Here is a 72089-nt window from a genome sequence, read left to right as displayed (position 1 = left end):
ATGAAGTAGGGGGTCCCCGAGGATAAAACCAATGCGGTTCAGCTCAGGAGACCCCCTGCTCATGTACACTAGTATCAAAATACCAATAACAATAAAAAAAATCATTACCGTAGCGGCTAGCTTACATAATAAATAATTGGAGTTGGTCTCCTGAGATGTACCGCAGTGATTGCAGGAAAAAAATGTTTTGGCAAGGAGCCAAGGATAGCGTTGCACCACGAGCAGGAACAGATGAAGAGGGTGTAGTAAAAAAAATATTTATTAGCAACCAGAGAAACACACTAACATGTTTTGCTCCCACAAGCTTTCTCAAAGTGTGATTGGTGGTTCAAAACACTTGATTTTTGTATACTTCATGAACCCGGAAGTAACTCCCGTTTTCGCGCTACATATTGATCTGTGATGACATCACCAATGTCAACACACACTAAAAACAACAATAGCCTTATTTAAACAGACAAAACCAAATAGCATAATAAAAAACTGTGAATGCACAATTTGCTAACAGCCAGTTCCAAGAATATTGAAATAAAAAAAAATCTAAAAACAGACATTTAACCCATTACAGTGTCTAAGAAACCCAAAATCTTTAACCAATAATCCTGAACAAAAAGACTCATTCATTAATATTAATGTAACAGACATTACAGCCATTGTGCAATAGTTTGCAGTTGCTATGATTAATCCTAAAATAATATACATAGGAAGATGCATGTTTGAATACCTGCAAGATACAATAATATTGTTATTATAATAGACAACTAAGCTCTAATTCATAAAAAAATATATTATGTATTAATACCTCCTATGGGCAATATCCAAATTTAGGACTGTGATATCATAGTCAAATTGATGCATACATGTCTGTACCAAATAATATAAGAAAACCTTATTTATTATTTTACTGAAAGTGACTTAGTATATTCATATGCAACATCACATGGCACAAATTTACACATTAAGGAGAGAATTCCATTGATTGAGATAACCATAATTTAAACACAGTCAATAACATAACAGACTGTGATATGATCAAATTTAAATCTTGAACACGAATTGTATGTTTTAAGGTTAAATCAATCAATTTGATTAGGTTGGATTTCAAGGATGTGTTACAAGAAAAAAAAGGGGGAAAAAAAGAGAAAGCAGAGAGGGGAGTGGGTAGGGTGACGGGTGGGGAGGGGAAAGGAGAGGGAGAGAGAAGGGGAAGAGGGGAAAAATGGGAAAGTAAAAAAAAAAAGGGAAGAGAGATGACTAAATGAAAAAGCATAGGAAATTCCTAAGATCCCAGTCTGTGTTTAACCCTAATTGGACCCTTGTGCACAGAATGAAAATCCAGTGAATTTCTCTTCTGTCCAATTTATTAACTCTGTCTCCTCCTCTGATAAGAGGGGGGGGGCATGCTCAATGCCTTTAAAGGTAAACAGACTGGAATGCCCTTTAGGACACGTTGTGGCGTGTTTAGAAATGGGTGATTAAGGTCCCCCTTTTTTATGAGTCTGAGATGCTCCTGTATCCTTTGTTTAAGGAGACGTATAGTACGTCCCACGTATTGCTTCCCACAGCAACAGATAAGGAGGTATATAACAAATCGAGTGTCACAATTAATAAAAGAACTGATACCATAACTCTTTCCTGTGACTGTGGAAGCAAATCTAGTAGATGGTTGCATAGTGGGACAGGTAACACAATGACTACATCGAAAACTGCCTTTGGGTCTATTGACCAGATTGTTTTTTTCTTGGTCAAACATACTTGATGATAAGTAATTAGCTAAAGTGTTAGGCTTACTAAAAACAAATCTAGGTCCCTCTGCAACTAGTGGGCCAATCACGGGGTCAAGCTGTAAGATCTTCCAATGATTTTTAACTATGGTTTTTATTTGCTCAGCCTGAGAACTACAGTATGTTATAAATAGAGGAACACCCATCTCATTTTTAGCTTTCTTTTTCCTTTTCAATAGACTTTCTCTATAAGGCTTTTTCCCATAAGGCTTTTTCAAGATCATCCGCTTTGTAGATCATCCGCTTTGTACCCTCTAAGAATAAATCTCTTTAAAAGATCACGAGATTGCTCCAGAAAGGTCAATGATTTCAGCCTTGAGGACCCCCTGCTTCCCGAGTTACAGACCCAGATATTGGGTGGAGGTATCTCCTTCATTATTTAAATTCCCGGTCACGTGATGCGGACGATTACAAAATGGCGGCGTACTGGCACCCAATGCCCTATACCGGGGCCTGTAACTAGGGAAGCAGGGGGTCCCTGAAGCAGAAATCAAAGCGGTTCAGCTCAAGAGACCCCCTTCTCCCGCACACTATTAATAAAAATTACATTAAAGCAGCTTCATTACCTTAGCGGCTAGCAGCCAAGGCAATGAAGTGGTTAATGCACAATAGCATTTGCCCCCAATAAACATTAAAATATGTACTACCCACCAATACACAACCCACCCCCTGTGCTCCCAGCATCCCCTATACCCCCCTAACACACATAAAAGCAATTTTTTCTTTTAATGCACAGGAATGATACTAGAGGCTGGCGGGTTCCCTCGTATGGACCCTGCAGGTGTCCGGGGCCCTCGGGTGACTCTATGGGTGTCATGGGGTCTTTGGGTGGTCCCCACGGGTGTCCGTAGGCCTCCAGGTGGTCCCCATGGGTGTCCCCAGGTGGTCCTTGCGGGTGTCTGGAGGTCCTCGGGTGGTCCCTGCGGGTATCCGTGGGCCTCCAAATAATCCCCCCAGTTGTCCGGGGGCCCCACAGGGGTCCCCAGGTGGTTCCCGCAGGAATCCGGGGGTCCCCGCTGGCCTGCAGTACCAATCCTGTGCCCAAAAAACAAGTTTTCCAATACTTTCAAATTAATACACCCCCTTCCCTCCCCCTGCCCTTTAACACATACAGTACTGTAACGGGCAAAATTACTATTATCCAGATATGGATAATAGTGCATTTGCACATTTAAAATAATACATTAACCAGCAGAAATAAAGTAAATAAAATGTGCAATCACCCATGCCAGCCTGCCACATTGAAGGCGTCCTCCTTCTCATCACCGTCCATGTAATCCATTGCCAGAAACAATACAATAATAAATACAATCTAATGACCCCTAACCCCTTAATCAATTATTAAGGGGTTAACCAACCCTCCCCCCTTACCTACCCAGGAGGCCTAATCACCCTCCCCAGGCAACTACCCCCACCCTCCACCAATTCATTGTACAGTGGGTACATGATGCTCATATAATATGGGCATGATTTACCACTATACAAATAAATGGTGAAGCTAACAAAAACTGGACCAAAATAAAACATATTACTGTAGTGCCGACAAGTATTCTAAAACAAATCTAGGGCAATCGCCAACAAGACCCAGGTACATGCAGGGTACATGCTGGGTACATGCTTGGTACATGCTGCAACATTTCAGTGACATTTCTGCAGACAGACTAAAGGCCCATCGGATTAACAGCGGGGTCCCTGGCAGTCCTATTCAAACTGAATTGGACTGCCAGGGACCCCTGCTGTGTTAATCCGATGGGCCATTAGTCTCTGCAGAAATGTCACTGAAATGTTTGCAGCATGTACCCAGCATGTACCTGGATCTTGTTGGTGATAGCCCCAGATTTTCCAAGGCATGTTTTAGAATAATTTCCGGCGCACCTGTACATAGAAAAATAAACACATTACAAATGCCATTAAACCAATTGATTGGCACAGTGGGTACATCATGCCTATATAATATGGACATGATTTAACACTATGGCAGTCAATGGTCAACCTAAAAAATAAACAACTACCAACAATATCCAATGCAATCAAAAGAATCACCAAATAAACAACAGCTAACAGGTAAACACAACAAAATTACCAGCAATCAATTAAGCAAATACTAAATAAACACCAGAATTAACAATTAAAACACCAAAGCAAAACCATCAATACATAAAAGAAATCTCCAAATAAACACCATCTTTCAAAATAAAAAAAACAAAAATAAACCACTACCCACTACCAATCATGTGCCAACCCCCCCAAAAAATTCCAATACTTTCAAATAAATACACCCCCCTCTACCCACTCCCACTTAACACAAACAGTACAGTGATGGGCAAAATTTGGCATTTGCCAATTTAAAATAAAACATTAACCATCAGAAATAAAGTTAATAAAACTTCTGTGTGTAGCACTTCAAAAACTCCCACGAGCAACTCCCAATGGAATTGGGAGGAGAAATAATTAATTACTGTAGCAGGATTGGTACGCAGGCAGCAGGGATCCCCGGACACCCACGACCACCACCCGAGTTCCCCCGGACACCCGTGGGAACTACCCGAGGACCCCCAGACACCCGCAGGGACCACCAGGAGGTCCACGGACACCTGTGGGGACCACCTGAGGGCCCCCGGACACATGCAGGAATCACCCAAGCACCCCAGGACACCCACAGGAACCACCCGATGACCCCCGGACACCCAAAGGGACCACTCGGGGACCCCTGTGGGGACTACCTGGAGGCCCACGGAAACCCACTGGGAGCACCCAAGGGCCCCTGGACACCTGTGGGGACAACCTGATGACCCCTGGACACCAGCAGGGACCACCCAGGGACCCCAGGGATTCTCCTGGACACCCACGGGGACCACCCAGAGCCCCCCCGCCGGCCTCTTGTATTAATACTGTGCAAAAGAAAAAGATGCTTTTATGCATGTTTCCATTTCTTTTGCCCCAGCCTTTAGCTGGTGAAAAGAAATGGTGAGGTTTTATAGTACTAATAAGTTACTGCTTTGTGAATAGCTCATACTGGCAAAAAATAGCATGTTTGCCATTTTTTGGCCTACAGTATTGTGCGCCTTTCTTTGTACTGACAGTTTTTTAGTGATAAAAAGCCATTATAGCGCGATACTGCACTGTTATTACTGCTTTGTGAATCGCACAGCAGCCAGTATCACGCTATAAAGGCATTTATCGCACTTAAAATGACATATCACTGCTTTGTTAATTGGCCCCTGTGTATCTTTTCCTTTCTTGAAGATTTCCATTGGGAGTTGTTTGCATGAGTTTTTGGAGTGCTGCAACATAGAAGCTACAGAGGGAGTAGGTCACAACACGTTGTTTTTGAGAAGCACGAGCGCAGATGCTATTTGCCACACATGGACGGCATTCTTATATTTAACTAAAGAACTCACTTGCACCTTCTTTGTTGAAGATAACCACATTCTTTTTATTTCTACAAGTTACAACTTGCACATACTGTTATCATCTGTGCCTTACAATTTGGCAGCCTGTTGCTTTGTGCCATACTGTATTGCTATAAACTAGAATTATTTATTTGTGTACTGCTGGCATTCTGTGTCCCCAGAATAATTACAGTACACTTGAGGGATTACACTAGTGTACTTCACTAATCACAATCAAGTAAATCTTCTGCTGAGAGTTAAGTACTGTACATAAGCAAAATGCTAAAATGATACAAATTAAGTAATTTACCCCCCCCATGAGTAGAGGAGGAGATAGGACCAAATGTTTCTGCAGCAAGAATTCTTTTGGATTTATGAATCAACTACAAGGGAAAGGGTTTTTCCTAAATACATTGATTTTATTTCATTTAATTAAACATAGTCACTATAATTGTGCTATTCTTTGATAAACAAGTATATGTAACATTTTTTATTGTTAATTATTGAATAGATGGGTAATGTTTTTTACTTACTGTATGTATAATATATCACAGATTTATTTGAAGGGAGATCGATGGACTACATTTTGGCAGTTAGAGGTTGGTGAAATATACATTTTAATAATTTATTCATTGTATTTAAGTCAGAATTTTTCAGGATAAACATTTGTAATGATAATAATGTAGCCCTTTTTGTGAATCCTAGATCGAAGGGAACTACTGGTGTACTGTATATACCTGTGGTTTCAGGAGCTCTGAGCCTCCGCCATGGGAGAGCCTGGGGTCATACCCTTAACTATCATGGTGCAGCGCCTCCACTTACCCAGGATCCCCATATTAGAGAATCTGCCCTGAGTAAGAAACATACAACGGTTTGTGCAACAGGCAACCTTTTACTATTTCAATATGTAACGCAAGCTTAGAGAATATACATGACACGTCTTAACCCTTATACTCTATATATCACATCATGTAAAACACACACAGTGGCTCAGCCACACCTTGTTAGGTATAATGTCCTGTACACAGGTGGCTCTGCCACTCTCCCTAGGAGTATGTCCTGTAACTAGTGTTTGTACAGCATAGTACGCTGGCACACTGGTGCCCCCAATTAGTTAGTGGGAGGCGGGATCAGCGCCTGATGACCGGTGTAGGTGCACTTGCTGATTAAGGATACCTTCCGGTCACTACGGTGACCACACCACTTCACACAGGTACCCCAGTGTTGCTCCAGCCTTTCGCCGATACTCCGTTATGCTGTGCGGTCTGTCCTCCAGACCAAGATGGCGTCCGCAACTCCGCAGCTGAACCGCACTAAAGGGTGGATCCCTAACTACTACGGCCGTCCCTACAAAAGCGGCACCCTACGATGACAGGGGTAATGCTCCTGGGGTCTGGGGAATGTCTCTCACCTAAGCGGAAGGGTCACTGACCCTCCGCTCGCGCACACGAGGTTCCGCCACCTTTCTCCTTCACCTCTCACTCGTGTCTCCCACCGCCCACATGCATCCTGTCTCCTCTATCCAGAGTCTCGCACCCTATTGGTCCCCAGCCTCAGCTGACTCTCCCACAGTTCAGAGTTCAGAGTGCAACCCCCAAAGTCTCTCCAGATTGGTTGCCGTTCGCGCGCTTTCCTCGCGCATGCGCAGCCTGACTCTTACTCAGTGACCTTACTGGCAAAAGAACAGTATGGCGCTTCCTACACTGCCGACACAGTTTATCCGAGTGCGGCTCATTCCGCAAGCCGGGAAATGTCCCGGCTTGCGAGCCGCACTCCCTCAGCGTGCCGCGCATCACCGATGCGCGGTTACGCATCATCGGGTGCCAGCGCCCCCTGCACGCGCGTCCACGGCTCCCCGACAGCGGCAGGGGGTTCCGGGGGACCCGGCGGACGCGGCAGCGGTAGGGAGAGCGCCCCGATCGGAGGGCGCTCTTCCGCTGCTTCGGCGCGCGCCCGTCACCCTCCGGCGCGCGCCAGGATACTGCTGCGGCCAAGAACGGGCAAATGCTCGAATAAACTTGGCCGCAGCAGTATGTCAGTGACAGCACGGAACCATACATATATATGTATACACATCCTTACATTCTCCCCTCTCCAGATTCCAACGTCCCCGCTGGACTACCTAACCAACATATATGTGAACTTATTTAGACCGCCCTCTCTTTCCTAGATCAGGTTACACATTTCGTTGAACAGTACCACCATAGCTTGCATTCTATGCCGAGCCCACTGCTGAGCCTCATAATGGGGTGCTCCAAATTGATCGTATGCCATTCGCATGGGAGGCTGACTGGTTCTTTGACTTCGCCGAGGTTGATTCTCCTCTGCTTCCTCTGCAGAGTATCCAGTTTCATCTGGTATTTCCATCTCCACCCTTGAGGGGTTTTCAACATTATTAAAGTCTCTTTGGGGTGTGAAACATGGGCTTTGTGGATCTAGGGACTGACTCACTGGAGTCAGATTATCAATGTTCGGGCCAAGAGGCTCTTTACCCGTAGCTCCTTCGGGAGATGCCCCCGCGGCCGGAAGGCCCCTTTGAGAGGTTCCTTCCATCGGATCTTCAGAGGTGGCAATTTTTACAGTCTCTAGGCCATCCTCTGGAGTTTCAGCTTCTCCATCTATTGGCGTAGCAGAAAATTCTAACTCATTGTTCCCTACTTGAGGTATGGGAAGTAGATGATTCCTATGCCACACTTTTACGTGGCCTTCGGAGTCCTTGATCCGATACACAGGAAGGCCAGGCATTTGTGACTCCACCTCGTACACACCTTCTCGCCACCGGTCCGCCAATTTATGTTTCCCAGGAACACCTAAGTTGCGTAAGAGGACCGCATCCCCGGGGTGAATTTCCTTGTGACGTACTTTGTGATCGTAGCGTCTTTTATTTCCCGCATTCAATTGTGCTGCCGTTCGTTCAGCCAATTTATAAGCCAGCTGCAAACTGTCCCTCAGTCGCTGTACATATCGAAAATGCGTCCTATTGGATACCCCATCGGTAGATATCCGTAGTCGCACATCCACCGGTAACCGGGCTTCCCTTCCGAACATCAAAAAGTACGGGGTGTACCCAGTGGACTCATGCCGGGTACAATTATACGCATGCACCAACGCTTCGACGTGCTTACTCCACTCCGTCTTTTGTGGGCTTGTCAGTGTCCCCAACATGTCTAACAAGGTGCGATTGAACCGTTCGGGCAACGCATCCCCTTCGGGGTGGTACGGGGTAGTCCGTGACTTGGCAATGTTTAGTAATGTGAGCAGTTCCTTTATCAGTGTACTCTCAAAGTCCCTGCCCTGATCAGAGTGAAGACGATTTGGTAATCCATAATGAATGAAATACTTCTCCCACAGGACTCGGGCCACCGTTACGGCCTTCTGATCTTTCGTAGGGAACGCTTGGGCGTACCTGGTGTAGTGGTCAGTGATCACGAGAACATTACTAACGCCCCGACTGTCGGGCTCAATACAGAGAAAGTCCATACACACCAGATCCATGGGGCCCGAACTTTTCAAGTGTGCCATGGGAGCCGCCCTGGTGGGCAGTGTCTTTCTTTGTAGGCAGCGGGTACACCTTCGACAATGCTGCTCCACGGACTCCCTCATCCTAGGCCAGTAGAACCTATCCTGTAGCAGCCCATATGTCTTATCGATGCCCAAATGGCCATGGTCATCGTGAAGGGCCCGAAGGACTAGGGTCCTCAAGCGTTCCGGTAGAAACAGCTGACGCCGATCGGGATGGTTATGATATGGTATCACCCGATATAACAAACAATTGTCCATTTCGAACTTCCCAAACTCGTTCAACAGGAGTTTCACCAAGTTCTTGGGGGCTTGCTTCAGTATAGAAGGATCATCTCGTTGTACCGCTTGACGAGCCATCTCCACTATGGGGTCTTGAGTTTGGTAATGCACTAGATCCCTCCATGATATGATATTGTCTTCCGTGATATTCATCCCTTCTCGACCTTGGTAGGCCCGAGGAATGGCTCGTGACTGGCATCCCAAAGAGTCAGCAACCCGTAATTCCGAGAATGCAACCTGATTGTCGACTATCGCAGCCACGGAACAGAGAGCACGAATCCCGGGGCCCGGAATTTCTTCCCACACTTCTTCATCAGGGGTAGATTGAAGGCCAGGTCGACGAGATAGAGCGTCGGCACCTATGTTGGTGGGTCCGGGTTTGTATTTGAGGTTGAACCTATAGTTGGCCAGGGCAGCTAACCAACGGTGTCCAGTGGCATCCAATTTGGCTGATGTATTTATACAGGTCATGGGGTTGTTGTCCGTGCATACTTCGAACTGTACCCCATACAGGTAGTCATGCAGCTTGTCCACCACGGCCCATTTTAGGGCCAAGAATTCCAGTTTGTGGACCGGATAGTTCTGCTCACTAAGGGTCAAGCTTCGGCTCGCATAGGCCACCGGACGTAGCCCTGTATCATACTTCTGATGCAATACCGCTCCCAGCCCGCTAAGGCTAGCATCGACATGTAGGACATATTCCCGTTCTGGATCCGCATAGGCCAAGACCGGAGCCTGAGTGAGGCTAGTCTTTAAGTTCAGGAAGGCCTGTTCACATTCTGGGGTCCATTTCTCCCCAAAGGGCGTCTGCGCCGTGACCCCCTTCCTCTCGGTTTCCCCTGGGTACACTCTTAGAAGATCGTTCAGCCGCTTTGCTTTGCTAGAGTAGCCTTCCACGAACCGCCGATAATAGCCACAAAATCCCAAAAACGACCGCAGCTCCTGAATATTTTGAGGCCTAGGCCAGTTCACCACCGCTTCTATCTTCCCAGGATCGGTGGACACCCCTTCAGCCGATACGATGTGGCCCACATACGTCACAGAGGACCGACAGAATTTACATTTGTCCAGAGATAGTTTGAGGCCTTCCCCCTGAAGCCTATCCAATACCTTCATTAGTCTCTCTGAGTGTTCTTCTAGAGTCCGCCCAAACACTATAATGTCGTCCAGGTACACCAGGCATTCTTGCGGGTTCAGGTCTCCGAGAGTTTTTTCCATTAATCGCTGGAACGTGGCGGGTGCCCCGCAGATCCCTTGCGGCATGCGGGTGAACTGATAAAACCCCACGGGGCAGATGAAGGCCGTCTTTTCTTGGTCCTCCTGCCCCATGGGTACCTGGTAATACCCCGACCGGAGGTCGAGTACACTGAACCAAGTACTTCCCGTCAGAGCGTTCAATAAATCTTCGATTCGGGGCAGCGTGTATTGATCGGGAATGGTGCGGGTATTTAGGGTTCGGTAGTCCACGCATAAGCGTACGGTCCCGTTCTTCTTGCGGACTACCACAATGGGCGAGGCGTAAGGACTCCGGGACCCTTGCACGATCCCAGCCCTCTCCATTTCGGCGATTAACCTTCTCACTTCGTCTACGTCCCGTGGGGCGAGTCGTCGAGAACGTTCCCGGAAGGGAGTAGCATCACTCATTCTGATGGTGTGGCGGGCACTGCGGCTGCATCCCACATCCATGTCACTGGTGGAGAACACCTGTTGGCGCTTTTGTAACTCGATCCGCAGCCTTTCCCTCCACTCCTCGGGGAGCGGAGAATCCCCAAAGTTGAATTCTAGCCGGGATCCGGAGGTATGACCATAGTTATGGGGTCGCCCCGTTACGCTCTTTTCTTCGGGAGTCACGGGGTATATTCTGCCTAGTGGCTGGCGTCGATCAATGCTCATGGGATATGGGGAGATATTTTGCACGTATACCCAGGTGCGCTCAGGGATTTTCCCAGGCCACTTCTTGACGGAGGCCAACACTTCGTAGCCCAGCCGGTGCTCATCCTGGGCCACACTTTCTAAGGAGAAGAGCTGATCCTCCGGGCGTCGACCCGGGTAGTGGCATGCGGCGACCATCATTCTTCCTTCCCCTGGGGGAATTTGAGTCAGTCCCCACTCTTGACTATAGAGCATCCCATGCTCTTCTTCTGTCGCGATTTTCCCGCAGACCTCTTGGAGAGCAGGGCAGTCGGCCAGGGCCAGCAACGGGGCTTCTCCCGCCTCTTGCAAATACATGCGGAACACCGCGCGCACAATGTCAGCGTTAGTGCCCAAGATGATCGGTGCACTGGGGTGATCCTGCGGTTCAGGGCACACTAGGGCCTCCACTTCCATGGGATGATGTTTACCAGTGTTCAGCTGTGGAATGTCTAACTGCACCTTTACTACGCCGTCTATGGGGTAATCCTCATGACTCAATCCCCTCAGTCGCAAAGCATCCGCAGAGAGTAACGGTAATCGATGGAGGTGTTGATCGTAGAAGGGCCGGTATACGATGGTCACCTGAGATCCCGTGTCCAGTAATGCGGCGGCGTAGATGCCTTCGATAACTACCCGAATGATGGCGGCGGGGCCGATTCGGCTGCTTGGGGATGGCGGTGACGTCCCTCCATCCTCCAGAGTCTTGCACGGCATTGACTGCGCGGGCCGGGATGCCGTTTTCCGTAAGGTGGGGCAACGGGCACGCAGATGTCCCATCTTCCCGCATGCGTAGCACTGAATCTGGCTGAGGTAATTCTTGCTTTTCCCGGTTGGTGAGCTTCGCCCAGTCGAGAGACGAGGGCGGGGCGCCACTGGCGTGCTGGCGTCCTCGTGGTCGGGATCGAGGTCCCCAGGTTCAGGTCCGTCGGTCTTGGGTTCCACTTTCTTGACTTCCTTACTGCCGGGCGGGGGCTTTTTCCCCGGAGCCAGGTCACGTCCTAACAACACCGTCTCGTGCGCTTGGACCCGATCCATTAGGTCGTGAAACGATAAAGCTTGCCCGGGAGTTAGACAGCTACTAACCCGTACCGACACGGGGTGTAGGGGCAGGAGCCCCCTCAACAGCTGAGTGGTGCGCAGTCCATTGGCTTCTATCCTTGGCACCACGCCCTTCCTCACCAGTTCCATAAGTCCAGGTGTAGCCGCCTGAGGAAGTCGGATACCATTTCCCCTTCCTTCTGGGCTAACGCGTGAAATTTGGCCATCAACGCATAAGTATCCACCGGAGCCCCATACGCCTTTGTCAGACAGTAGATGAGATCTGCTGCATCAGCTTCCGGATTGTCATCTCGGTATTAGTGCACCATGTGGGACGCGGGGGGCCGCAAGCACTCAACGATGCGTTGTCTCCGGACCGCGTCCGTGTAGGTCCATTCAGGCAGCACTTGTTCTGTGTGATCCAACCAGTCCTCTATCCCTACTTCCCCTTGGGGCGTGGGTTTCTCGCCGGAGAAGGCCTTTAACTTCCTATACTGGAGCGACTGGGTTGTGTTGTGGAGAGCGGCTGCATTCGCGGGAATAGAGGTGTCTCCCGGTAGGCTATCCCCGACTGCGGGGTAAGTGTCCAGTCTGGATAAGTTAAGTCGGTTGAGGCCGGACCGCAGGCCTGGCGGGGTGGCCGAGGAGCCTAGATTCAGGGCTGCTGGCCAGCGCGGTTGCAGGCCACGGTCAGGGGAATGGTCTGTGACCCCAGTCGCGGCACCTACTGCGACTGTATACTCTCTCTGTGGGGTGGAAGTGGCCAGGGGCGCAGGGGCGTCCGCCTGGACTATGGGGCAGCGCACCCCCGGGGCCTCGGGCAGCAGCAGTATACGGGGCAAGGCCTCTGGGCATATATCTTGTTCAGTGGCATACAAGACCCGGCGCCAGGCCTGGTCGCGGTCATAGAAATGATCTTGTACTTGGGCATTGTCCAGGAGCGGGAGTTTGCGGACTTGCTCGGTCACTGTACCTAACGAGATTGTGGCGGGAACATGGCCCAGCGCGAAAGCACAATTTAGGGGAATCCCGCGCCGCTGGGCCCACTTGCGCACCTCGAGCGCCGAGGGCACCGACATGATGTGTTTTGGTTGCACAATATGAACAAAAAAATGAGGGGGCACCCCAGGTCTAAGTATCTCAGCAGCGCCTCCAAATGTAGCCCTTTTTGTGAATCCTAGATCGAAGGGAACTACTGGTGTACTGTATATACCTGTGGTTTCAGGAGCTCTGAGCCTCCGCCATGGGAGAGCCTGGGGTCATACCCTTAACTATCATGGTGCAGCGCCTCCACTTACCCAGGATCCCCATATTAGAGAATCTGCCCTGAGTAAGAAACATACAACGGTTTGTGCAACAGGCAACCTTTTACTATTTCAATATGTAATGCAAGCTTAGAGAATATACATGACACGTCTTAACCCTTATACTCTATATATCACATCATGTAAAACACACACAGTGGCTCAGCCACACCTTGTTAGGTATAATGTCCTGTACACAGGTGGCTCTGGCACTCTCCCTAGGAGTATGTCCTGTAACTAGTGTTTGTACAGCATAGTACGCTGGCACACTGGTGCCCCCAATTAGTTAGTGGGAGGCGGGATCAGCGCCTGATGACCGGTGTAGGTGCACTTGCTGATTAAGGATACCTTCCGGTCACTACGGTGACCACACCACTTCACACAGGTACCCCAGTGTTGCTCCAGCCTTTCGCCGATACTCCGTTATGCTGTGCGGTCTGTCCTCCAGACCAAGATGGCGTCCGCAACTCCGCAGCTGAACCGCACTAAAGGGTGGATCCCTAACTACTACGACCGTCCCTACAAAAGCGGCACCCTACGATGACAGGGGTAATGCTCCTGGGGTCTGGGGAATGTCTCTCACCTAAGCGGAAGGGTCACTGACCCTCCGCTCGCGCACACGAGGTTCCGCCACCTTTCTCCTTCACCTCTCACTTGTGTCTCCCACCGCCCACACGCATCCTGTCTCCTCTATCCAGAGTCTCGCACCCTATTGGTCCCCAGCCTCAGCTGACTCTCCCACAGTTCAGAGTTCAGAGTGCAACCCCCAAAGTCTCTCCAGATTGGTTGCCGTTCGCGCGCTTTCCTCGCGCATGCGCAGCCTGACTCTTACTCAGTGACCTTACTGGCAAAAGAACAGTATGGCGCTTCCTATGTCAGTGACAGCACGGAACCATACATATATATGTATACACATCCTTACAATAATAAAGTGGAACTATTTAGGATAATACATCAATATTATTTTCAATTTGTGTATTTGTGGAGTATGTTTATTAATTAACTGTTGCTGTACTTAGATAAGTAAGTTACGGTATTTAGAAGAAAATCACATATTTTCCTGATCTAAGAGGTGCTCAAAGTTGTGTAGAGAACTATGGATGCATGACCTAAGGCACATCACGTTTACAGTTACTGTACAGTATGTAAAAATAAATCACTGATTTTTTGAGAAACACCACAGAGTGCCTTCCATTTATGAGGCTTGGTCCCCTCTTTTTGTGATTTTTTTCTGCTAAGATACAGATGTAGCAAACCTTCTTGCCTCTTATGCTGTTACCACCTGCAGTCACGCAAATGCGGTGGCCGTGGCACCGGAGGTTCAACGCTGAGGGGGTTCCATTTGGAAGCATGTACTCCCCAGAGTGTGATCTCAGCAGACCCAGGGCTCTATGCAGTAAGCGCCGAAAAAGTCCTCTCGCCAAGTGTTCCTTATCGGCATGATTCTGCCGATTTTCCCTCGCCGTATGCAATAAGTGTCGAATCCCTTCCGAATCAAGCCGAAAACATTTGGTCCCACTCTGCCGATGATTTGCCGATCACACACAGGTGAATCGGCGTGCATGGCGGGGTAGTGTTAGGTTCGCCAATGAAACTTCTTGCTGAATCTGCCGAAGCAAGCATGTTTTTGATTGAGCGGCCCATTTAAAGGCAGCGTGTATTTTTATTCATTCTCTGTGTTGTTGGGAGAGAGAGAGATAGAGAGAGAGACACACAGAGCTGGCCGATTTACATATTTCATATTGACTGAGAGAGTAGTTGTGTATTGTGAGAGGTTTGTCCTGTGTTGTTTTGTTAACATCTTTGTCTTGTTTTGCCTTTTAAGTGTTCAGTGCGATTGTCTTTAAATTTCTTTTCTGTTCTTTGTAAGTGCTATAGGTATGGCCGAAAGGCGTGGGAAGAGTGATGCTGGTGTGAGTGGTACTGGTAGTCGTGTGAGTACGCGTCTGAGTGAATGTAGGATTCAGGGGAGTGCTGTGGCTGCGAGTGGTGTTGCTGTGAGTGTGAGTCCAGCTGGTGGCTCTGTTGCTGGTACTGCTGGTGTGTCTGGTGGTGGGGTGGTTGGTGGTGGCCCGCTTTTGGAGACTCTTCCATTGGAAGAAGGAGAGTCCAGTCAGCAGCAGCCAAGCTCTGGGGCTGCACGTATTCGGAGGAAACGTGTGGAGCGGCCACGTAATCCTCGTTTCAATGAAGAGAAAAACAGAGTTCTTGTCACAGGGATTCTGGAGCACTATGACTGTCTGTATGGGCATTTACAAGGTAAGTCTATCTTTGCATTGATTGTTCAAAGACATGTTATCCTAGGACATGTGAGATGTCTTAATATCAAACTATTATTCTCTAATATCTATTAATTAAAGTTAATTGTTACACACATATTCCTTCATGCTTTATAAGGACCATAACAATCAGTCTAAAAAGTTTGCCAAAGTTCATACAATATTCATGCAAGCTTCCTTAGATTTGTATGTTTCCACGTAAAAGCTCATCTGGTACACATATTCAACCATAAACCAGCATGTTTGGTATCTCTTGGAACAGGCAGCAGTTTAGGAAACTGCTCGTTTTTCTAATAATAATTAATGTCATATATTTTGTATGTATTTCAAGGGCGGACAAGTTCAGCATCCAAAAAAGAAATGTGGGAGCAAATAACATTGGCTGTGTCTGCGTGTGGGAATCATGTCAGGGGCCGGGCGAATTGTCGGAAGTGATTCAATGATATCAGGGCAAACTTAAAGAAAAAAATACAAGCACAACGGATGCATGCTTCTGCCACTGGAGGTGGGCCGCCAGCACAAGCTCTAATGTTAACTCCATTGGAGGAGCAGATGCGGGAAAAATTTCTTCCTGTCGTCGTGGAGGGTTTGGAAGGGGACAGAGATATCGGAATTTCTTCGGCTCAATTTCCAGCAGGTGACAAATGTTACTGTATTACGCGTGTCGTATGTTACAGTTCTTATCTATATTTCTGCAGAAACTTATAGTTTTTCACAATATAAGCATACCTACATATATATCTGTATATATGTCTGTCTCTGTCTCTGTCTCTCTCTCTATATATATATATTTATATATAGTTGTCCGAAAAAAAAACAAAAAAATTATATGTATATATATATGTTTCCAAACACACACATATATATATATATATAAATATATATATATATATGTGTGTGTTTGGAAACATGTATTGGCTCAGCTATCGTGGATGACATCATTATGAGTAAACATACACAACTTGACCTGCATGAAGGGATTATGTGTAATGATCTTCCAAATAACACACACTGCAACCTTCTACCTTACAAAGCATTCAACATCTTTACCCTATAGTTCAAAGCTGAATGTATGTGTGAATCTTTGTACAAACAATGAGTTAACATGCATAATCACAAAGCACACCCGCACTCATTCTGTCACAGTAATGTATAACTTCGTTATACTGTGTCTGTGCACACAAATGCATAATTCAGTTTTTCATGTATGTGTCGATACATATATACATATATACATATAATATATATTGGAGATCAGCCCCTGACGAAGCCGAAAGGAGAAACGCGTAGGGCGTGATTTTTGGAGCATTGTGAGTGAACACAGGACATTGGGGACACTAGCCAGCAATATCCAGCTGTCTGGCAGTGATTTGTATCGTTGTGCCTGCTCGGTACATATTTTCGCATCAGTTGGTGAGGGACGAAGACTAACACAGTGACCGGGAGATTTGGAGACGTAACCTCGCGAGGAGACGTGACGTCACCACGCCGCCGCGTGCATGCGAACAGCCACGGAGGACGGGAGCAGTGAGTGAAGCGGGGTGGTCCGCAGACCAACAAAACGGACAACAACGAAGGGGGAAAAACGCCACACCATACCCCTGAAGTAGCGTGAGTACTACTAGCACATTAGGTGCAGTCACAGAGACACACGGCCCTTAACTACGGGTTTGCAACATTTATAAGAGTACCCCGCCCTCAGAGGCTCTGGACATTACAGAGAGTGCATAAATAAATGACTCCATACCCTTGGAAGTTTGGCAATAACATCGCATGTGGTTATAAGGACATTGTGCAAGGAGTTAACTGGAACTGTGTATAAGTCCACGGATACCTACCCTTGATGAGTGTGAGAAGCTCTAAATTCTCAAACGCTTTTACCCAAACTCACAAAGTGTGAGTATTTTACTTTATTGTCTTTTTATTAATTTTACAATAAACTGTGTTACACTATGTATGTGTCCCACTTCTCTTCTTATATGTGACACTGCACACGAGGATACGGTTCCTGTAGATGACTTGTTGCTGGCTGTCCTGGATCATCATTCATCGTTCCTGATCCCAGAGTGGATACAAGGCCTGATTTTATTCTACCTGTTGTAAGTGCATATCTTACCATCCAATAGACCAATTGTTTGAACGTATTACCCTATGTTTGTCTCTTTCTTGTTTTTACTTGCGCCTAGGTCATTCTTGTTTGGATTTTCCTTTTTACCAGCCCGTGGAGCGGTAGACCTTTTGGCTGCAGACTTAATCAGGGAAAGCTAGATTGTGAGGTAGTATACCCTCCTATATATGTGGTTTAATATCATTATTTGTCTAATTGTGATTGCGCTTATTGTAGTTTTCCATTTTTATATATATATATATATATTAGTGATTATCTATGTTACACCTATAAACAGGCCATTACTGCCTAATCAAGTCTTGCATGGAATATTGTGCATTCAAAGGCGAACATAAATAATTTGCACGAACACATTTCGTTATGTTTTATTAAAGCTCTTTTTTCGCTTCATGTAGTTTAATGTGAGCATAAATAGGAACATGTACCATATGGTATTTAATTGTGTTCATATGTAGCTCACTTCATATTTTTTTTTTGCTCATGTACCGGTGTGTGAAACCAGCTGCAATTAATATGTAATCACAGCATAGAGGTGAACAGAGGGGGTGGGGTCGGGCACAGAGCCAGGTCACAGGGTCATGGTAGGATCAAGTCTTGTGAGACGGCTTACAGGTGGTAGAACCAAATAAAAGGTCAGGGTGGTGTCATATCTTGGGGGAGGGACTACAGTTGTTACAAGCTGACAAGGTGAACAGAAGTTCATCACATTCATTTGAAATGGTAATTATCTGAATACTTTCACCCACCAGGCCACTATATATGAAAACGTATGTTAGTCATTCGTTCACTCATATCTTCTTTTTACCTTATAGATATGCCACTTTATCACACCAGTACCATCTGTGAGCGACACACTGCATGTGTTGCTGAGTGTCAGCCACATTGAGCGCTACACCTGCTTCTCTTAAATGTTCAGACAGATCACTAAAAACATTCATTCACATTTCCACAATTAGGTACTGAATTATAAGCAGAGTCAACTTTGCTGTCATGGTAGTGATGTACATTATTATTGTTAGATTACTACACAACATATGCAGTGTATGTACAACAGAACACTTAATGTTACAACGCATTCCTGCATGAACATTGTATGTTGTATGGTGTCTAAAATAAATGTGCCAATTAGGTTCACATGTACATTTATGTTAAGATGGATAATATACAGATTGCCCGAACCATATCATTGTCATTTCGTTATGTGATGCTGATATTTAGCCATAACTACTCCCACTACAGATACTTCATGTTAATTATGTACACATGACAATTAAATTCTGATGTTATTCTTCTATATAGTTGCTCCTGCAGCTCCTGTGTCACCTGACACTGAACATGTCTCATCACCTGTCTCATCAAGGTCATCATCAAGAATGGAAGGTCAGTGTATGAAGTGCAGCACATATAATGTGTACGTTTGAAGAATTTCATTTGCCATGCAAAATAAATGCCTTTCACATGTAATGAACTTCACATCAGTTATTGTCACAGAAGATGTAGTGTTTCCTGACAACATGTATTGTGTGTGTTTTAAACTATCAGCTAGGAGTTGTGAGGTTACAACAACCTTTAATTCATTCTTCTTTCACACTGAGTCGAAACATCATTGTTACTTCAAGCATCATCTTTTAATTGGACACAAATTAAAAATTATGGAAACATGTTATGTGTTACACTATGAGAATAACTATCATTATATTGAAAACAAAGTGAAAGTTCCATGGCAGTTCATAATGTCTTTCTTTATTTGTAGAACCAGATGTTGCCGCTCAAGGACAAATTCTCTCAAGTGACCATGAAGATGTTGACACTCCTGGATTAACACAGCATTCAAGTCCTCCTGCTCGTGACACGTACTCAGCTATTGCAGCTTCTGAAGAACGAATCTTGGGTGAAGAAAATCGTCGCCATTCAGAAATTATGTCAGTGCTTGAAAGGATGCTGTCACTGCATGAAAGGATGCATGAAAGGTCAATATCAGAAATGTCACAAATTCAAAAAGTCATCATCCAAGTTCCTAAAGACATCCAAAATGTAAACAGGACATTACAAGCACTAGTTCTCAATGTAAGCCATGCAAATCAGCTTCGGAGTACAGCAAGAGAACAACAATTCCACTTTACCCCATCAGAGGATGGATCTTTACATGCTGCTACTTTTTCTCCTGAGCCATCAGTTCTTCATTCCCTGTTCTGGATGATACCGGTACAGTAGATGCAAGTTCTGTGCAAGTCCCTGTCAACATCCAACCGCTTACATCTGTTCAAAATATGGAACCGACACCTACAAATGAGACACGCAAAAGAAAGTTAGGGCAACAATTACTAATAACCAGCTTTTGGAAAAAGATTAAAACACCAAAACAAGAAACTGCCCCACCATCAGTCTTGCAATGTTTATCAACTGTTTCATAACTGCCACAGCCCACACCCAGTGCCACTGAAGTGCCACAGCCCACACCCAGTGCCACTGAACTGCCACTGCCCACACCCAGTGCCCCTGAAGTGCAACAGCCCACACCCAGTGCCCCATAAGTGCAACAGCCCACACATAGTGCCACTAAAGTGCCACAGGCCAGTACAAGTCGTACAGTTAAGGCCAGAGTAATTTGCAGAGGGAAAAGGCAAACACAACAGCCAACAAGCAGGCCTGTGACTCGCTCTCAAAAGGATAAACAAAAATAAATAATCACATTCACTAAATGTGTTGGTGTCCTGGTGGTGTTTACTGCAGAATATTTGATGCATAGTGTATGTATGATCATGTTCAGATGCTTGCTAACATTCAAGTATGTCCTTGTACACATGAATGTTTAGAAATGCTCACTGACTGAATTAAGGCATATTTAATAACATATGAATATGTATTAATCATCAGTTGATTAATGGTAAAACATTACACACTTGCCATGTTTATAGAAGCTGACATTCACATAGCTTTTGTTCAAGATTAGATGTATGTGGGTTTGTTTGGTAATGTAGATAGTCATTTCATGCTAATATTATTGACATACAACTTTAAGTAACTACCCATATAACAGCATACATTTTGATGTTGTGTTTTCTGGTGTCTTATCTCTGTAACACATTACTTACCTTAATCTTCTTTCATAGTTCATAATGTTGGCATGTGATCATGTATGATTTTTGGTTACAATAACAGATCTGTTAGTTTGTATGAATATATCTGTAGTCTCTCTGTATCTCTATCTATATACGTATACACACACACACACTGTGTGTGTGTGTGTGTGTGTGTGTGTGTGTGTGTGTGTGTGTGTGTGTGTGTGTGTATGTATATATATATATATATTAACTGATACATACATACATATATATATACACATATATATATATATATATATATATATATATATATATATATATATATATATATATATATATATATCTGCCACTGTTGTCAGCAAACAGGCCTTGTGTTAATGAGCTATAAATGTTAGGACACTTGCTAAAATTATGGTATCAGTATGATTGAGCCCCTAATTCACTCAGCTGTATTTAACTTTGAATATGATTACAACAAGGCCTACTTACACATATCAATGCCTTTAGTTTAGCACTCTATATATAATATATATATATATATATATATATATATATATATATATATTATATATATATATATATAATATATATATATATATATATATATATATATATATAATCAGAATAAACAGTACAGGCCTTCATGGCTGCAAAGAGGCCTTGTTTGCTGTTAAATACAACTTCTACACAGCTGACTCAATTAGGCCCTCAAACATACTCACCCAGTAAGGTTACAAACTGTAATGAACTGTTAAGATAATTACAACAATGCCTGTTTGCACACAAGGCCTTCAATGTAGCAAAATATATATATATATATATATATATAGTGTTCGACAAACCTATACATTTGCACGCCCCGGGCGAGTGGATTTAACATCGTGGCGAGCTCCTATTTGCCCAGGCATCACACGTTTGGTACTAGGTGGCGAGTAGATTTTTTTGTTGGGCGAGTAGATTTTTTTGGTGATTTGTCGACCACTATATATATATATATATATATATATATATATATATATATATATATATATATATATATATATATATATATATACAGTATATATATACACACACACATACACACAGTGGTTGACAAATCACCAAAAAATCTACTCGCCACAAAAAAATCTACTCGCCACCTAGTACCAAACGTGTGCTGCTTGGGCCAATATTTAGTCGCCCGGGGGTTAAATCCACTCGCCCGGGGCGAGCAAATGTATAGGTTTGTCGAACACTGTATATATATATATATATATATATATATATATATATATATATATATATATATATATTTATATTTATATATATATATATATATATATATATATATATATATATATATATATATATATATATATATATATACTGTATATATATATATATATAGCAACGGTAAATATTACTGTATGTTCATTTGCATGTCATATATACACACACACACACACACACACACACACACACACACACACACAGACATATATATATATATATATATATATATATATATATATATATATATATATATATATACTATATATATATATATAATATATTATATATATATATATATATATATATATATATATATACATACTATATATATATATATATATTATATATTATATATATATATATATATATATATATATATATATATATATATATATATATATATATATATATATATATATATAGACAATACGATACCGGTTGCAACACGACATCACAAAAGACAGTATATAAATGCTGATTACAGGAAACAGCTTAATCTGAAGTCCTCCACGGGGTCTAAATGAGGACTTCAGATTAAGCTGTTTCCTGTATTCTCCGCACCTGACCCATTGAGCTGCCTGCTGATATTAGGATTCATCTTTAACAGCAAAACCAGCGCATACTGCCTTGTGGTGTCAGCCAGTTAGCCGCATTTCCTCCATCATGTCAGGCACCTTAGGTCCCTTGCAGTCAAGATCCACCTGTGGCAATGTTTGCTGAGAGCGAGACACACAGCATTTATTCTGCCTTCAATTTATCACTAGTTTCTCCATGTGACAGTGTCTGCATTATGTGTTTATGTTAGTATTTAAGGTGTCGCTTCCTGAAAGGATACATAGTCTCATCAATGCATTATCATTTCTTACACTACGCATTATGCGTTCTATGGCTGAGTGCTTTCAGCATTTATATACTGTCTTTTTTGTTTGTGCAGATTATTATGCTTTGATGCACTGTTTCACTTTCTATGTATGCTGGTGCATTACAGTGTGTCAGATACCTCAGGTCCCTTTTAGTCAAGAGCCACCTGTAGCAATGTTTGCTGAGAGTGTGACACAGCATTTATTACCAGTTTCTTTATTTGACATTGTCGGCATAATGTATTTTTGTTGGTTTTTAAGGTGCCGCTTCTTGACAGGATGCATAGAGTCATCGTTGCATTATCATTTCTTACACTATGCATTAGGCGTTATATGGCTGAGTGCTTTCAGCATTTATATATTGACCTAGATTCCAGTCAGCCACGTCATCCACACGTGTGTATATATGTTTTATTCCCTCACATTTTTTTGCACATTTACGGTGAGCACATCAGGTGTTTCACATGTATCGCTTAACTTGCAGTTACAATGTGTATTTTGCACGTCCCTGAAATAGTTAATCCATCCAGGTATCAGCTCCAGATCAGTTTAGCCCATGCGCACTCTCTCCAGTTATCCAAGATATCGCTGGGTCTGGCAGACTTATGTAGTCTCTCAGCAGTAACATTATGCAATTCCTGAGCCTTTTGCGCATGCCTAAACACATATCAGGTAAACAAATATAGAGTTAATATATTCAAAATGGACGCTCTTTACCTGCTGATACTGTGAATGCATGTCACATAGGCAGGTGAGGCTTATTAACTGTGATTGGTTTTGTGGAATTGCACTGGGGTTTGGGGTATATATATATGTATTGTGCACTGCATTCAATTGCACCACCTTGAGAAAGGTCCCACTGGGGGACCGAAACATCAGTTTTTGTGTCTTCTATCAAATATAGAACATTTTTTATTTACTTACCTGCGTGCTGTCCCTTGATGTTGTGTTGCAACCGGTATTGTATGGTCTGTTATTGTTTTATGGGATAAGCACCAAAACTTATTTACTTGCATATGGTGTGCCGGCTGTGCATTGGATTATATATATATATATATATATATATATATATATATATATATATATATATATATATATATATATATATATATATATATATATATATATACACACACAATATATAGTTAATTATATATAGATATATATAAATATACATCAACATATATATTTATCTAATTATATATATATATTTATTTATATATATATATCTATATCTATGTATATATCAAGAGAGACAAACAGAGAGAGTCAAAGAGAGATAGAGAAACAGAGAGAGAGAAAAACAGAAAAAGAGACAAAGAGAGAGATGTGTGTGTATGGTTAAATCTAGCTAAGTGTAAGCAGAAATCTGTTCATCATAGCACTGTAGATGATTTCACACAGATTGTTATTGTAATTAAAAGAGTCAAGTTGTTTTGCACATGTTGATTGCCTAAGCCGAAAGTAAAGTTTCGATTCCTCTGAAAAGAGTGTATCTTAGACAAAGAATTTCAGCCAATTATTGTAACAAATTTCTGGTGGGAGAAAACCTAGGCGTATAACTATTAGGTTGTATTATAACCTTGGAACAAACCGCGAATGTAACTATTCACACATTCAGCAGACATCCGTACTGAATGTATGCGTTCAACTTAGACACTGTACACTTGAAGAGAGAAGAAATGGCAGAAGCTTCCACATTGCACAGCCATCCACGTAAATCATACAAATTTATGATTTATGAAGCAATCGAATCAACGCCAGAGAAAAGCGCAACCGTGGGGCAAATCTAGGACTTGATCCAAAAGAAATATCCATACTACCAAGAACCTGACATACAACGAAATTTTAAAACTTCTGTACGATTCACTTTATCCACAAATGAATGTTTTGAGTGTGTCCATGATCGGCTAGATCAACGATATTGATGCTGGCATGTTGCGTCATCATTTAAACTTACCATGGAACATGGAACATATCTTCTGTTAAATAGCATATTTTTGCCTAATACCAGTTACACTGAAGCCGCACCGACTGTCGCGTCTGCTGATATACCTGCATCCTCCATTCATCAAGACCAGATGCAATATGGACATAACTACTATGATATGTATCAAAACTTATATGGGCAATACCAATGTGGATGTGAAAACAACCAACAACTGTACGTACCTCCGGACATCTTGTTTGAAGAAGCCACTGCAGATCCATATGACGGCCTCATGGAGATGTGTGTGATTCAGGAATCAACGGTTGCCTCAACCATGGATGATACTGTTGTGCCTTCCTGGAGCGAATTGTTGCAGCCAAATCAGTTTTGACTTCTACAAGAATGGTAAATACAAATTTCGTTATGCCTTTACTCAAATTATATATGTGTACATTAATAATATACACCATTTGTTAGCCAAATGAGTGGATATAGCTTAGCATTGCAGACAGCCTTACATGTAGCGTGCACAAAGACATTATTTCCTATAACAATATACTACATGACGAACCATTAGTACACATTGGTGACGGAGTCCTAAATCATAGATTTGTATCGCTTTTAAAGTATCATTTCAACATGTTACACTAACTGTAACACACACACACACACATCATTGTTTAGCATTCAACATATAAAAACAAAGTGTCGCCCACATATGACGTGGGAACGTGGTCATGTCCCAAGGCGTCCTTAAAAAAGGTTACCGATGCAAGCCCCACCCCCAACCAACGTGCGCGCGTGAAACAGTATTGGCTGTGCCCGTAGCTTATTGTTACGGTCAGTGCAGTGTGTCATGTGCGTGCGTCGGTGGGGCGATGCGTGCACAGCGCTGGAGGCCAATGTTCATTTAGTGGGAGGGGTGTTTGCGTGCATTTCACGGTACCTTAACATGACGTCACACATATTTTGTTCGCTCATTGGCTGATCGTCCGTTTTTGCTGTGGGCACACGTCCGTTTACAAAGTTTAGATATGTACGTGTGTAGAAGCAATTTTGTTTCGCTTTCATATCATAACTTTCAGCCATTATATGCGTAATGCTAGCAGCACCATGGAGGGACATGTATTGAACGCACAGCGTACACATCGTTTTGCGCATGCGCTAAGACTTAGTCCACACATTCGTGACGTGTGCGCGCAACAGACGTTGTGCGTGCACATTATTATGTATGCAGGCACCGGAACAAACATATCAGTAGTAATGCCAGCAATGCCATTTGAAAAATGAGACAGTTCACTATCTGTAGTTTTATCCTTGCAGTTTAAACATATACGTAATTTATGCGTGAATATCCACAATCATATAGAGATGTGTTAAGCGTTGTCATGCTGAGACATAGATAAATGTGCCATCTTTGAACATCATGTGTTTGCTGTATTTCACAGATGTCGAGGATGAACACATGGGACCAATGTATGATTTCAGATGGGCCAATCGTTATATTAGATTATTGTGATGACTAGCGAACAACTATTATAATAAATATGTAACAATGCTTTCAATGATTGCTGCATGGATTAACAATCACTACATAATGTTATCCTATTGTGCAAATATTTACTATGCACTTAATTATCATAATGATGTTGCTAAGCACTGAAGTTAGAACTTATATTGATATTTTTTTATTTTCTACTAACATTATATGTATTGCCATGTGATATATGCAACCAACATTATCACTCAGCAAACACATTAATCTACTATATATTATAATCTAACGTGTGACTTGTCAAAGAATGTAAATGCTACATACCAACTCGTAGACATTGTATCTGAACGTACACAATAACAATAGGGAGGTGATAGAAACTGTTTAGTCGTGTGAATGTTATATTATCACCTAAGTTGTAGTGGTAACCTAACATGCCTGAGCTAATGAATGTTAGGTACAGATCATTAAACCATGAACATTTGTGTGTACATTTAATTCACACGAGTAATTATAGTTTAGTGTTATTAGTAAACGTTCAACACATACATAGCTAAGTGAGGCAGATGATAAAAGCAACATTATTATGTTGGTTTATATTATTTCTGGTCGAAATACATGCATCACACAAAAACTACAACACACACACACACACTATGTTGCTGAAATGTGTGCGTATGCAAATGTCCACTTCATTTATGTTCATATGTTGACAGTAGTTATAAAGGATCATGATCATTATGAATAACTAACGTGAATGAAATAATTTTTTTATTAACTATATTGTCATTGTGTTTAATGATTTAGGAAAAGTTGAGAATCCAAAGAACTATACTTTGCAATGGTGTTAACATTTTGACAAATGTTAGATGAACGTCAAATGAACACACATCTTTCACTTATACATACACATGTGACAATGTAGTAATCGACATGAAGATGAAGTGAGACAAGAACTAATCACATACATTGCAATGTTAATGATGTTTAACACATTTGGGTCTTTTCATACAAACATGCATTGAGTGTTAACATCGCTCATGTGCATGAATGGATGTTGTTACGTTGCCAAAATTACATGTTATGTAATGTACGTAATGATTTGAAAACACATTGCACAATAACCACCAAGTATAGATAAACGCACAGACACAATACAGAAATGACATGTTTCAATTGTCACATCTTTTTCATTACGTTCTCTTTATACATCCTGTAACTATAACTGTATCGAGGTTTGCACATCTTATGACAGATGTGAATTCAAATACATTCCATGAGCAGTCCTTGGAGTGATATACCTTGAAAAAGAAAACATGAATGAATATAAATCATTGTCAGGACATGTTCATTAAGGTAAGCAACACACAGAAGTGACAATTTTGTATGTGATATGAAACAAAATCTAGAATACGTCAAATATGATATTAAATACACAATAGTCTATACATCATTGTGACACACATGTCACACTCCAGAAAAATTGTATGTAACCATACTGCACTAGCTATTGGCTATCGACATAGTAGGTTTATTGTGTATGCATAACCAAAAAGAGCATGTACAGAAAAAATAGATTTACTACACATTATTTCCTCACGTACACACAACACCTTTTAGTGGTAAGAAGTATAATACAACCTGTTGATGAATGACATACCGGTGCCACATGCAATTGTCCACACAGCAGAGAAGAGAAAGGTGTGAGAACCATATTCATCTGTTTCCTAAGTGAATGGTATTTGGACACATGTATTTATCATTACAATGAATTAATACATCTATGTAGTATTATGAACATATATTATTTATTTATTTATAAAATATTTTACCAGGAAGTAATACATTGAGAGTTACCTCTCGTTTTCAAGTATGCCCTGGGCACAGAGTAAAACAAATAATACTTGGTTACAAATACAGTTACATAAATGAACAGGGTATACATTATATACAAGACATTGCGTGCACAGTTAAAGATATTATATATTATGGGCGTATGAAACAGTTACAGACCAGATTTGAAAGAACTTAAACTGGTGCTGGATGTGAGAGTCTCTGGTAGGTTGTTCCAGTTTTGGGGTGCACGGTAGGAGAAGGAGGAACGTCCGGATACTTTGTTGAGCCTTGGGACCGTGAACAGTCTTTTGGAGTCTGATCTCAGGTGATAAGTGCTGCATGTGGTAGGGGTGAGGAGCTTGTTCAGATAGCTGGGTAGCTTGCCCATGAAGAATTTAAAGGCAACACAGGAAAGGTGAACTTTGCGCCTAGACTCTAGTGATGACCAATCTAGTTCTTTGAGCATATCGCAGTGATGTGTGTTGTAGTTGCATTGGAGAACAAAACGACAAATTGAATTGTAGAGGGTGTCAAGTTTGCTAAGGTGGGTTTGAGGTGCCGAGCCATATACTATGTCTCCATAGTCAATAATTGGCATTAGCATCTGCTGTGCGATACGCTTTCTGACCAGGAGACTTAGGGAGGATTTGTTCCTGTAAAGTACCCCTAGTTTGGCATAGGTCTTGGTTGTCAGGGTATCAATGTGCATCCCTAATGTTAAGCGGGAGTCAAACCATAAGCCCAGGTATTTAAAACTAGTGACAGGTGTTAGGGTGGTGTTAGCGTTGGTTCTAATCAGGAGCTCAGTCACTGGAAGCTTTAAAAATTTAGTCTTGGTCCCAAACACCATTGTTACAGTCTTGTCAGTGTTTAAAAACAGTTTGTTTTGGGAAATCCAGTTTTCGAGTCTCAAAAAGTCAGGCTGATGTATGTGTTGAAGGTCAGAGAGGCTATGGCTGTGTGCATATAGGATTGTGTCATCTGCATACATGTGTATTGAGGCTTCCTTACAAGCTGTGGGAAGATCATTAATGAACATTGAGAAGAGTAGGGGCCCCAGAACAGAGCCTTGCGGGACACCACAGGTGATATCCAGGGGGTTGGAGTTAGATCTTTGGTAGGTTGGTAATTTGAGCGGAGCGCTGTGTGTCTCGTGAACATGAAAGAAAAAATATATATAATAGTGCAGATGGTATAAACAAATGAAGTCTCAAGATAACTCTGCAATGGTGGTACTCACAATTGACAATGTCAATATAAAGCGTATCAGAGACACTTCTCTCTCTGATAGGAGCCCTTTAATGGATTCCCCCTCAGAGTGGTGTCTTGATAACGTATCAGGAAGCTTGTTTGTGGTCAGGGTTTAACTCCCAAGGTTTATGTAGAAGGAAAGAGAGAACGCACAATGGTACAGTATGGTCTAAATAATGTATTAGCAGCAATGAACAAACATATGCATGATGCACTCACATTTCCAATATGCTTTACGTTCGAGGGAGAGGACAGCTGGTTGTAGAGAGTGCCGGTGTCTCCAGGAGCGGCGGAGCGCTTCCGTGTGCGTCACGTGTATCCGCGTCACGTCCTGTGACGTCTCGGGTTGGGGCGGAAGAAGCTGCCCTGTGTGTCCGTCTCCGTGCCAGCACCTAGCTCCAATGTTCTCCCCAGCTCAGTCACCTCCCACAGCAGATCGATTCTACGCGTTTCGCTGTGGCTTCTTCAGGAATCGGATTAATGAACCCCATGTGTTCCTCCTTATATATACAGTCCATGATCAAATACAGATGGCCAATCAGGGGGTACAATACAATAATTGCCAATCAGTATGTGTTTTGTGGCATTAGCTAAGGAGGTGTGTTACAATATCACAATACAATAATAAATATAGACAGGCTTTCATTGCTAATACAATCAAAAATCATTATAATATGTACACTCAAATAGCTTAATATACTTTAATATGTTATAATCAAATATAGAATAATAAGAATAATAAAAGATATATATATAATAAAATATATATAATATAAACGGCGCAGGAGGAGGTGGAGGTCTAAATAGGATGAGGAAGATAAACAAAATTAGATACACATATATTACAATAAAATTAACAGTCCATTGTTAAAATTGCTACACTAAAATATTCAGAGCACTAAAAGCAACTGAGATGTATTAAGAATGAAACTTATTAAGAAGGTTATATCAAGAAGGCGCCAATGTCTATATCAACATTAAGACCCTTTGGATTGAGGGTCTGCATTTTATGAATCCAAAAGGTTTCCCTTTTTGCTAATGTATTTAATCTATTGCCCCCTCTCCAATGTATCGGGACATGTTCTATACCTTTAAAAGTTAAAAATTTGGGATTGGATTGGTGATGTAAACTAAAATGCTTAGAGACATTGTGTGTTAATATACCCTTCTTGATATTTAAAAGATCTTCTAAAATCCGTACTTTAAGAGGCCTTGAGGTACGTCCTATATATTGGAGACCGCAAGGACACTCTAAAATGTAAATAACGAAATCTGTTTTACAATTTATATACCCCTCAATTTTAAAAATTTCACCAGTGATATTTGATTTAAAACTGATTTTGTCTTTATCTTTATGGATACATGCTTTGCATGTATAACAGCCGTAGAAGCCTTTGGGTTTATCTAGCCATGAGTGTGTCTCTTCAGATTTCTTTCTAAAAACGGTGGTTGGTGCTAGCCTACTCTTAAGATTGGGTGCTTTTTTAAAAATGACAACAGGTTTATCTGGTATATGGTTTTTTAAAACTATGTCATTTTTTAAAATATGCCAGTGTCTTCCTATAATCTGCTTAATTTGTGATGCTTCTCTATTGTATTGTGTAAGGAAAGCCACATTAAAATTTTTGTTTTGTGTTATATTTTTTTCCTTTGTACTTAATATTTCTTTACGGTCTATATCGTCCGCTCTAATGACAGCTTTATTTATAGTATTCTGATTGTATTTTCTTTCTTTGAATTTATTTAAAAGGATCTCTGATTGTTCGTGATACATTTTGTCTTCTGTGCAATTCCTTTTGATTCGTCTTAACTGTCCATATGGGATATTACGGATCCATTCTGGATTGTGGCAGCTGCTCTCTAGTATGAAGTTATTACTATCTACCTTTTTGAAAAAGGTTTTGGTTTTTATTGTATCATTTTCCACATAAATTGATAGATCTAGAAATTCTAACTCTTCCTTACTCCAATTAGTGGTAAATTTGACATTTCTTGTATTTTCTCCCATATGTGTGAAAAAAACTTCAAGTTCCTCTATGCTGCCTCTCCATATGAACAGGATATCGTCTATAAAACTATTCCATGAGACCAAGTTTGCACCAAATTTCTGGTTGGACCAGATGTAATCGTCCTCCCAGACTCCCATAAAGAGGTTCGCATAACTTGGTGCAAACTTGGTCCCCATTGCAGTTCCTTGTTGTTGCAAATAGTATCTATTATTAAACCAGAAATAGTTTTTCTCCAAGATGAAGGATATAGATTCAAGCAAAAAGTTGATCTGTTCATCCTTCATCTCAATATCCTTTCTTAATATACTGTCAATAGCTTTTAACCCATCTGAGTGTACAATGGAAGTATAAAGGGATGTGACATCCGCTGTTACCAAAATGTATTCCTCACTCCATTTGATATTATCTAAAATATTTATCACATCTGTTGTATCTTTTATATAGGATTTAAGAGAACTGACATATTTTTGTAGATGACAGTCAATATAGTGTGATAAATTACTTGTTAAAGACTCTATACCTGATATAATAGGTCGGCCTGGTGGGTTTATTGGATCCTTATGTATCTTAGGGAGAAGGTAAAATAGCGGGAGTTTTGCATTTTCATTCCAGAGATATTTATATTCTCCTTCATTTAGAATTCCCTGTTCTTTTCCTTTAATTAATAATGCTTTCAGATCGTTGGAGAAACGCTTTGTTGGATTATCCTTTAATACTAAATATGTGCTTGTATCTCCTAAAATTCTATTAGCTTCTCCCTCATAATAAATACGATCCATAATAACAACTCCCCCACCTTTATCTGCCTGTTTGATAACAATATTTTCATTCACAGTTAAGTCTTCTAATGCTTCCCTTTCTTTTCTTGTTAAGTTATGTTTAAATTTTGTAGGCTGTTGTGTCAAAAGATTAAAATCATTAAGTACCATTTGATAAAATACTTCTAAAAAATGACCTTTTTCATGACTAGGATAAAAAGTAGATTTTGGTTTCAGTGCAGTATGTTTAAAATTGTCATTGGTTCTATTTAGGGGTAATTGTCCGTTCGTATTGCTAATTTCTCTCTTTATTGATGTTTGATTTAAAAAATGTCTTTGTACGGTGAGTTTCCTTAAAAATAAATTGGCATCAATAAAAAGTTTAAAATTATTTGGACCAACAGTGGGTGCAAACGTGAGACCCTTTGAAATAACATTCTGTTGAAATTCAGTTAAAATTAGTTTACTCAAGTTAAAAATGTTCTTTGTGTTTTTATTGTCAATTTTATTTAATATGTTTCGTCGTCTTCCTCTTCCTCCTCCTCTTGAATCCATTAAAGGGCTCCTATCAGAGAGAGAAGTGTCTCTGATACGCTTTATATTGACATTGTCAATTGTGAGTACCACCATTGCAGAGTTATCTTGAGACTTCATTTGTTTATACCATCTGCACTATTATATATATTTTTTCTTTCATGTTCACGAGACACACAGCGCTCTGCTCAAATTACCAACCTACCAAAGATCTACCTGGACCTGGACAGTCTGTTTAAAGGGTGTAGAGCTGCTTTTCATTTGTTGTATTTCACATCACCATTGTATTCACTTTTATTGGTGGAGGTCATTTATCATATTATATGATATATATTTATAATTTACATATCACTGTCACTTGCACTGTATAGACCATATATTGTTTCATTTTAGTTTTTTTCTTGGTTGGAGTTAGAGCCTGAGATGGACACATGTTGGGATCTTTCTGATAGGTAGGACTGAAACCAGTTTAAAGCATGCTTCCCTATTCCAGAGCTCTGGAGTTTGTTAAGCAGGATAGCATGATCAACTGTGTCAAAAGCCTTTGCAAAATCTAGGAATACTGCACCAGTGAGTTGTCCCCGTTCCATTCCACACTGGATTTCATTGCAAACTTTTAGCAGGGTAGTTACGGTGGAGTGTTTGGGACGAAACCCAGATTGGAATGGGCTAGGGAAATTTGTCTTGGTATAGAAATCGCTTAATTGGGAGTGGACACATTTTTCCATGACTTTGGATAGAATTGGGAGAAGTGAGATTGGCCTGTAGTTTGAGACAGTGTTTTTGTCCCCACTTTTGAAGATTGGGACAACTCTGGCAGTTTTCCAGGTCTTGGGGATATGGCCTGCAGACAGGATAGAGTGGACTATGGACGCAATTGGTTTGGCAATAGCTGGGGCACCAAGTCGTAGGAACCTAGATTGTAATAAGTCAGGTCCACATTGGCTGCTTAGTTTTAGTTTGAGGAGCGCTTGTATAATCTCCTCTTCAGATACTGGGTCCAAATTGAAAATTGTGGGCAGTGTTGGGAGGGGGTGGGACTATAGGGGTACTCCCAGGATGAGATTCAGGTTTGTGGTTTGGGCTGCGTTTTGCTAATAAGTTAGTGGCGCACTTTGAATGCATTTGCAATGTCAGTGGGGTTTGTCAGAGTAATATCCCCCTTAGTGATATTACTTGGTTGTTGATGGTTAGGAGGCTGGAATATATTGTTGATAACCTTCCAGAAGTTAGCTGGGTTTGTTGTATTTTGGTGGAGATTGTCAGAGTAATATTGTGCTTTTGCATGCCTTGTTTGCCTTGTGCACATGTTCTGCATGCATCTGTAGTGATTGAGATCCTTGGTAGTGCCAGTTACTTTGTAGCTTTTCCACAAGGTATCCCTGAGCTGGTAGAGTGCAATAAGGTCAGTTGTAACCCATGGAAGGTGGGCCCCCCGTACCCTTATTTTGCGTAGTGGAGCATGGGTATCGCAGAGTTTTAAGAACTCGGATTGGAAATAGTCGAGTGCAGAATCGGGGTCGGGAATTAAATCGATTCTGTGCCATGGGCAGTTGGTAAGGTCATCCAGAAACTGTTGTGGGTTAAAGTTTTTAAATGTTCTAGTGAGGAGAACTTTAGGGCTTGATTGGGGCGTTTTAATTTTTCTTACACAGTACACTATTGCATGGTCACTGAAAATGTCAGGAAGGATGCCAGAGGATTGGATTCTGCTAGGGTTTGAGGAGAGAATCCAGTCTAGCAAGGAATGGTTATGCGATTTCAGGTTTATCCGTGTGGGTTGGGAAATGAGTTGTGATAGGTTAAGTGACTTGAGTTGTATCTGGATTTTGTGGTTTTTAGGGTCAAGCCAATTGAAGTTGAAATCTCCAAGAACTAGCAGCTCACTCTTCTCATTCAGAGAGGAAATGGAGCCAAGAAATTGGGTGATATCAGTCAAGGATTGTAGAGGGGCTTTAGGGGGCCGGTAGATGCCAGCAAGCAAGATGGGCTTAAAAAAGGGGAGGCAGATTTTGCCAACTAGAATTTCAAAAGAGGATTGGCTTGGTGAGCAATTTAACAGTGTAAATTGTAAGGTGTCTGCAATATAAAATAACACCCTTCCTCCTCTCTTTGACCTATGTCTCCTAAAAATGGAGTATCCCTGAATGGCGATATTTGCATCAGGGGTTTTAGGGGATAGCCATGTTTCTGTAAGAATGATGGCTTTGGGTCCATGCCCTTAGTTCGTCCAGTTTGGGCAGCAGGCTCCGGATATTTATATGCGCGACAGATAGCCCTTTTTGGAATTTAAAGGTGGAATTCTCAGGGGCATGGGACAGAGCTGAAATGGGAGGACCTGGGTTAGGTTCAATATCACCTGCTAAAGAGAGTAACAGTACAAGTAGGAATTTGGGTAGTTGTTTGCAGGTTGTAAATTTGTGGTGTTTGCTATTAGAGTGAGCAGTGGTTGGTGTGCTGCTTTTTAGAGTTCTCCACCAACATTCAGTAGATAGTGCAAGGCTTTTGAGTAGTCCATGGTGTATGGTGATGTTGGGTGTGGGCCAGGAGGGAGGAGTTTGTAGTGGATAGAGGGAGTAACACCTCCATGAGGCAAGTAGAAAGAAAAAAGTTACGATACATAGCAGGTTCATTATGCCAGAGGTAGGCAGTGGTGCAAGGAGCTGTTGTGAACAAAGTGAGTGTGTGCAGACTAAACAGCAGGGGTGTACCTGTTCCTTGTCAAATGTTTTGGTGCATAGCAATGCTAGAGTCAGTTCAGGGTTTCAGTGTATTGTGCAGTCAGTTTTGGGAGAGGCTGTAGTGAAATAAGTTGTAAAGGGGTGGGGGGTTAAAATATGCAGATTAGCAAGAATGGGGTCTTAGTGTGATCTCAATAGCTTACCATCTGTTGTCGCGAGTAAAAGAGTTTGCAGAAAGATGCAGTCCCCAGTCACCTCTAGTCAAACTATAGTCTAACTATAACTTCTCACTTAAAAGCACACTTTAAATGGCTCACTATATCATGGAAATGCAGTTCCTGCAAATGCAGGAATAGTATTACATTTATACAGCTAAAGCAGTCACATGACCCTCCCCCTCCCCAATAAATCAGCTTGTTCCAGTTGGTCAATTAACAGCACAGTGTTAAGAAAAACAAAACAAAAAAAAACACTTTTTGATATTCAAACATACTAACTTATATCAGTGCTAGAGGCCAGAGTCAGTCTTTTACACAGGTCTTGCACATCAGGAACATACTTATATCAATGCTAGAGGCCAGAGTCAGTCTTTTACACAGGTCTTGCACATCAGGAACATACTTATATCAATGCTAGAGGCCAGAGTCTGTCTTTTACACAGGTCTTGCAAACCAGGAACATACTTATATCAATGCTAGAGGCCAGAGTCAGTCTTTTACACAGGTCTTGCACATCAGGAACATACTTATATCAATGCTAGAGGCCAGAGTCAGTCTTTTACACAGGTCTTGCACATCAGGAACATACTTATATCAATGCTAGAAGCCAGAGTCAGTCTTTTACACAGGTCTTGCACATCAGGAACATACCTGTGAAGAGAATGCAATTAGATCCATGTCATATCAGCTGAGGTTATTGGTCTTGCATGAAGAAAGTAAGCATATTTACTATAGTCTAACTATAACTTCTCACTTAAAAGCTCACTTTAAATTGCTCACTATATCATGGCAATGCAGTTCCTGCAAATACAGGAATAGTATTACATTTATACAGCTAAAGCAGTCACATATGTATTTGCTTACATGAAAAATATGTATTTATGACATTCCGACGTGTCTCCACACCACTGGCTGTTTGCTCAGTGTCAGCTGGTAAATGTACGGGATGCTCCTCCTCCAAGCCCTGACGTATGTCGGTTTCTAAATTATTGCGGAGTGCCAGATTGTGCAAAATGCAACATGCAATTATAATATCTGACACTTTAGCAGGCTTATATTGAAGTGCCCCACCAGTTCTATCTAAACACCTGAATCGTGTCTTCAGAAGCCCAAATGTCCTCTCTATGACGGATCGTGTAGATATATGGGCAACGTTGTACCTCTCCTCTGCTTCACATTGAGGGTTTGCCACAGGGGTCAACAGCCACGGCCTAATTCCGTATCCTGAGTCACCTATAATCCATCGTGCACAAATATGATACAATTTGTGTTAACATTATTACATTCAACAGTTCATAGAAAAACTAGAGTTGTTTGTTAATACATCATAATATGTACTCACCCACCAGCCAACCAGGTCCAAAATAGCCTTCTTCAAAAGCATGGAAGATTGATGAGTTTCTCAGGATAGAGGAATCGTGACTGGAACGAGGGAATTTGGCTACCACATGCATAATCTTCATCGTGGCATTGCATACCACCTATACATTCAGGGAATGGTAGTGCTTACGGTTGCGGTAAGCATGCTCACTCTGACTAGGCGGGATCAAAGCAACATGGGTGCAATCTATTGCACCCATCACACATGGTATCCCGGCTATGGTATAAAAGCCATTCCTCACTTCCAGCCACTCTGTGTGCTCTGTAGGAAAATGAATATAATTCCTAGCGCGTCTATTCAGTGGACATAGAAACTGGGTAAAGGCCCGCGAGAATGTATTGCGAGACCCTGCCCACTATGCCCACTGTTGTCTGGAATGACGCGGAAGTAAGATAATGTAATGAGCACAGCATTTTAACAAGCCCAGGGACTGCACGACCTCTGGCTGTCACAAAATCTAAATCTCCCCGTATCTCTTCATAAAGAGCTAAGATTGCTGCTGAACTCAAACGATAGCGATTTATAATCTCCTCCTCACTCATCCCATCTAACATGGTTCTCTCCCTGTACAAACGAGGACGAGGCACAACTTCTCTCCTCTCTCTTCTCCTCTCATCTCCTTGCCATCTCCCTCTCCTCTCCGCGTCCCTGTCTCTGTCCCTTCCTTGGCCTGTGACATCCTGACCCTCAGCTAGCCTCTCCTCCAATAGAATCTTCCTGCGTCTCATAAACATTTGCATCATTTTCAGGTCTGTAGCTGTCAATGCGCAGGTAATTAGCCTCCATTAAATACCTATGTGATGATGTCATGTGACTTGATGAAGTGCAAGGTGTTACATTAACATATCCAAGTAGTTAACTCCAAACGGGTATCCAGTATGAATTAAACGGATTATTTATGTGTGTTCACCAGGCAATCATGATATTTGACAATGATGTAACGTTAAGCTTTGTACAACCATTTATTCGCAAGTATTTATGGAATGTGTAATGCATGTACCACTTCTGAACGCAACACTCAGTCATCTCATTAGGATACAACCATGACATTGACGTTGAAAAAGTACGTTGCAACATGTCTAATTTGGCATGTTATTGTCACATGTTCACATGAACTAATTGTTAAGTGCATATGCATAATTTAATGCCATCAGGATACTTGCTATTGATTATGTTTCAATCGTGTAAAAATGAGTAACTATTATGGATGTGTGTATAACTTAGCATGAAGTGATTCTAATGCATCGTGTATGTTACGCCGATACTCGCCACAAACCCGGACCGGACCGCGGGGCTGAGGTGGGGTTATATAATCACCGACCTTTGTCCGCGCAGACTGATCCGGAGTGCGCAGTTCGTAGTCGTACATCGCAGGGTCAGGCTTGGAGAAGGCAGCATCGTCGTTATTGAAGCCAAAGTCGGGGTAGGAGAAGACAGGACAATCAATGGCCGAAGCAGGGTCAGGATAGAAGACATCCGGGTGGTCGTAGTCGTAGCAAGGAATCGGCAACAGGCAGACAGGAGTTCCCTGCTTCAGCTTAGGAGCGTGAGCGCGGGAGTGGCCTCTGCGCGAGGAGCGGCCTCGGCCCATGACGCCTGTCTCAGCAGGGGGAGACAGCAGGCTGACTGAAGTACACCGCAGGGCAGCGTTGGGGAAACCAACGCTTCAGCGCAGAAGTCCAAGGCAGGCCACTGCATAGAGATAGCAGCAGGCCGCAGGAAACTAGGGGTAGCCACTGCTAGGAGTGAATGCAGCAGGTACCAGGAAATAGGGGTAACCACTGCTAGGAGTGAATGCAGCAGGTACCAGTGCTGGCAACAACTCTTCAGCACAGGAGACAGGAACAGGCCTCTGGATACTCAGGAACTTGGAAGGTAAGAAGGCTAGGAGAGAGGCCTGGGGCGGTTTGTGGCAGAGACAGTAACGTCCCAGGTAGGAGTTATGCTCGGCACTGGTTCAGTGCCAACGCCCAGGATATAAAGGGCGGAGATCCAATCACAGGAGGAGGGTGTGTGAGTATTCCTCCAATGCTGAAGCACAGGGCAGAAGCTGCAATGAGAGGCAGCACATGTGCCATAGATTGCCAGAGGAAGCTTGCAACTGCATAGGTCTGCAAGGCTATAGTCAAAGCCAGTAGTGGATTCCTTACAGTACCCCTCCCCTTCAGGTGAGACCTCCGGACGAACAGGAACCATCACAGATTTGGGGGACATGGAATTGTTCCTAAACCTCCTTAGGCGAGAGGTGGCGTTGAAAGCCCATAGTTTGTTGGGATTCCTTACAGTACCCCCACCACTGGGTGAGAAGCCTGGGTGGACAGGACCATTCATAGGTCTGGGAGACATTGAGTTGTTCCTGAAGGGTCTCCGGCGAGAATTAGGTCCACAATCCAGGTGTACATTGGCGAGTGCCATAAAAGACAGCGGTGGCACTGCAGTTCTTGGTACATGGACAATGGGACCTGAGGGCTCCGGAATGGGAACATCAGAAGGGCAGTAGCCAGGTGTCCGGTGCATAGTAATAGTCCAAGAGTACGGGACACAGGACACAGATTGTTGGACAAAAATGGCAGAGGGACCTTCAGAGAAGGCAATGTCTTTGGTGAAATCAGCACGGAGGAAGTTGCGAGAGGCTTTAGCTTCCAAGGAATTCCGGGTGATGGTTAGCGAGGGAATGGGGCGGGAGGGTTCACTACACACTTTTGCAGCGGTACTTTTGATACAAAGCAGGGTTGCTATCCCAAGCAATTTGCGAGAGTCTGTAGCAGTGTGTATGCAACTCATGGTACTGGCAGTTGAAGGATCCGCTTCCTTTGGTTTGTGATCTTTAGAGAGAATCAACTCCGAAATTGTGGCCTTGGCGAAGGACATAATAAGCATGTCTATACCCATAGTGGAACCATAGAGAACAGGGACGGACGCTTCAGGTAAAGCGACGAGGTCCAGTAAGGGTGTCTTCGTCTTAGAGAAAGGCCAAATGCCATCCAGAAAGGGCACTTTAGGCACCGCACAGAGACCTGCGAGTAAGGAGTCTGTTTGAAAGGTGAGAAAACAGATTTTATCCAAAAAAACAGGCAGGCGGTTAAGCGGTGCATCAGCCTTAGGAATAATAGTCTTGAGGTTAACGCTGGGTACCTCCAACACAGAGAAAGAAAACAGAGAACTAGAGCTTGGCTTAGGAGTGGAGGTCCCAGGTACCCAGGTCTCGCATGATACTGTGGGAGAAGCAATGCTAAATATTACTGTTTTAAACATAGTGTTCTTAACATCGGTAGCTCCAGGCACCTTCTTGAGAGGTAACCCTAGTTTTGGGACAAGACAGTCAATAGCAAGTACCCCAAGTATTGTGGAAGACACAGGGAGATATAAGTCCATCTTCAAGATGGGGTCTTTTGAAAAAAGGGACACAGCGGGTATTACTGAAAGTTCCAAATGCGATACCCCTGAGTTCGTGGTAGTAGACATAAAGCCAGTAGTGGATACCCTGAATACTGTGGGCGAATCAGCGTGAAACAGTAATATTAAAGGAGTGGGCATCCCAGACTTAAAGTCATTTTTAATTATCCCGAAGGCTGTGGCATGATTCGCGAAAGAAACTGGGGTAGACTCTCCAATAGAAACAAGGGACATCTTGCTAGTCACTGAAGTGGGTGATTGAGAACCAGCAGGAACTGAACTAGCTACTGTAATGAAATCAGATAGCATTGCGCTTGTTTCAGAATTGAATCCCTGAGAATCCCTAGTGAGGGCATCAGACTCCATGGGAAACTCAGTGACAGGGGTCTTGGAACCAATTAAAGGAATTGCAGGTATCACAGACTTAATAGGAGAAATACATTGCAAAACAGAAATTTTAGTAAAGGTGATAGGCATAACAAATAGGAAAAACAGAAGTAAGCTAGAGAAGGTTGCTTCTACAACAGAAGATTTGGCAGCGGCAGAGCTTAACTCAGCGGCTGCTGGAGAACTTTTAGCTACAGTGAGAAGGGACTGTAGGTTTACAAAATCAGGGATAAGGGAAGTTTCAAACTTGAAAAGCTGATCCTCCAAATAGGAGGGCCTGAGTATAATTGTACTAGTGGAGCAACAGCAGATACACTGATCTCAGAAGGGGTCACTTGGAAAGGGACATAATATGTACTGTTCGCTTTAAACCCTAGGATTTGAGAAGAGGAAAACACAGACAGTGCAAATGGGGCAACCACGACTGTGCTGGTCTCTGAAGTGGGTATTTGGGAAAGAGTGTCTGGGACATCAGAAACGACAACAGATTCCACGAAAAGGGGTCTATACTCAGAAGCAGGGGTCTCAGCTCTCTGAGTGACAGACGGGGTCAGCGAAATACCTAGGAGTAGGGATTCTACGAACAGGTTTAGAGAAACAAACGGCTCCAGAATACTTTTAACTGGAGCCAGTATTATTGCCGAATGTTCAGGGGGCATAGCCCCGAGAATTTTAGCCGAGTCAGGGGATATAAGGGGTTCATCCTCTGAGGCTAAGGAGGTGTCCTTGCCTGACGGACTACAGGGATTTACCAAGGGAGGTTCATAGGGCTGACCTGTAGGGGTTAACATAGGAAAAACCTCAAGGGTTAAATTACTCTGTACCTGAGAAACAGAGAAATAGAAGCTAGTCTCCGAGAGTGGGGTCATAGGGGGTTCTGCCTCTTGCCCTAGGGACCCAACATTAGACTGCGGAATACTAGGGTTAGCAGTAGGGACCTCACAGAGCAGACATGCAGGGGTTAAAACAGAAAAAACCTCGGGAACAGAGCTTAGAATTTTTGGGTTAGAAAAAGAGGGCAAACAGGATTCATTCTCTGGTGCTAGGGAAGACACACTGACCTGGGGAATGCAGGGATTTACAGTGGGGGACTCATAGGCCTGACTAGCAGGGGTTAAGACCGGAATAACCTCTGGGACAGAACCCAGGGAGGTTAACTCAGGATTAGGGAGCGTGGCAGCTTCTTCCTTAGCGGGCAGCGACAGAGAGATGGTTTGGCCATTCTTAAGAGAGGGAGGTACCCCCACAGGTTTAGCAACAGGACTGGCAGCATAGGGGATCTGCCAAGCAGCAGCGTAGCTGGCAAGGAGGGGTCCTGTTCTTTTATGCAAATGTCAAGTGTTAAGGACAGTACATGGAGTGTATCTTGAGACTGAGCCAACATGAGGAGGGCGCCCTGTTGTACTAGATGAATGTCCAGTGATGAAGCCAGGGCATAGAGTGCCTCTTGGGCGTCGGCCAGTTCCATAGGGTACACGTTATCCCAAGTTAAAGGGGAATCAGGGGAGCGAATACAAGCGGCTAGAGACTGTTTTAAGTTATGGATGCAGTAAGCCTTAATAAAGAGATCACAACGGCATTGTCTTTGCAAAGGGGTTAAACCTTCATACGTAAACAGCTCTTCAATCAGGGCTATTATTTCACACAGATACTGGCCTTCATAGTGGGACTGGTACGCAGGCCGGGACATAACTTCAGTTGGAAAATTGCCAACCCCACGCCATGGCGCGGTCCGGTTTTGTGGGCCGAGCATACTGTTACGCTGATGCTCGCCACAAACTGGGACCGGACCGCGGGGCTGAGGTGGGGTTATATAATCACCGACCTTAGTCCGCGCAGACTGATCCGGAGTGCACAGTTCGTAGTCGTACATCGCAGGGTCAGGATTGGAGAAGGCAGCATCGTCGTTATTGAAGCCAAAGTCGGGGTAGGAGAAGACAGGACAATCGATGGCCGAAGCAGGGTCAGGATAGAAGACATCTGGGTGGTCGTAATCGTAGCAAGGAATCAGCAACAGGCAGACAGGAGTTCCCTGCTTCAGCTTAGGAGCGTGAGCGCGGGAGTGGCCTCTGCGTGAGGAGCGGCCTCGGCCCATGACGCCGGTCTCAGCAGGGGGAGACAGCAGGCTGGCTGAAGTACACCGCAGGGCAGCATCGGGGAAACCAACGCTTCAGCGCAGAAATCCAAGGCAGGCCACTGCATAGAGATAGCAGCAGGCCGCAGGAAACTAGGGGTAGCCACTGCTAGGAGTGAATGCAGCAGGTACCAGGAAATAGAGGTAACCACTGCTAGGAGTGAATGCAGCAGGTACCAGTGCTGGCAACAACGCTTCAGCACAGGAGACAGGAACAGGCCTCTGGATACTCAGGATCTTGGAAGGTAAGAACGCTAAGAGAGAGGCCTGGGGCGGTTTGTGGCAGAGACAGTAACGTCCCAGGTAGGAGTTATGCTCGGCACTGATTCAGTGCCAACGCCCAGCATATAATTGGCGGAGATCCAATCACAGGAGGTGGGTGTGTGAGTATTCCTCCAATGCTGAAGCACAGGGCAGAAGCTGCAATGAGAGGCAGCACATGTGCCATAGATTGCCAGAGGAAGCTTGCAACTGCATAGGTCTGCAAGGCTATAGTCAAAGCCAGTAGTGGATTCCTTACAGTGTACAATGTAAACATTGCAATGCTATTGAGTGTCCAATTGCGGATGTCATCAAAAGAGGGAGGTCACAAAGTACATGTAAACATGAAAACAAACAGCTACATTTACATTTGATCATGCGTTACACATTCAAAGCATTCTCTAATGTATACCAACATTACTATACGCTGTATCTGTTAGATGTGTAATCGGTTACATCATATAATAAATTGAAGCACACTTAAGTAACATGTTTCATATTATGTGACCTGTTCCTTTAAGAGTTTACTATAGGAGTTTACCTTGACACATCATAACATTAAGACTAATGTGACACGCAAATCATCATAACATTGAAAAGTACCATGTTCTGCCAATAATAAACGTAAGCGCTGACGCGATGAAGTGAATGACATCGACACTGTAATGCCAATCACATTTTTATTATGAGCAATGGAACGTAAACACTCCTATAATGTTATAAGTCCCCGCTCCATTGACTCCATTGATGTAGAGATGAGCTTTTTTTTCTAAGTGCCGTCCCGGCAACCTTGCCAATCCTTCTCCCCTCCAACTGGCCAACTTTAGTCGACGGGACAAATTGCAGATGAAATCTTCATTTTTGAGTGCCGATCAGCACCGATAAGCTGATCGGGGCTACTAGAATACAGCCGATTTCAAAAAGTGCCGATAAGTGGGTTATCGGCAGCCGCATGCCGATAAATTTTTATCAGGAAGAAAAAATGCAGATTTTGACCACTTATCGGCGCTTACTGAATCTCAAATCCAATTTTGTCGGGAAAATGCCGATAAAAGCCTTATCGGCGCTTACTGCATGAGGCCCCCAGTCTCTGTTGCTACTGACTTTTGTTTCTTCAACCACAGCACCGGGGACATTGAGTCTTGCTACATCTGTACTTAATATCGGAATTCCCATTGGTTACATTAAAGACCCAAGAAACAAATATAGTAAACTTGAACTATCAAATGCATTTGCCTCTCCTGTATGTATACTATAAAGGCTTTCATGAAGACCATAAAAAGCAAGAGGTTAATTTATCTTACAATTCTTAATATTAGGATAACAACTCAAATCCTTACAGTACATGCTAATGAATCCTTACAGTACATGCTAATGAATCCTTACAGTACATGCTAATGAATCTTCTAATGTTAAAGCCATGTCTTGCTAACGCCAAGGCCTGGTCGATATAGCTTAACTAACATACAGTATTGCAGTGCAAAACAGTTAATTTAATAGGGTATAACCATTTTGTTAAATATTTACTGACAGTCCTGAATTATTACAAGAAATTGTTAAGCTAAAATAAACTGTCAAAATGTAGGTCATTATTGGCTGGTCCAGCATAAAAAGCCTGTCCGTCAGCAAGTTATTTTGTGAAAACAATCTTAAAGGAAATCTGGAACATGTGGAATCTGCTAGAGTTAATCTAACCAGCCAATCCCGTCCCTGGGCAGGAGGGGGAGGGTGGATTCCTATAGCAGTAAAATATTTGGGATGTCACCCTGCAATATCTCTCTTGGGGCATCATCTCTCTCTTTGGGTGCGTGCAGCAGCTCTTCTGTGAAATCGGTATCTTGGCAGCAGTTCTCTTGACATCTTCTGTCTGGTTTCTCTGACTTTTACTGCTGTTGTCTGAAGTTTAGGCCTTCTTTCTGCTTTCACTGGGACCTTGCTGACTAGCTGGGGAATTGAGGGGGAAATTCCAGAACAGATTACATAGATTTACAGTAAAATGACCTTCATACCTGGGAAGTATAACTGATAGTCAACTCCTGAGTTCTACATCATGGTCCTGAAGCAATCCAACTAAGCATCTGTGTTCTGCTAAACTACAGTATATGAGAAATTCTGTTACAGGTGTAGCCCTGTTTCTCCCCCCCCTCTCTGGAAGATGTACTGCTGGCAACTGATGTACTGTATGTGGTGTGGTCATAAATGTGAGGGTCCAGGAGAGCTGAGTGTCTGCTGTGTTGTGGGGTAACAGGACAAGGTTCTGGTGATCTTTAGGTTCCACTCAGGATGTCAGTGCCTCCAGCTCTAGCGGGCTCCAGGATCCCAGACACAGACCCAGCTAGGGCAGACTTCTTCCATACCCCTACCCAATAGACTGCAGACTCAGGCAGGGGTATAGAAAATGGGATGCTTTATTTAGCAGCCACTGCTGGTGTCATACAGTGGATACAGATAGATTGAGATGGTACCAGACCTCTGGATGATGCTTGGCCCTCTGATAATATTGAGGCCATGTTCTCAGTTCTGATCTGTCTCTCTCACAGTCAGCCCAGGAGGGACTGACTGGCATGTCTCACCCCAAGCCGGGAGGAAACTGCACACACCTCCTCTCCCTAGGAGGGGTAGAAGAGAACGCTCTATAATTTAGCACTTCCTCTCTGAGACACCAGAAGGGAAGGGCACAAGGTCTGCACCATTATTGACTATAGGTAAACCCTGTGTCACCAAAACTCCTGCCACTCAGAGTCAGAATGATGGGGGGGATCAATATGCCTAGGATGGCCTGCCACAGCCTGTAGCTACTAAGGATTTACGTGACAGGAGGCAGAGAGGAAGTCTGGACTAGCCATGGCTACACCGATCTGCAACTGCTTGCCTAGTGAACAGTTTATTTGACTTCTGTCTCTCATTGAGCATAAGAACTGGGAGTAACTCCTCATTAGAAATAACCACACACTCCTATAACTACTGTACATATGGTGTTAAAATACTTCAAGTTTATTGTTACAAGTTGTTCAGCTTACAGTACTAAAGATATGTTTTTTTCTCCATATAATTAGCTTTGATAATGCAATGTTAAGTCAGGGAGCATAACGTCCATTACTGTTTTAGGTAATATCACTTATGAGGCCTGATTTGATGGGCTTTGTGGATTTTTCCCAATGAGAACTAAAGACAGATTCTAAAATTGACTGCTTCATCTTATGTCTAAGAGAATCAGTTCCATGCATTGATTGTTCAGAGTGATTTACTTATTCAATCCGTACACATGCGGTTTCTGTTACCATTCAGCACTCTAAGGCCCATATGTACATTGCTCCATTAAGTCACTTAACGTAACATAAACCTATTAAGACTAACAGTGTATCTTCAAAGGACCACAACATAACTCTAAGCCATATTTTTTCCTGTAAACTAAAGCACAGTGATTCCCAATCTGTGCGCCGCGGCGCCCTGGTGCGCCGTGGCTTGCCTAGAGGGGCGCCGCGATTAGCCTCCCTACCATCCATCCGATTATCCCTCCCCACCATCACTGCTTCATGCCGTCCGGGCCACAGGGGATTGGCTGCAGGTCAGAGGAAGCCGGGGGGCGGGGCTTCCGCTTTGTGCAGAGCACACGGTGAGTGTGTGTGTCTGCCTTCCTGCTCCTGTCTCCTCTGTCTGCGCGGTGTCCCGTCCCCTTCTGCCCTGGGTGATAGGAGAAGGTAGGGGGGGTGATAGGAGAAGGTAGGGGGGAGGGGAGGGAGAGGTGTACATTTGCCTGTCCAGTGACTGTGTGCAGGGAGCTGCCTGCACGTATCGCATGCCTTTCCTCCCCCTCGTCACTCACATCCGTTGCTGCCTCTGCTCTCCACTGCTCTCCAATGTGTGTGTGTATCTGCATGTGTGTGTGCATCTGTGTGTGTGTGTATTTATTTGTGTGTGTGTGTGTATGTATTTGTCTGTGTGTGTATTTATTTGTGTGTGTGTATTTATTTGTGTGTGTGTATTTATGTGTGTGTGTATTTATGTGTGTGTGTATGGGTGTATTTATTTGTGTGTGTGTGTATTTATTTGTGTGTGTGTGTTTATTTGTGTGTGTTTGTGTGTATATATTTTTATTTGTGTGTGTGCAGATTTATTTGTGTATGTGTGTGTGTGTGTGTATTTACTTGTGTGTGTGTGTGTGTGTGTATCTATTTGTGTGTGTGTGTGTGTGTGTGTGTGTGTATATCTGTGTGTGTGTGTGTGTATCTATTTGTGTGTGTGTGTGTGTATTTATTTGTGTGTGTGTGTGTGTATTTATTTATTTGTGTGTGTGTGTGTGTATTTATTTGTGTGTGTGTATTTATTTGTGTGTGTGTGTGTGTGTTTATTTGTGTGTGTGTGTGTGTGTGTGTTTATTTGTGTGTGTGTGTGTTTATTTGTGTGTGTGTGTGTGTGTTTATTTGTGTGTGTGTGTATTTATTTGTGTGTGTGTATTTATTTGTGTGTGTGTGTATTTATTTGTGTGTGTGTGTGTGTATCTATTTGTGTGTGTGTGTGTATTTATTTGTGTGTGTGTGTGTGTGTGTGTTTATTTGTGTGTGTGTGTGTGTTTATTTGTGTGTGTGTGTGTGTTTATTTGTGTGTGTGTGTGTGTTTATTTGTGTGTGTGTGTGTGTGTGTGTGTTTATTTGTGTGTGTGTGTATTTATTTGTGTGTGTGTGTGTGTGTGTATTTGTGTGTGTGTGTGTGTGTATTTATTTGTGTGTGTATATTTATTTGTGTGTGTGTGTGTGTATATTTATTTGTGTGTGTGTGTGTATTTATTTGTGTGTGTGTGTGTATTTTTGTGTGTGTGTGTGTGTGTGTGTGTATTTATTTGTGTGTGTGTGTGTATTTGTGTGTGTGTGTGTGTGTGTGTGTATTTGTGTGTGTGTGTGTATTTGTGTGTGTGTGTATTTGTGTGTGTATTTGTGTGTGTGTGTGTGTGTATTTGTGTGTGTGTGTGTGTGTATTTGTGTGTGTGTGTGTGTATTTGTGTGTGTGTATTTGTGTGTGTGTGTGTATTTGTGTGTGTGTGTATTTGTGTGTGTATTTGTGTGTGTGTATTTGTGTGTGTGTGTGTGTGTGTGTGTATTTGTGTGTGTGTGTATTTGTGTGTGTGTGTGTGTGTATTTGTGTGTGTGTGTGTGTGTGTGTGTGTGTATTTGTGTGTGTGTGTGTGTGTGTGTGTGTATTTGTGTGTGTGTGTATTTGTGTGTGTGTGTGTGTGTGTGTGTGTATTTGTGTGTGTGTGTATTTGTGTGTGTGTGTGTGTGTGTATTTATTTGTGTGTGTGTGTATTTATTTGTGTGTGTGTGTATTTGTGTGTGTATTTGTGTGTGTGTATTTGTGTGTGTGTGTATTTGTGTGTGTGTGTGTATTTGTGTGTGTGTGTGTATTTGTATGTGTGTGTGTGTTTATTTGTGTGTGTGTATTTATTTGTGTGTGTGAGTGTGTGTGTTTATTTGTGTGTGTGTGTGTGTTTATTTGTGTGTGTGTTTATTTGTGTGTGTGTGTTTATTTGTGTGTGTGTGTTTATTTGTGTGTGTGTGTGTGTGTGTGTGTATTTGTGTGTTTGTGTGTGTGTCTGTGTGCAGGGAGCTGCCTGCACGGATCTCCTGCCTTTCCTGTCTGTCTGAGAGAGTGTCTGTCTGAGAGAGTGTCTGTCTGAGAGAGTGTCTGAGAGAGTGTCTGAGAGAGTGTCTGAGAGAGTCTGTCTGAGAGAGTGAGAGAGTCTGTCTGAGAGAGTGAGAGAGTCTGTCTGAGAGAGTGAGAGAGTGTCTGTCTTCGAGAGTGAGAGAGTGTCTGTCTTCGAGAGTGAGAGAGTGTCTGTCTGAGAGTGAGAGAGTGTCTGTCCGAGAGAGTGAGGGAGTGAGAGAGTGTCTGTCTGAGAGAGTGAGGGAGTGAGAGAGTGTCTGTCTGAGAGAGTGAGAGAGTGTCTGTCTGAGAGAGTGAGAGAGTGAGGTCTGAGAGAGTGCGAGAGTAAGGTCTGAGTGAGAGTGAGGTCTGAGAGTGAGAGAGTGAGGTCTGAGAGTGAGGTCTGAGAGTGAGGTCTGAGAGTGAGAGAGTGAGGTCTGAGAGTGAGAGAGTGAGGTCTGAGAGTGAGTGTGAGGTCTGAGAGTGAGAATTTCTGAGAGTGAGAGTGTCTGTCTGAGAGAGTGAGAGTGTGTCTGAGATAGTGAGTGTGTCTGAGAGAGTGAGTGTGTCTGTCTGAGAGAGTAAGAGTGTGTCTGTCTGAGAGAGTGAGTGTGTCTGTCAGAGAGTGAGAGTACGAGTGTGTCTGTCTGAGAGTGAGAGTGTGTCTGAGTGAGTGTGTCTAAGAGAGTGAGGGTGTGTCTGAGAGAGTGAGTGTGTCTGAGAGAGTGAGAGTGTGTCTGAGAGAGTGAGAGTGTGTCTGAGAGAGTGAGTGTGTGTCTGAGAGAGTGAGAGTGTGTCTGTCTGAGAGTGTCTGTCTGAGAGAGTGAGAGTGTGTCATTCTGAGAGAGTGAGTGTGTCTGTCTGAGAGAGTGAGAGTGTGTCTGTCTGAGTGTGTCTGAGAGAGTGAGAGTGTGTCTGAGAGAGTGAGAGTGTGTCTGAGAGTGAGAGTGTGTCTGTCTGAGAGAGTGAGAGTGTGTCTGTCTGAGAGTAAGAGTGTGTCTGTCTGAGAGAGTGAGAGTGTGTCTGTTTGAGAGAGTGAGAGTGTCTGTCTGAGAGAGTGAGTGTGTCTGTCTGAGAGAGTGTGTCTGTCTGAGAGAGTGTGTCTGTCTGAGAGAGTGAGAGTGTGTCTATCTGAGAGAGTGAGAGTGTGTCTATCTGAGAGTGTGCCTGTCTGAGAGTGTGTCTGTCTGAGAGAGTGAGTGTATCTGTCTGAGAGAGTGAGAGTGTGTCTGTCAGAGAGTGAGAGTGTGTCTGTCTGAGAGAGTGAGAGTGTGTCTGTCTGAGAGAGTGAGAGTGTGTCTGTCTGAGAGAGTGAGAGTGTGTCTGTCTGAGAGAGTGAGAGTGTGTCTGTCTGAGAGAGTGAGAGTGTGTCTTTCTGAGAGAGTGAGTGTGTCTATCTGAGTGTGTGTCTATCTGAGTGTGTGTCTATCTGAGTGTGTGTCTGTCTGAGAGTGTGTCTGTCTGAGAGAGTGAGAGGTCTGAGAGTGTGAGATGTCTGAGAGAGTGAGAGGTCTGAGAGTGAGAGGTCTGAGAGTGTCTGTGTGAGAGAGAGTGAGACTGTCTGTGTGAGAGAGTGAGAGTGTCTGTCTGAGAGAGAGTGAGGTCTGAGAGAGTGAGAGAGTGAGGTCTGAGAGAGTGAGAGAGTGAGGTCTGGGAGAGTGAGAGAGTGAGGTCTGAGAGAGTGAGAGGTCTGAGAGAGTGAGAGGTCTGAGAGAGTGTCTGTGTGAGAGAGTGAGAGTGAGGTCTGAGAGAGAGTGAGGTCTGAGAGAGTGAGTTCTGAGAGAGTGAGAGTGAGTTCTGAGAGAGTGAGAGTGAGGTCTGAGAGAGTGAGAGTGAGGTCTGAGAGAGTGAGAGTGAGGTCTGTGAGAGTGAGGTCTGAGAGAGAGTGAGAGTGTGTGAGAGTGTCTGAGAGAGACACCAACTGCGCACTGCAACTGTTAGGTATGTATATACACCTTTGTTTTTACTTTGGGCGCCGCGGAAAAATCCTGATCACCTTGGGGAGCCTTGAACCGAAAAAGTTTGGGAACCACTGATATAGCAAATATGAGTGAAAATTATATAAAAATTATTTTCAAATGAGTCATTATCAGAACAATGAATATTCCCAAAAGTCTGTAATGGTTAATGCAGGGACAAAACTTTATGTTATTTAAGTTACACCTAAACTTGACCTTGACAATGAAATCTGGCTTTTGCAGTGTCTACAGTAGGTTTCAGTTAGGCATCATTTAAATAACATAGCATTACTTCCCGGCATTACTTTCCTCTCCTCTCTCTTCACTTTTGCCAAAGCCTTGATAGGAGCCTGGATAGGACTGGATAGGACTATCATAATGTAACGTTAAAGGAATATAACGGAATGTTATGCTACAATAACATGAATTAAAGCCTGTGCTAATGAAATGTAAACTGTAGCATGGACATTGGTTTTGCATATAATTAGCTTTGATAATACAATGTTAAGTTAGGGAACATAATGTTCATTCCTGTTTTAGGTAACGTCACTTATGAGCTCTGATTTGATGGAGCCTTAATGGATGTACCCCTAATGAGTTAACTGCTTCAGCAGCTCAGTTCACACATTGTTAATTGCCTATTTTTCTGCATACAAGTGCAAGCTGAACTCTGACACCTTGGTGATGATGAAAGTGGGTTTTATGTGCTGTCATTGTCATTTTTAATTATTTTTATATTTATTTTATAGACCATTTTTGTTCCAGGAAAGAGATGCTTTAAATGATTCCCTTTGTGCTATTGACTTTCTTATAACTTGCATTGCCATATTGCTATTGGGATTGTTTATCTCTTATAGATTTCCTGAAGAATTATCTGGCTACTTATTAGGTTTATTAGCCACTTCAGGTGGAACCACTGCCAGTCAATTTTGCATTATATTATGGTTCCCAAAGCATATTATAGTAAACAGGGCTGTGCAAACAATGTTTTCTCACCTTGTTCATCATTCATAGAGAAACCAATTCAGAATCTCCTGGGTAAATAAAGCACTACCAGAAGATGTAGCTTTAAGCCTGCTACACAGTATAAGTTACAGCCCTAAGGGTGGGCTACACTAGTGAAATCTATCTGTACACCATACAACCTACAGTACGTAACATTCTCTTTCCATCTTGATTACATTGGGACATCCATTCAATAATCCAGAATGATAGACTAGAGCCTTCAGGTTAGCGAATCTTTGTAAATTATTGCATACGTTAATGTTTTTTTTGAGTGCAGGCCCTATAAGCATGCCATTGTCTTAAATTGATAATACACATTAACTCTGTGTAATTATTTGACACCGAGCATGTTAATGTAGTCTTCACGTTCTCATTAATGTTCTGTTATATGCATTGATACTAGACACTGTAACTACAGCATATTCCTCCAAGTTTACTTTGTTTTAAAGCAAGGCCAATCTATATCTCAAGGTTCTGCACTGATGAATGTTATTGAGGTAAAAATGATATGTGTACTGTATGTACTTATACTGTACATTGCATTAAGATTTCATAAGACTCTGGCATTTTGTTCGTAGTTCCCTAATCAATACTTGCTCTATGGATAAGCAGATGCAAATGAACTTTCACAAGTATAAAATTCAATGGATAGCATATAGGAATTAATGACAAAGAGGTACAAAGGGTTATTGTTTTTACAGAGCTGAGTGTTTCATCAAGAATGTCAAATTGGCACGAAGGAGTACAGTAGCTCAGTGGTAATGTCATTGCTTTTGAAGAAAGTAAACCCGGTTTGAATACCTGCTTTAGCTTTTTTTTTTTTATACTGTGTAACAGACTTTCTGACCTGACTGACCCACCCAATCTCACATTGGCCCCCTGTGGTCTAACCAGTCCCCATTACATGGTTGTGTCTGGTGGTGCACCTGTTGGCTACAGGACTCCTGAGTCTCCCGCATGATGTTGTGTGGGGAATGCCAACCCAGACAGGCAGCTGAGGTAGTGTGCTAGAGTCCTACCTACATACAGTGCAGCGCCTCCACTTCATGAGGATCTCTGCGTCCGCAAGGAGATGGTTCTGATGAGGAACTCCTTCTTGGTGGTGCCTTCCGATGTGGAGTAACTTCACACTCACACATTGGGGTTCTTGTGAACAAGGGCATCTATATTGACGTATAGGCAGACTGCCCCTCGCAGCAAACAGCTTAGCCGCTCATCTTCTTCTGTGCTCTCCGTTCAGAAGATCTGCCCTCCCAATGGAGTTGGATCACCTCTCCCCTCAGGGAGATCACCACCTGTGCCAGGTCCCTGAACACAGTGTAGGCCCTGCCAGCCTTACTGCTGCAGGTCAGACTATTTGCTGTAGAATCACACTTGACCTTCAACTTAACCAAGACAAGCTGACACACAAGTTGAACACTAACTTTGGGCAGTGCTGTGTCTTATATACCAAGGAAATGGCTCCACCTCCTGTGTCACTAACAATGGACACAAGGTCTGTTACCACTCCCCTCATGTACATATGATACCTCACCAGGGTGTGAGGGAAAACCTCCATGATTGATGCTGGCAATCCTGTATACTTACCAGGCTTACTGCCAGCATGAGAGAGAACTGTATACCATTTTTAACACATGGCTACAACTGTTTACCTTTCTGTGCCTCAGGCAGCAAAATTAGATTATAACATTCTTAGGGCAAGTACACATTGCTCATTCTATGCACAACACTGCATACAGCATCAACCCTACTGTATATACAAAAATATATTTTTAATTTCACAAAAACAATTGCGAATGTCTACAGGCAGTTTAACCGAGACAACAATAGTTGTACTGTATAGTCATACAAAATGGCAGATGTTTCCACATTTCATGCCGCTGCACATACACAATTGAATAAAGGCCTTCATTCTGTGAATTAAGTTTATATTTCAAGGTGGACATTGATGAAATGGTTTTATAGTACTTTATTTGAACTGAGAATTTTCAGATTTCATGAAAATCATTGTAATGGAAATTACAAGATAAGGAAAGGGCATCTGAGAGTATTGGAAAAAGATACATTAATTAAATGTGGAACCGCTTGTGAAATATAAAAAAATAAGTGCTATAGATAAAAATTGAATATAATAATATATATATAGTAAATTCAATACATACTGTAGAATATGTAAATATCAATCAGTGAAAAAACAAACTTCCCCTATCCTATCTCATGTACTGTAAGATGACCTCCCAAACAATGATCTCAATGCAAATGTATATGCCCATGGGTGTATGGTACAAAGAGAGAGAGGGGGATTTTTTTTTAAATAAATAAATATATATATATATATATATATATATATATATATATATATATATATATATATATATATATATATATATATATATATAGATAGTGTAGTAAATTGATCATTAAAAGAGATTAAAAACAAGTTTAGGAAATGGTTTAGATTGTATGTTTTTTGAGTCAGAAACCCCAATGTTTATATGTAGGCCTGTTATCTCTGATGAAGCAGTAGCGAAACATGCTAGATTTGGACATACTAAGCCATCGCAACTCCCTGTGACACGTGACGTATGGTGAGGATTCCCCTCTGCTGAGGCTATTGGCTGTTGATCTGTGGACACCCATGTATGAATGCGAGTAGGCACCACTGTTTGAATATCTCCTCCCAGCACCCCTGACCGTGCGCAAGGTATAGGGGAGTAGGAGAGGTGCAGTGTCTCCCCTCAACAAAAGCGGAGGCGATAGATGCAGCATGCATACAGCGGAAGGGGACTGTGGAGTCTGCATTGCTTGGAATGTGGTCAGGAATATTGCTGAAGTGGAGAGTCTACTCATTCCCTCCCCCGCATTGAAGACAATTATTCTTACAAGCCGTGATTTATAGAATTTTTATTCACAATTGCTTTCTTCTTATTCTTTGTTTTTGCACTTACCGTAATCTGTCCATCCACACTGTACTGTATGAGGATCCAGGGAAGGTCCTTTTTTTGGTTGAGCTGCAGCGAAGGCTTGGGGCCAGTATTTTCGTATTTTCTTGTCTTTATTTTTATCATGTTCACATAGCAACGTGCTATTTGAGAAGAGGGCCCCCCCCCACATAGCCTATTATATTTGATTGAAACAGCGCCCCAGTTTCTTATCACTGCTGCTGTATTCATGTCATCTCAATGTACATTAAATGGTTACCTGTATCCTAGCACCCTTTACCTGCCCTGCCCCCATTACAGGGGAGGGTACTTAAACTTACCGTCTACAGGAACGCTCTTTCCTCGAAAGTGACAGCGAAATATACGCCAGGAGAACCGAGGTTGCGTGATGACATCACCCGGAAGAGCACGGCAGTCTTAGCTATGAACTGTGAGAACAACAACACGTATCAGCAGGCTCCGACGGTTTCGGTTTCAGCATGATCCCCTGTTACCCAAAGTCACACACTATCATCAGGTATCCCGTATTACTTTATTTCAAACACTGCACAGTGGAAACAACACTGTAACCGCTGAGACAGTGGTCAATACGATCCACAGTAATAGTTATGTACTGTATGATCATTTGGAATTACACTGTAAAGGGAAATAACATCATGTTCACTGAAACAATGATTAAATGATATATGGAAATCGCTATATCCTGTCCCAAGTAACCTACTCACACTCCTTGTTGAAGTGAATTTACATCTACCACAGTAGTGATTATGCCAACAAAGCCATCTATATCTACACTGCGAAGTGAATACAATATATATTCACTGGGACAGTGTTTGAGTGTTACGTAGCAACGACTGGGTTTGGCCAAAAGTAATCTATTCACACACTTTATGGTGAAATATCTTTAAATTCACCACAATAGTGGCTGTGTAAACAAATGGATTTATACGCTTAAAAAGGCACACTTCATGGTGAAGTATACTCATATTCACCATAATAATGGCTGCGTCAAAAAATGGATTTATATGCTTCATAGATTGGAATGTCTATAATATTGGTCATATACTAATAAAAAGAAAATACGAGTTAATTCCAAAAATCCAATTGAATGTGTATCCATACTGATTAACACACACACACACCTCTAAGTTGAACCTTCATTAGGCTCATATAGGAAATTAACTTTTTACAAGCGCATACACTCCTCAGTGAACTAATACCACGTTCACTGAAGCAGTGATCTAATAGTATATCTACCATGTATACCGATATCCACCCACATGCATAAACTGGGTGGCCAATACATCCTACTGTATATTAAGTAACCACTACTGGAATAATTGCAGTGTGAGACATATAGGAACTCTATATACCACAAACTCTCTAAATATGGGCAGAATGAGATATGAAGGGGCACAACTCATGCAATAACCATTATGAACATTACTAGGAGAGTATAGCAATACACCTATATGTAGATCCTATGGGAGCATATATTAAAACGGCCCAAACGTGTATCCTTATGTGTATGTGTGTCAACCATTTCACCCCGTCTTATTTTAAAATTGACTTTTATAAATTATTTTAAAATTACCATTTATCCACCACTTTAAGGCGTTATTTAAAAATGTATATCATTCAGATTTTCATTACTGTGCATCAGTACAAGTCCTGTCTTCTTTTACTGTATGTCATAACCGTGATCTAAATCTGTAGGCGAGTGCACTGTAAGGGGTTCTCTGGGAGACTGTTTCTTGTCTCGCAGCAATCACCCTACTCTCTTTTTCTTACTCATTAATAATTAGTAAGTATGTTACCAGTTTATGAGGCAACAATCAGTATCAAAAATAGATACATACATATATGATACAATAAAATACTCCTCAGTATTAACATAGAGGACCAAAAAGTTTATATATTTAATAAACACGTTAAAATTACACTATTTGAAGGGATTGCAAGTAGTTAATGTGTCCCAATTAAAGAAAATGCATATAAAATGCTCCACCAATGGTATTATACCGCACTAAGATTGTCCACATTTTTCATAAATATGTCACCCCTCTGTACAATGGGATGTGGTCAGCAGGGATCGTTTGTACATGTATGGTGGATGTTTCCAAAGGTTACAAAGCTATGGAAGGCCACACATGGTATGTCACCAGCAATTCTCGGGGTTGTCTTCCCCTTAGATCCCTGGGCAGCTCTGCTATGCAGACCAATTGAAAATATGGAAACAAATGAAAATAAGTTACTGACACATATATATACAGCCGCCAGATGGGAAATAGCCAAGGCCTGGAAACAGGAACAACATCCAGCCCTAGATGCAATAAAAGCGAGACTATGGAGGGTCTGTCTTATGGAAAATTTGACGGGGATACAAAATGACACATTTCAGAAATTCTTAAGGTCGCGCCACTCTTGGCGGTACACTCCCCCCCCCCCCCTCCAGTATGGAAAATTTGAAAATCAAAGTGTATTAGGATACTGTGATGTGAAATTTGCCTGTAAACTTGCCTGTTTCCTAATAAAAATGTTAAAAATAAATAAATAAATAAAGTATGGGAACCATGCAGAATTTATATAGGAAACAGATATCTTAATAGGGGAACTCTCCAAATTTGAAAAAACATAAAATAGGAGAGTCGTAAAAACCCACAAAAAAAAAAAAGTAAAACTCTTGAAGTAATCTCAGTGCGATGGGACCTAAACCGTATAAAACATCACGGCGGACCCGGAGGGTATTCCATATTCCACGAAGGTATGATTATTAATATGTATTTACTATCTGCATGTGGAAAAGTATTCTAACAGCAATGACATTTTTTCTTTCCTTTTCTCCTCTTCCAGTCTTATTAGTTGATTTTTTATATTAGTTATTTTATGCACTACGCTAACAGTGATGTCGTTAATGTCTACCCCATTCAATGTGTTACATAGGCATATACAAATGTATGTAATTTAAAAGTAACACGACACCCTCTTTTCGTTCTGTATCCCATCCCCACCTTTCTTACAGTAAACTCAAATAAAGAACAAGTTAAAAAAAAATTACACAATAAAAATACATAAGTAAAAACGATATAATGAAAAAGGTGCACTTCAGAATTAGTTAAGCTCAGATATGAGAATAATTGATAAATATCATAACTAGGATATTCACTGGAATGAAACAAGAAAAAAGCAGTAGACACTAAACACTTACTAGAACACCTTCCTACTGTCTCTGTGGGTTCTTCCAACTTACCAATTTGATTGTAAGCTCTTTGGGACAGAGACTCCTTTTCCTAAATGTCACTTTTATGTCTGTAGCACTTCTCCCCTTCATGTGTTATTTGTATTATTTGTTCTTTTTATGATTAGAACACGTGTATTACTGCTGTGAAGAGCTATGTACATTAATGGTGCTATATAAATAAAGCTATACATACAAACATACAGAAATTACACAAATCTATATTCATTACTTGCCAAAGTCTCGATTCAGTAATCACATTATTGAGGTATTAGATATTAAATGACTACGAATATTTCTTCTTGGTAACAAAGGATGACTGTGTGCTGTTCTTCTAGTACATATAATAAGAAGGATGTTTATTGGCATTTTAGTGGCATCTGACATACTCTGCAGCAAGTTTGTGAATAAATATAAATTTGTTTTTTTTAAATGACAACTTTATTGAGGTTATTTGCAATTTTGGAATGGAGAACAGATCCAGCAGAATCACACCATGACAGTATTTTATGGTTTAATGCATTGGTACTAAAACAAAATCATTCTAAGTGCAAACATTTGAAGTCAAATAGAGGTATTAAAATGTTAAAATTAAAAGTGAAAATTAAATAATTTGAGCAGGTACTTTCTATGCCTCAAGCATAGAAACCTCACATTATTCAATACAGAACATGCCATGTGATCTGCATAAAACTAGATATGTTTGAATACCTGCTTCAGCTCTTTTTTCGATGTATTAAAACCTTCCACAAGTGTAATGACATATAGCCATGAAAAGGTTAGTATGTGTACAATATGGCAACCAAGGGGATAACCTATATATTATTCTGCTTTTTAAGTCATTCTTTGTTCTGCCTATAAGAAAATACACATTTACCAGGATGCATCATCATCTTTGACGGTAAAATAATGCATCAAGTCACATGCACCTTATGCACTGTACAAGTGTACAGTATTTGGAGCACTTTTCTTTTCTTGTTACAGGAATCATAAATAAATTATTTTTCCAAGAGCAAATAGTGCCCGAGATTGTCGAATACATTACACGTGAATTTCCAGCTGGTCACCATTTCTTCCAGGACAATGATCCAAAACACACCGCGTCTTTTGCGCATATTCTTGCCAGCGGTATCAACTAGGTAAAGACGCCACCGGAGTAAGTACGGTAACACTTTCTCATTGTTTTACACTGTTTATATCTCTTTAACTAATTCACCTTCTGTCCCCCCTCCAATTCCAGATAGCCAGATTTGAATCCCATCGAATTGGTATGGCATCAACTGAAGGATCATATCAGAAAAGTGGTGAAACCGTCAAAGAAGGATGCATTTGCAAAAGGCATACTGAGTTTTTGGAACAACATACTCACCGTAGAGAGATGTAATAAATATATAGATCATATTGCGAATGTGTTGCCCATTCTTTTACAGCGTAATGGGCAGGCAACAGGAAGGTAGGAAGACACTGTAAGTTCAGGTACAGCAAGTATGATACAGGTAAGTATGGCACTCAAAATAACCATTTTAACCTTTTTATGTCAGCCCTTTCTCTCCACTTTCTACTGTACAGTATTAAATCCTGTCATGATGTGTCTAACCTACAGTAGTAAATGTTTTTACTCCAAAATAAATAAATATATATATTGTTTTAAATTGTTTCAACTTGTTATAGTTATACAGTAGTTATAATGTAGTATAGAGTTACAGTATATACTGTACAGTATACTGTAGTTAAACAGGTATACTGTACAGTATTATAGTTTGACAGTAGTTTCTGTACTTTCTGGAGATTAGTGGCTCCTCCCACCCAGGGTTTAAAGCTCACCTCTCCCCACTGTCCAAATAAGCAGGTTTTCTTTTCATGCAGCTGGTTGCGACAGGTTCAATGCCAGGATCATCCTTCCTCTAATTATAGAGGTAAATAAGGATTTTAACCAGTTATTGTTAGGACCTGCGATATTATGGTCATGCCTTGAAAGTGGCTCACAGGCTTATACGCTTTGGCCAAAGGGTTAACTAAATGACCCTTTTTTCAAGAGATATATAGGTATTTCACTGTGTATTTTTGTCACATTGGATGTAGCTCTGGACTTTTTTGTTTCTTGTTTTATACAATTAGCCACGCCCAGTAGCACTCCTTTTGACACATATACATATACACATATATATATATATATATATATATATATAGTGGTCATTTTGGGGGGTTTCTGAGAGCTTGCTGGGTATCTGTGTGTTTGTTAACAAATGACAATCTGTACAGAAAAAAGACTGACATCAAAAATGTTAAATATAGATTATAATATCAGTGAGACATACAATGATATGCAATATGTAGCATGGCCCTGCAGTCCTCCAGATGCTTATCTGTTACCTGTAATGTATTTAGGGATTGCTATATTATGTTCAATGAGGGAAGTCGCCACAATTTCTGCACCTTTCATATGTGCATATTGTGCCACACCTACTGACCTATCCAGACACCTGAAATTACTTTCACTCCAACTAGTTAATTTGTGTCTCAAAATATATATGTTCTGCTGGAGTACCTGGATTTGCAAATGGAGTAAGAAGATAAAGCTGGCTTCCATATTCTGTGTCACCAACAAATAAAATATGATTAGCATATGACCAAAAAATTATTGATGGTTTTTACCCATCTATTTTTGCCTCTCCTTGATTTGCTCCCACATCTGCAGCCATGACTCAAAGGGCAACATTGTAGTTAGCATTAGAGACAGAAATGTCAGCTTCAATTTACGTATAGGCATTAATGCACAGCTAACAACTATGAGAGAAGAATGGCTTCAAGCGCATGGACCATAGTTTCCAGGGTATAAAAGAGAAACATGTTCTGAAGAAGCCAACTCTTTGAATAAATGTGTTTGGTGTTTTGGACCTAAGGAATTTCCATACATCAGCTCCTGCATGTGAACAGTCTGAGGTGGATACCAGCTGATTGAAAGTCAGCAGCGCCTTCTTGGAATTTTGGTGTCCACCGAGCAACAGACAGTGCCTGCGTTTGTCCTTTTGGAGTTTCCGTTCCAGCGTCTTTGCAAATTTGAACTGGCTACTACCATAGGGTAAGGATACAACTACCCCTCCAGATCATTGGTGTATGTGGGAGCGGTAAGCATGCCACGGTCTGGCTCAAGAGTGGAGAGGGAGTTCGGCATCACTCAACTTTAAGATCTGCGCGATTGCTAGGTAGAGGCTTGTACAGGGAAGTGCGTGGAAATTCATTTACTTCCCTGACTGAGTACCTCCGCAAAAAGCTGACCTTGCTGGACTTAGTGGACGTCAAGCCTTATTGACTGGCATTTGATTGTGACATTTACCAATACCCTTTACATTTCTATGTGGGACTGTGCTCAGTAATTTGTAATTGAGAGCTAGTTACTTGTCAGCTGTTGCTCTAGACATTTGTCTTTTTATTATTTGTTTGCACCAATTAAACTTAATTTAAGCAATTTATTCCTTTCTCTGAAAAAGAAGATTACTCTTAAATATATGTTAAAAGTTTGGATAAGCCAAATGCAATAATTTTTTTGTCTCCATTTCTTTTTGACAAACTATGTACATGAGTATACTATGTCTTAATATTTTATTGGGACTGTTATAATATTTTTTTTATTTTTTTTCTCTTTTGCACTGTACCCTGGCAACTACGATCCATGCGCTTGGAGCCTTTTTTCTCTCATATTTGTTAAATAAGGCTTTGGAAACCAATGGGACTCTGACTGCAGGATTAACCAGGCTTTATCTGTTCTCAAAAGAACTAGACTCTTGATTCTTTTCTCTTCCACAATGTTGTATTATATAATACCTTTCACGAGACACTTAAAAATAAAAAAAAATATATATATATAGTGACCAGGGGATCCTGATAACAAGACAGCACACCGCATTAGTAGTCCAAAAAATGTGTATTGTGAACACAGGGCCGCCAACGTTTCGGTCCTCGTAGAGGGACCTTCCTCAGGGCATCCCGTGGTCATATCCGCTCCCCTCTCCCATCCGGAACCCCGGCCATACAGTTCATTTCCGGGTTACAACGGAGGAGGCTGTGTCCGCTCTGAGGCTCCTGCTGGACGGAACTCAGAGGTCCTATTCAACATGTGGATGCAGGAAGTGTGAGCAGAGCAGCGGTTCCAGCGTTGGTGAATGAGTTCTCCCATTACATGCTTGATTTTTTTCGTTGTTTGTGAGTTTGTATTTATTGGAGTTTACTGGGAATATTAAAATTTTTGTATCTTATCATATTTCACTAGGATCGGGCTACCCTTTGAAAAAGTCACCCGTGTGTGATGAAACACGTCAGGGAGCATCATTACTCAATACGCACAGACATTACGTCATCAAGCATGCGCAGGAAGTGGCCGGTTCGAGCGCCAAACAATACAGAGGCCATCCAGCAAGGAGACATTCTCTGGGATTCCTGGGACGTTTTGCTGTACAATATCTGATGTACCCTGGACAACTGGACGGATCACTGCCCCTTCATCTCTGAGAGACTGATGGACTTCTGATTTGAGTACAAATACCGGATGGTGGTGATATTGTCACGAAATGCTTTTAATCATTGTACCCTTGTGAGTTTATTTCTTTCCCCTCCCTTCCTTTCCCATCATTAAATATACGGTTTTATACTACGGGGCGTGCGCTCTCTCCTCTCTCTTTTCTGCAGATTCCATACGGATATGGTTAATCCCCTTGAGAGCAGCCGGAGCCCCCTTACCAGGAACACTATTGCACCATTTGTTGGACATTGTTGAAAGGACTGGTTTTTACTTCTTTTCCTTCCTTATTCACAGTTTGATATTAATATTTGGTTTTTATTTAACACCATTTATTCAATTGATTCATTAGGCATTGACACTATGTTGGTTTATTCTTGGTATTAATATATTAATCTATTTAAATTTATTTGAATACCTATTCCAGGTGTCTGTCTGTCTCTCTCTCTCTCTCTCTCTCTCTCTCTCTCTCCTAATAATCCCATATGAACACTAACCAACAAAAATAAAAGGAATTCAAGGGAGGTTTAGTCATGCATTAATAACATTAAAATGTGCAGAACAACTTGTAGAATGATTATCTGAACAACCCTTGACTTTGTACATACATAAATATTATAACATTTTATCTTTCGCCTTTAAGAGATATTTTAGACTTGAAAGATGAAACATTAAAATTTATAGAGAACATGTTACATTATTGGGTACATTTACACAAATACATATCTATTATACGGTATGCTAATAAGGGACTGCTTCTGTTTGTCCGTTCTTCTATTCAATGCAATTGAAAAAAAATTCAAAACACATCTTGATACGTTATGAAAGAAATAGTGCAGCATTTTTCTTGTTGCTATAGTAACTGTTATCAGATAACTATTCTGTGATGTGTAATTAAACAGTCTTATTTCAGAATTAATTCTCATGTTGCCTCTCCATTACTTGAAATAGTGATTGAGTTATTTACAGACGTGCCTTTGGTGGCATACATCCTGGATATTGATTCTATTTGTAGAATAACTAAAAGCTAAGGAAAAGAACCCAAGAAACAGAATAGCTCACATTTAGGCATGCCAATGTGTTAATATTTACTTTAGGTGTAAATTGGCACCATACGCAAGGAGAATAAAGGTGTTGCAGAGGGAAGCAAATATACAAGAACACACCAAGTGGCCAAGCGACGTCACTGAAAGTCCCTCATAATTGCACTCATACCTAGGTCCAAAATATTTATCAAAAAGTATCAGTAAAGTGACTGGTAATGGTACTGGATGGGTATCAATGGCGCTAAACACACAGTATGGTAGATAAATAAATTAAATATACAACCAGATGTGATGGAGAGAAGATCTCAGCCGGCGTGAATCAAAAGAAATACATAGTGTAATACTGTTAAGACACTAAAAAAAACAAACAAACAAACAAACAAAAAATGGCAATGTTGCTGAACCACACACTAGACTAAAAAAGATGTATTTAATATAATATAAAAACATACAGTACAATTAAGCACAAATGGACAAAGTAAAGGACCCAATCGATATCTAGCCGAATTGCCCGCTTACCGAAGCCAAGATGTTAAACCGCAGTGGATAATTTAGAGAGTATCCCCTCTCATAGTGGCTGGCACAGCTCCCAGATGGATTATCAGTAGGCGCCGCGTGTAGATGTTTGGTGATGGAGGACGCGTTCATCCACGCTGTAGCAGGGGCAGGAAATCACTGTCTGTTGGTAAAGCAGTACGGGCATGCGCAGAGGCGCCCGTCACAGTGTGGATGGTGCCTCCAAATCCTGTGCTTCTCGCGGTCGCGTGTGCTCCAAAGGCGGCAAATTCAAAAGGTGCTTTTCAAATCATCAATATGGATATTAACATTAAAGGTTAAACGATTTTAAGATAGACAGCATGCAATATATGATGTTAGGTAAACATTGACACTAGCCAATCTAATTGACACGAGCTAATCTAAAGCTAGTGTGTGGTCCCGTGGGGTCCAATGGCGGAGCACTGCAAATACAAGCAATGGGGGCTGCAAACCAGTTCCGGATTAAAAAGAATTTATTAGGTGGTCATAGGGAGTACAAGACACTCTGACGCGTTTCAGGACCTAAGTCCCTTTATCAAAGAGTAAATGCGCGTCTGTTATGTTCCCTGTTATAAACTCTGGCTCCCGCCCCCAACGATGACGTCACGGGGACTCCAAGTATCGCACGAGTTGCTGAATAAGCTAGCCCATTGGTAGATATGACAACCAATTGCGCAACTGGCTGGAGAATAGCCTCCCCTGTAGGAGTAATCTAAAGCTAAACAGACAATCATGACAACTTTAATACAAAATAAAACACGGCGAAATGCATAAAATTACATCTAAAGTACATCTAAAGTACACAGTGACTTAAAAGATCCCCTAATGGGCGTACAAGGAGCAGTAGGGTAATATTCAAAGGTTAATAGGACCTATATTAGTTTCCTCATGACATATATGTAAATGGAAAAGGGTCCAATTTATATTAACCTGACTGTGTAGCTATACCTTACTAATGTGCAGAAAATACACTGTTCGTAATGGGGAAGTCCCTCTTATAAGGAAAGCTAGACACACTGAGTATATAGCTCTGCTAGAACATAACTGTAGTGCGACATACTATGATTGTGGTTAACCCTCCGAGTGAAAGCCAGCAGAATGTCACTGTGTCTGGTATCACTGGTAGGTAAAATACACTTATAAATAGGTGTACAGAGGTAATGCAGCATAAACAAGAACAAACAGGATGAATACGACCTGGTAGATGTTGCTGCAGCAATAGCTGAGTGATTAGAACCCAGTATGTATAGCCATGTGTGTAGCTTTCCGAGAAAACTCCCAATCGTGGGAGCTGCAAAAACTCTCCGACGCCGCCCACGTGACCGTCAACGTGATGACGTCACTATAGCCCGATGACCGTTTCACGCTATGACGTGCTTTTTCATGGGGAGGAGGGGTTGAGAAGCCTACTGCACCGACACACTTTATTCGAGCAAATACCCAGTATGTACCTGGCAGATACCTGGAATGCGCCACTCCTCACCTCTGACAAGCCCCGTTGCGTTTGCCTTCCCAGCCTGGGTTCATGCCTGGCTGATGGGCGGCTGATCTGTTAAATGATAATGATTAGGATTTAATAGGCTGCAATGCTTCGCGTGTCTACCAGATGGCATACATTCATGAATTGTAATGCAGTGTATATATATATACTGTGCAGTATTGCAGCCAGCGGGAATAAAATGCTTCAATCCCTGCCTGGAAAATAACCCAATGCACTCGGGCAAAAAACAGTCACAAACCTCAATACACCCGGGAATACCCGAATTCGTGGGACTAGCCGAGCTCGAATAAAGTGTGTCGCCAGTGTAGATTAGCATGCATATTATATATTAGTGAGTAGAGTCCCATTGGTCAAGGCTGCAGCCAATGGCTGCATTGCTTGGCTATGTAGGGGAGGGACATACTCTCCTAGATAGCGAAATTACATGCCGAAATGGCCTTATGCTAATATATAGCAGTGTGTGTACCCAAACCAAAGCCACAACAAACGTATGAGTGTTGTAGAGCTGACAAAAAAGGGATGGGGAGAGGGGAATTGCAGGCAGGAGCCTGGAATGTATAGAGATTGATAGGCAATAGGGGGTAACAGAAATATGCATGATGATGCAAAACATTAATGAATGCGAGTGAAAATGGATAGACACAAACGGGGTATGTATAACTTGAACATAAAAAATAATAAATAAAAAATGGTTAAATGAAACTAGATATAGAATAATCTAATCACAGGAATAATATATTAAACCAGAAATGAAGGTAAATAAAAATACATAAGGGCAAAGAGGAGTGTAGGAATGTGCTACACTGTCTGATCCGCCTTTGTCAAGTCAAAACGGACTCTACTAAAGTTAATAATGAACTGTATACCACAAGAGCCCACTAATCCCAAATCAAAAAATGAATAAACAAAAATCAGAGAAAAGAGGAAAAAATAAAACCTTAATTTAAACCAAAAGGAAATAGTGTATTCAATGTGTGTATCCATTTGCACTCGCATTGAAGTAGTTTACGGTCCCAGTTGCCCTTGCGTGGGCCCCAAAGGACATGAGCTATACCCATAAAGCGTAAGACCGTAGTATCCCCCTTGTGTAGGCTGTTTACATGCCTTGCCACAGGGGTGTCTTGGGAGTTGCGAATAGAGCCCAGATGCTCCAATATGCGTACTTTAAATGGTCTGTGGGTCTCCCCTACATATTGTAATCCACACTTGCAGGTTATGAGATACACCACGCCGGTGGTGAGGCAATTAATAAAGGAATACATCTGATAGATTGTTTTTGCTTCTGAATGTGAGAATTCCTTACCCACATTAATGAACGCACACGCTTTGCAGCGACCACATGTGTAGGTCCCACGTGGTTTATGTGCCAGCCATGTTCTTTCTGGTTGGGTTTGGTGGTGGCTATGAACCAGCCTGTCTTTGATACTTCTGGCACGACGGCATACCATCGTGGGTGCAGATTGTAATACTTTCGCTAGGTCGTGATCCTCAAGCAAAATGTGCCAATGTTTACTTAGAATATGGCGCAAAGTGGTCCATTGGTTACTATATGTACCTATAAACCTTATCACATTGGAATCTGTTTTGTAAGATATGGCCTTATCAGTGAGGAGAGATGGTCTAGGGGTATTGAGGGCTCAATGGAAAGCTCTTTTCAAGGTCTTCTTGTGATAACCCCTCTCAAGGACTCTACCCCATCATGTCCTTGGCTTGCATCTTAAATTCACTGATTTCCGAACAATTGCGCCTAAGGCGTAAAAATTGCCCCGTGGCAATGCTGTGAAACATGTGAAAGGGATGGTGACTATCAGCCATTAGATGTGGGTTTACGGGTTCATAGATGTGGGTTTACGGTAAATGGTTATTGTGAGTTTACCATCAAATTGTTTCCGATTGGTGATATCCAGGAAATTAATTTAAGGAATAAGAGGATTCTTTGTATCCTACATGCCTAAATCATCTGCTACTTTGTAAGTAGCTTTCTACTTTTGCGCAGTAACAAATACAAAACGTACTTCACCATATTTTGTCTCTTTCCATATTTATTTCAGAGATCTCACCAAAGATATCAACCATTGTTCCCAGTCTAAGATATGCTCAATTTTTTATTGTTTAGCAACATTTGCGTCTGTGTTTTCTTTCTTTTCTCCATATATTACTACTGTGTATAGTGTAACACTGGGGCAGCATTTGTTGTTACATTTTATTGTTTTATTGTGTTAATTTACGCACTTAGTATTTTTATAGTATATATATATTAAATTTATATTTTTGACAGCGCCTACACATGTACCAGCCTCACAGCAATATATCCCAGTGGCAAACAGATCGTTCAAAATTGCTAACACAGATGACCTGTAGAAAATATATAATTTGTTGTATGTTGTAATGAACAAAATATATATTTGAAACTCAGGTGATAATATTAATAAGTGAGTGTGAAAAAATAACTGATAAAAAAATGAAAAATATAAAATAGTATAAAAAATAAAAAACATATAATTGAAAAAACACAAAACTAAATATACGAATAATAAAAATCTAAAAAAAACTATATTGTTGAAATATATGATTAATTTGTGAAAAAAATGTATATTGAATAAAAAACAATAAAAAATGATAAAAATAATAGTGTTCCTTCACGTTATAGATGATTCTATCTGTAGGAATTTCAAAATGGCCGGGCTGCTTCTTCTTTGGGGTCTGCAACCTCCCAGCGGATCTAGTAGAGAAAAAAGAGAAGAAAAAAAAGAGAAAAAGCGCCCGATCCATGTGTAAAATCCAAATACAAAGTTTTTAAGAAGGAATGACAAGACAAATGCACACTCACAATTTGTCAATGCATTAAAAGCATTGTATGGGTAAACCTATGCGCCAACATGTATCTGCTCGCCGCCCGCTTATTTCGTGACGTCAGTCTTTCATTCTACCGGTGCACCATGAAGAATCGTCCCTCCGGCAATTCAGACCGACAGTCTATGGTTCCAATCACGTAAGTAGATTAGTCCGTGCGGCTCAGGAAAAGTCTTCCTCTTACTGGCAGAAGGCATATGAGCTTAGTCCGCCACCGTAGTTTCAGAAAACCACGTGCCCTACGCGTTTCTTCCGATAACGGATTTCATCAGGGGATGAACAATGTTTTGCAAACTTTTCCTCGTGGCATGTGACACAAAAGACATTGGTTCCCTTGGGAAAGAAGCTTCCCGCCCCTATGGTTTGCTTGCAGTTGCTGCATGTGAAGCATTCATCGTATTGAAATCCCCTGATGAAATCCGTTATCGGAAGAAACGCGTAGGGCACGTGGTTTTCTGAAACTACGGTGGCGGACTAAGCTCATACGCCTTCTGCCAGTAAGAGGAAGACTTTTCCTGAGCCGCATGGACTAATATACTTATGTGATTGGAACCATAGACTGTCGGTCTGAATTGCCGGAGGGACGATTCTTCGTGGTGCACGGTAGCAGTGAAGACCGACGTCACGATATAAGCGGGCGGCAAGCAGATACATGTTGGCGCATGGGTTTACCCATTCAATGCTTTTAATGCATTGACAAATTGTGAGTGTGCATTTGTCTTGTCATTCCTTCTTAAAAACGTTGTATTTGGATTTTACACATGGATCGGGCGCTTTTTCTCTTTTTTCTCTACCATATATATATATATATATATATATATATATATATATATATTTGATTTATCATTTCAAAATAACTTAGATTTTATTGATTAAACATGGCAATGGCATTTGTTCACTATGGTCGATTTTCATTAAACTCTTATATAAACAAAATAACCTTCTCTATAAAAAGGAATACCATGTTACACAGAATTTTTTGGGGTATTTTTACCTTATTAATTAGGAATTATCTTTGCAGAAAACCTCCACAATTTGGCATCTCACTTGCATTTTTTTCTTGAATAGTGCATATCGCCTGTATTATTTAGATTCAGCTAGAAATGTTGCCTCCTCTAATTGTCATAGAGAGGAGTACATGCACACTGCAATATGGTACTGGAGGGGGGTACTTATCTGCTTTTGCACTGGGTCCAGGGAGGTCCAGAAATCCCAGGGAAATACAGGGAAGGGAAGCAGGCACATGGACTTATGCAAAAAGATATTTAATGTGCCACAAAGAAATCCAACGTTTCGGCAGAATCTCACTGCCTTTATCAATGAGAGGGCTCTTCCTGATAAAGGCAGTGTGATTCTGCCGAAACGTTGGATTTCTTTGTGGCACATTAAATATCTTTTTGCATAAGCCCTTGTGTGTCTGCTTCCCTTCGCCTCCAGTAATTGGACAGGGAGAGATTAAAGAGTGGTCTAAACAGCTTAACCAATATTTCATATAGTGAAAAAGATGTCTGAGGAGATAATTGAGACCGATACAGTACCTGAGAAATAGGCAAATAAACCATCTGAATAATGTTTGCATATAACATATTGATTGGAAATGAAAGAATTATCTAATGAATCTGAATGTTGGACATTTTTGCATGGAAATAGCATTAATGCAGTAAAATGAATAGGTGTTTACATCTAAATGCACCTTGAAATGTTTCTTAGGCCACGTCCATAGAGGGGTTAGCAGTGCTGAGGTGCCCTGACGCCTAGCCAGCGAGCGCGAACGGAGGTGGAGCAACGGGGTCATCAGGGGTCGAAGCTCCGACATGAACATCATGGCTCCGGGCTGCGGAGCAACGTGGTCAGCTGGTATCGAAGTGCCGACGTGAGCGTCATGGTGCCAACGTCACAGCTCGAGGCGGGAAAACAGTGTGGGTAAAATCATTGTCCTATGTGCTCCCAGTCTCTGCTTGTTCGGTGTTTTCCTGACCCTGTGCCCAGTTAAGGAGGTGAATTTACCTGCCCCCCCTCCCCCCCTTGTATTTGTTAAAGGCAGGGTGCGAGACCTGAGGCACACTTTCTGAGGTAAAGAGAGGATAATTTAACAGAAAAGCAAAGCATAACAACTAAAGAAAATAGCAGCTGAAAGCATAATATAAGCCAAAAAAAAAAACTTGACATTAAGCATGTCTTTGTCAAAGAAGATGTGTTTTTTTTCCCTAATGGAGAGTGTCTATGTGAAAACTGCTTTTTTTGGGTGGCAGAACAACAAGCGTACATGAAATTAATCGTCAGCGTGAGACACTTGGTGAATTTGCCACATTAAACCCAATTCTACGTTCGCACGAGCAAAAAATTCCACGAATATATGAGAATGTCAATAAAAACGTTTGACTATATCTTGAAACATATTGAAGAAGCTATAAAACCATTCCAGACTAACTTCTGCAAAATCATTCGTGCAGAAGAAAGATTGATGATCACTTTGTGGTAAGTTTACCATTATATAAATATATATATAAATATATAATCGTCCATATATATATATGTATATGTGTGATTATCATGAAAATAATGTCCTTGTTGTGAGGTCCTAAGACGGTATGAAAGGCAAAACTTCAGTAATATTGTTGCAGGGAGAGTTCACAGCCTGAAGGAGGGATCCAAGGGGAGAAACAGAAAGACAAGCCCTATATATTCTTTTGAAACATTTTCAAGCAAGTCAACAGTTGGAAATGGCATATGCTCTGGTTGCAATGCATTGTATATTGCGTTACATGTTTCGTGTATGATTGATGCAACAGTGTTTTTTCCCATTTTGAACGAAAAGGACAAGGAACGAAACGATGCCCCAGTCGACAGAAATCTGTAAAATATAAATTAAAATAATGCAAGAGTTAGTACACAATGTTACAATCCATTGCATATCATTGTATGTATATATATATATATATATATATATATATATATATATATATATATATATATATATATATATATATATATATATATGCAAATATAACTGTATGCTCATCTGCATGTCTTAGGCAGGTCTGCAACCCCGCCTTTGCCCATCATCACCCAGCACACAGCACTTCCACTGCAGCAAGGGATTCTGCAGTGTCACTTTTTGCCTCAAAAAACATTTTTAACATGGTTCCCTATAGGCTTAAGCTTGCTGCATGGTCACAGCTTTGAGCACAGCCAGGGTTAAGGTGCATACCCAGAAAACCACCCACAGACAGCTGTTTCGACCTTAATGGGTCTCATCAGTGTGGGGTTGATTTAACTGGATATGCATAAGAGGCTATGGGATAGGCTAAACCATAATATTGAGTTAAGTTATGGTGAGTAAAAAAAGTGACAAAAACCCTCCACAGGAAAGCAAATATGCAAATACAACTGTATGTTCATCTGCATGTCTTAGGCAGGTCTGCAACCCCGCCTTTCCCCATCATCACCCAGCATACAGCACTTTCACTGCAGCAAGCAATTCTGGGAAATGACATGCAAATGAGCACACAGTGTCACTTTTTGCCTCAAAAACCATTTTTAACATGGTTCCCTATAGGCTTAAGCTTGCTGCATGGTCACAGCTTTGAGCACAGCCAGGGTTAAGGTGCATACCCAGAAAACCACCCACAGACAGCTGTTTCGACCATGTATGCTATGTATGCTTTGTTGTGTGTGGGAGCGGGAAACTGTGGTTTTGTAAGGCCGTGCCGTATTTTATATATATATATATATATATATATAT

General features: G+C 41.8%; 3 long non-coding RNA genes across 3 annotated transcripts; 1 reads left to right on the top strand and 2 right to left on the bottom strand.

The window, feature by feature from the left end:
* Window positions 1–19024: 19024 nt before the first annotated feature.
* On the bottom strand, window positions 19025–55050 carry LOC142501477 (uncharacterized). Its single transcript, XR_012803502.1, has 4 exons — window positions 54974–55050; window positions 25010–25161; window positions 19764–19923; window positions 19025–19587 (listed from the first exon to the last, which is right to left on the bottom strand). It is a non-coding gene; the product is annotated as an uncharacterized LOC142501477 (long non-coding RNA).
* LOC142471263 (uncharacterized) lies at window positions 27488–38195 on the bottom strand. The gene is made up of 4 exons (XR_012789383.1): window positions 36638–38195; window positions 36139–36200; window positions 27923–27989; window positions 27488–27563 (listed from the first exon to the last, which is right to left on the bottom strand). It is a non-coding gene; the product is annotated as an uncharacterized LOC142471263 (long non-coding RNA).
* On the top strand, window positions 54765–63266 carry LOC142501484 (uncharacterized). Its single transcript, XR_012803505.1, has 3 exons — window positions 54765–55170; window positions 58876–59047; window positions 59132–63266. It is a non-coding gene; the product is annotated as an uncharacterized LOC142501484 (long non-coding RNA).
* Window positions 63267–72089: the final 8823 nt, after the last annotated feature.

This window comes from Ascaphus truei, chromosome 1, assembly GCF_040206685.1.
Source record: "Ascaphus truei isolate aAscTru1 chromosome 1, aAscTru1.hap1, whole genome shotgun sequence".
Taxonomy (NCBI): domain Eukaryota; kingdom Metazoa; phylum Chordata; class Amphibia; order Anura; family Ascaphidae; genus Ascaphus; species Ascaphus truei.
This window is presented reverse-complemented; position numbering and strand designations above follow the sequence as displayed.